This window comes from Glycine soja, chromosome 12 (assembly GCF_004193775.1).
Source record: "Glycine soja cultivar W05 chromosome 12, ASM419377v2, whole genome shotgun sequence".
NCBI lineage: Eukaryota > Viridiplantae > Streptophyta > Magnoliopsida > Fabales > Fabaceae > Glycine > Glycine soja.
Window position 1 is genome coordinate 10,616,120 of NC_041013.1, and position 72,089 is coordinate 10,688,208.

Genomic DNA, 72,089 nt, shown 5'->3' on the forward strand with positions numbered 1-72,089 from the left:
GAGTTTTATAAAATGATAAAGTTTTTTTATAATTAAATAAATAAGGAGAAATAACTTTATTAATTAAAATAATGATTTTAAAGAAAATAAAGAATGTATTTTATTTATTCATTTGATAGAGAATAAAATATAGCTTGTTTTTATAAAGTTATAAAAATAATTAAATAGAGTAAATAATAAGTTATGAGTACCTAACTGTAACTAACAATGTTAGGTCAGTTTTCATACCAACGATATCTTCTCTTCTCATTCTCGTTTTTTCCCTTCTCTTCTCAAAACTCTTTCTTCTTCTCGGAGACCACCAAACCTGTCTAAACAAATATGATGATCTCGGACTCATTTGCCGTTGGATCGTCATGAAATTTAAGCACCAGGCTTACAACTCAATTCCGAGTCTTTTGACCGTTGAGAATTATGAGAAAATGTCGGATCTGAGAGAAATATAATTCTCATTGTAGCCTTTTCTTTTCTCACAAAAATCTAAAATTGTCTTGGTAAAATTACGATCCCGGATTCTTTAACCGTTGGATTATTGTAACATTTTGATATGTTGTTCAAGATTCAATTACCCACACCTTCACCGTTGGAATTTGCAAGATAATATTCAGGGAGGGAGATAACGGAATCGTACGAAGACAGTACAAATGGAGTCTTCAATCCCTTCTCCTTCTCTCTAACGTTTGTGAACCCTATCAGAGTAATAAGAGAAAAAAAATTGAGGAATCTCAGGAAATTGCTAGAGATGCCGCTATCGCTATTGAAAGACATGTGAGCTCGCTTAGAGGTAATGGATGAGTTATTCACAATTGGGGATTAGTGAGAACATGTATAGGGATACTTAGAGGATTAAATTGAGATTTATTTTGGGGTGTTTATTAAATTATAATTTTTCCTTTACAATTATAAATACAATATTATTTTCCTTACGTATCAATTGATATTCTGATAAGAATTAATTGATAAACTTGAGTACTCTTAATGTTTTGTGTTTTGACCCATGATTTTGATATAATTGTGTGAAATTATTTGAGGGGTTTTACTACCCATGTTATGATAAACCTTTTGTATAAATTATTATAGTGAGATTATGAAATGGTGATTTAAATTGTGAGTATATAATGAATTAAACCTGTGATGAATGGTGAAATAAATGTGTATTGAGATGTGTATATTGAGTTGTGAGCTATGAACTGTGCAATCACACAATTGTAAGACCTTTTAAGGGCGACGAGTATTGTGATGGGATCCACTGTGGGAACCCGACGAGATAAAATGATTTTGAAAAATAATTGAGTAGTTGTGTGTATTGCATAGTTCATAGGTAAAGTGTATATGGTTCATGAGGTGTGATAATGTGTTAATTTGAGATTATACCATTGTGATTGAGATCGAATATAAGTGATAAATTGAGTATGTATATGATTGAGATATATATGTGCGTTGAGATGTTGTGTGCATTGAGTTGTGAACTATGAATTTTACAATCACATGACCATAAGACCCTTTAAGGGCGACGAGTTAATGGTAAGACCCTTTAAGGGCGACGAGTTAATGCTAAGTCCCTTTTAGGGCGACGAGTTAATGCTAAGACCCTTTAAAGGCGACGAGTTAATGCTAAGACCCTTAAAGGGCAACGAGTTAAAACTATTTTGAGAACAACTGAGGAGTCGTGTGTTTTGTACAATTCATAGATAGAGCCTGTGTGCTAAAATGTTTTCTGGGTTGGACTTGAATCAGGAGGGAGAAGCCCTGACAGACTCTTCGGAGTGTAGGCCTTGGAGGTCACCCGGTTTGAGTGCTCCTTTAAGCCTATGTTGATCCCATATGGTTAGAGCATTCTCGCAAAACACTGTGACCATGACTAGTCTCCCTATGATTTTACCTAGTGAGAGTAATCTGACGTGCTAGTGTGTGGTTTGTCTTGTCATGTACTCCTAGGTGTCCGACGAGATTTTTCACTGACATGGTACCACATTGCATATAAGATTGAGTCTTAGTGTATATGTTGCATAACGCTTATGTATTGATCGATATTGATTGACTTGGTGATATTGTGTGTTGATCCTTGAGTAAGTGAATGTTGTGAAAATGAATGAAATGAGACGTGTTGTGTTATGATGTGATGTTGGGTGACAAAGTGGTGAAATGATGTGAGCTATGTTTAAGTAAGTTTTATTTTGTTTTTATGATATTTATACCTACATGTTGTCTCGTTATTCTTCATTAGTTAGGAATGTGATAACTTACTCTCGGTGTGCTATTTGTATTTGGATCCTGTGATGATCTCGAACCTTGTATTTGTGGGAGCAGATGAATAGGTGGATGACTATGAAGAACCTGATGCTAGAGGACACAAGAACACAATGCTCTGATAGGATGTGACATTAGGGTATAGGTTCTATATTAATTGTATGAAGTTTTATACGACATTGTTTTGAGCCAAAGTGAATTTATTATTTATTTAGACAAGTTTTATTATGATGCTAGAAAGATGAATGCGAGCCTTCTACCCTCTTGAAAGGCTTGTATTTAAATGTGTTTTAAAAACTTTTAATTAAGTTTAATTTCTTATTTTTTTTTATTATTAGTACATATATGTATGGTATAGAGGATGTCACAGTATTTGCTTGATTTTTTTTTCTAATGTGTTGCATGCATAAATTCTTGTTAAAGAATTTCAAATAAAAAGTTTGTGTTAAAAAAAATATAACTTATTGTGACATTTCAACATGTAATGATCATATGATAATAGATAGATTAAAATATTTTGTTTTCCAATAATATAAGTAACACAAACTTGGATTAAAAAAAATACAAACTAAAAAATAATTATAATTATAAATTAAAATCTTTCAATCATCTCATACTATCTATGTCAAAATAGTGTTACTAATACTCTTAATCAATTTAATGTTTGAGGTTAATGTACAACATAAGTCAATTTTGTCCCTATTCTCACTACTCTCTCTATTCCACTCAAATGTTAAGGTTGTTAAAGTGAGTGTTTAAATTAATTTTGTGGGTTTTATAATGGTTAAAAAATATTATTTATAATAATGTTGTTAAACAATGGTTGCTTATATAAGCAACTATGCTCATATAAATAACTCCAAATTTGCTCTAATGGAAGAAAAAAATTAAATAACTCATAAGTATTTGACCGAAGATGTTTTAATTGGTTGATTTAAATGCTTCTTTTAACGCCTTAAATAAGGATAATTAGTTTCTATTTTAATTCATATCAAGTACTCCAGGTGCTATTGATTTAAAAAAAAAAAAAAAGACTATGTACTTAGAAACAATTGTCATTGGTTTAGTATTACATATTTATAAAAATTAATAGCAGATGAATTCCATTGTTTTGAAGAAAAATACCTCGCACCTTAATACGGAGTATTACTTATAACTCCTTTATTTTATTTTTTAATAAAAATTCTAAGTTTCTATACATGCTTTATTTCCCAGTTTCAATATTTTTTTATACTAAGGATATTACTTTAATTATGATGTTTTAGCCCTTTTATTCATTTAGTAGTAAATATGATTGTCGACTTAATTAAAACTATTATTGGCAATCAAAAAACATATTTTTATCCATTAGATCGTTTTTCCCGTCTTAATCATTTAATAATTATGTTTATCCATGACATGAACGAAGTTGCTTATCCAACAATCTTTTGTCCAATGCCCATGTCTGAGCTCCGCATATCATTGTGCCCTATGGCTGTGACATCATATAAGTACACGAACCTGAAACTCAACCCAAATTCTAAGAACCCAACTCCGCTTTAATAAGACTCCAAACATTTTCCACTAAATAAACAGTAGTATTCTGTACAACTGTCTGTTAAGAGGAAAGGCATGCAAAACAAGTATATGCAAACGACAAGCAAAATATAGAGGAAATTGACACAATTGCTTAAAAAGCACAAGGTTCTCACATAACTCAAACTTCATAAAAAGTATATATATATCCCTACCAAGACTGACTCATTTTATTTTGACAACATTTACATTGGTCATATGAGATACGGTTATACATAGTCTCCTTTCCAAAACATGTAGATTCTCAGAGTTCATAAGCTGGAAATTTAGACAAGGAAGGATCACTCATATCCAAAAAGAGGTAAGCCATGCCCCCTAGCCCTTCAAACATTGAATATGGTCTATCACCCCCATGCATTTCCCCTCGAGATATCAGCTTATGAGCTCTGTCAAGCAAAAAGCAAGCAAAAGCTTTGGCCCTGTATAAGTACTTCACATCCCCGGTAAGTTGGTACAGTGACAGAAAGACATATGCATTCCCACTAATACCATGGCATATCCCAACTTTCTTAAGCAGACCACGATTCCAAACCACTTCTGCTGCTTCTATAGCTGCATCCAGGAATTCTTTATCTCCAAAAACCTATGCATTTTTTTTCCAAATGAAAAAAGAAACAAGTGGTCCACAATAGCAAAAACATTTATCAAAATTCAATTTGGGAAAAATATATCTAATTCTGTTATATGATACACAAATCATGCATTCGTCCTGAGACAACATTGGCATCCGGTGTATGTACAATTGTATATGACAATGCTCAACATGAAAAACAGATGACATTTGTAATGGCATAGACATCACTCAAAAGTGCTTCTACAATGCTGCCATCTTACAAAAGCAAGACGCAAAATTGATCAAGAAAAGGAATAAATTAATCAATGCCATAAAAGTTATTCTTTCAAGGATCATTGATCCATAAGTAAATATATAAATTTTGCAACTCCCAAAATGATCATAAAGATTTCATATGAGAAAACATATGTTACCAAGTGAGTGAAAGTTATCTATCACCTTAGCTGCTTTGACAAGTGTGAGTGCCATTCCAGGAGCTCCATGACACCAATGCACAAGAGCATCGCTCTTCCTATCATCTTCACTAACAGGATAGTTTCCACTGCGAAAGCGGTTGCTTATCATGTACTTGAGAGTTCCCCTGACGTCCTCAAGCTCATCTGGCTTCAACTCCATATCCATCAGCACATGCATAATCCCAGCCAATCCATGCGCAGCACCCCAGTACTTCTCTCCATACCATTCAAACATCAACGGGCATCTTCCCTTCCTACCCAATGCCCTTCCATTTTTAATGACTTCATCGACAACCACAGCCTGAAAAAAATTCACAAACACAACCCCATTGTATTTGTTGACTCCTCTCCCAATTCAAAACACAACAAAGTCAAAAATCACATGAATAGTTGGAGACCAAACCCACAGTATAATTGGAAGGAACTGTCCCCAGACCAAGATGCTTGTTTAAGAACAAACACGCCCATAGAAAACCAACCCTTCCATATAACAACTCGTCAGGAAGATCTTTTGACAGCTTAATCTGCACCACACAAGGCTTAGTCATCAGTTACAGTTGCTAAAGCTTTGGTTAATCAAGATTCAACTTCCCTAAAGTGAATAACTCACATTATGTTGATATTATGTACACATTCCAAACAAATCATGGATCTGTTTAGAATATCAACCTTCAATTTTTTTTTTCTCCAACTACTAAAATTATTTACTTTATCCTTACTCACTTTAGAAGATCTAAATCTGGTTAACAAAGTTATTTGACATAAAAAAAATCAATACACTACAGTTAAAAACAGTCAAGTAGTGATGATCTTTCACTACTCAGCTGTAAATTACCACTCATACACCTGTAATCACATGTATTATTATATTCTGATTCTGAACTAAGTTAATAAATAAACGATCCCAACTCATTTTAGAGGGTAAAATAAGTAATTCCGATTGTTTGATAAAAAAACCAATACAATGATTACTTACTTTAATCAACCCAAATCACCAAAACGATAACTTCAAAAACAAATAAATGCAATTCTAGATAAATAAAGTAGTACCTTTTTGAACTGAGCCAAGTAATACTTTAGGGACTCGTCATCACCAGCGTGTTTCGCAGCGACAGCTCCGAGAGAGCACACACCAGCACGCCCACAAATGAACGTGACGTCCCTGTCAACAGTTCATTCATTCAAAGTCTGAAACTCTACACTTAACCATTACGCAGAAACACGAAAAAGAGTAAACGGTAATAGCGAAACAAGAGAGAACCTGGAACGAGCCGAAGCGGCATCGCAAGCCTTTACAATCTCGGAGCAGAGAGACAGGTCGTTCCCGTTGCCGGTCACTCGGTAAGACTTGAAGAGCAGAAACGCGGTGCCCAGAACGCCGCAATAGAGAGTGAAGTCGCGCACCTGCTGCCCGGACAGCCCCCACGTTTCTATCACTATCTGACTCGAAACCACACACGTGTGAGAATGTAGATGCGTGCGTTAGAAGGAGAAGAAAAGAAAAACTGTAAGTTCAAATTTTTCATTATTAAAAAATTAATAATTAATATTTATTAACAAAAATTAGACTTAAATATATTTTTTATTTTTAATAAATATTTAATTTTATATTTATTTTATTATTGCCTCTAATAAAATAATAATTTTATTTTTAATCCATAATTCTTATTTTTAGTTCTAATAAATTAATAAATTTTATATTTATTCTGTAATAAATATTTTTCATTTATTTTGTTGTTAATACAAATTAAAATAAAATTTACTAATTTATTAAAAATAAATATAAATTTTTTTAATTTATCAAAAAAAGCTAAAAATAAAATATTAAAAATAAAAATATTATTTTATTAAGAATTCCACAATCATAAAAATCAAATATTTATTAAAAATAAAACATATATTAAAGTCCGAATATAAGTTAAAAATAACGAAATAATGGGTAGAAATCGGTACGGTTTCTTTGAGGTCGAGAGCGGCGCGTTTGAGACGCTCCAAGAGTGGCGCGTGGGGCATGGCGAGGAGCTTCGGGAGCGAGTCGCCCACTGTGAGGGCTTCTTCTTCTTCCTGAGGAGTGGACGGCGTCGTTTCGGGCACGAACTCGGGCATCGGGTTGGGGAAGAACCGATCCGCCATGGCTTCGGTTCTGAAGTGAAGATTCTAGAAAGCTTAGAAGAAGAATGAAGAGAAGAAATGTGGCGAGGTTTGGTTTATTTCAAAGCGACGCTGTTTCGGTTGTTGTTTGGTTGCTAACGCTGTGATTTTGATCTCTGAGTTTCACATGTCAAGCTATCATCCTTACACCTCATCGCCATCTGTGCGTTCGTGGCACTCAAAAGTTTTAGAATGTTTATCGGTTGTTCTTCTGTAAGGAAATAAAAAATAAAATAATTTCAAGTTTACAGGTAGTATTTTTTAAAAATAAAATAAAAATATTAAATATTGTAAACGTTTGTTTATTTAAAAATATATTTTTTTAATTTTCTATGCTGTGTAATTATATATGATTCGGGATTTTGTTAAAATTTAAATTCAACTTTCAAAAGATATTTAAATTATAGGCTAAGATATTGGAAGAGTTCCTTATCTTATTATTTTTTAAGAGACCCTTAATTTTAAAAAAATTTAAAATGATGTTCCTATTTATTTAAATTATGATAAAGTTAGTTTCAAAAAATTGATCATTTTTTATTTATAACTCGATTTTGAATTTTTTTTTCATTAGATTTACCTATATGAAAATTATAGAAATTAACTAATGTTCAAAACCAAAAAAATTATAAATATAGTAAAAATCGTATGAAAAAGAGTTTGATAAATAATAAAAAAAAATGTAATACTAGATTTTTATATTTTTATTAATCATTAAACTTACTTCTCATACATTTTTATTTTCTTTATGTCTCTTTTTAGTTCTAACATTAGTTATTTTGTTATTTTGTTATTTTCATAATCTTTATGTAAATGAATCTAATGAAATAAATTTATTATCTTAAATCAATAAAAAAAATGTTTAAAATTATGTCCAAAAATTGAAAATGAACAATTTTTAAAAAGGACTCATTTATCATAAATTAAATAAGTTAAGTGACTATTTTGAAATTTTTTAAAGTTAGGGACCAATTTAGAAGAAAAAAATAAGTCAAGGGACCATTAGTATATATTAGTCTAAATTACATTAATTTTTATTTTTAAAAGATGTTTTGTTTTATTAAACTAATATATATTAGATTTTAATTTATTTAATATAATTACTACGGGATTACTCCCATATAGTTTCCTCTTATGTACTTTGGTTATCTAGATTTTAGACTTGTCTTCTGACTCTTCTCCAAAGATGTAGCTCAGTTCTTATAATTATGATATCTGTGACTCTGACTGTATGATAGAACTCAAACTTTTTAGTGATGAAAAGTATAATTCTCATGTGTGGGTGTGTGTTTTTTTATCGGATTCAATCTTTGTTCGACCGATGAAAATGTACAATTCTCGTATGTTTTGTGGGTGTGTATAGAAATGAGTCCTTTATGCCTATTACATTGGCATTTAATTTTAGGCATTTTGATATTTTATAAATACTTGATTTTTTATTTTATTTTTTTCTTAATAAATTTATATTTTCTATTAAATTTCTAATAAAAAATATTTTTATTTTTTAGTATTTGATATTTTATTTTAATTCCTGATAAATTAATGAATTTTGTGCTTGTTCTGTAATAGATCAGTAAATTTTATTTTAATATCAAATAATAAAAAATGAAAAAATATTCAAGGATTAAACACAAAATTCACTGATTCATTAGACTAAAAATAAATGTCAATGACCAAAAATTTTATTAGAAATTCAATAATACAAAATAAAAATTTATTAAAAAATAAACATAAAAATTAAATATTTATTAGAAATAAAAACATATTTAATTATTAATTCTATTATTGCAATCTTCTTGATTTCCACTGATGCAGTGAATATAAATATACCATACCATTCATCTTGAGGAAAAGGAGAATAGACACCCCTATAGTGCTATAGTGAATATAATGCATAACGAATGCGGATCCTCTGCTGCCTCTGCAGCTATTGATCACAATTCACACACCTCTCACTCTGTTAACAACATAGTATTTTTATTCTTTTGAATGCACTTAAGTCTGTGCTTCCATTCAAGGAGAATAAGCTACGGGTAAAGGACAATTCTTCAGGCTTAGCAGCTTGTCTTGAATAGCATTGAACTACATTGTTAGAGTAATCACTCTGTATCAGTTTAATGTTAGGAACCATTGACAAGTTAGCTTCATTCTGTTGTGAATTGTTGATGTTAATCGGAAATGGCATTCTGTAACGGTGGTAGTTTAGAATTAGGCTGCTAAAAAGACTGAACTGATGCCGAACTATGCTAAAAAGAATGAAATGTTTTAAATAAAAAAAAAATAGAACTTAATTGTTCCATAAAACTGAACTGTTTGAACGAATCGAACTGTAACTTCAATAAAAAAAAATGTGAAAAAACTGCGTCAAAATAAGATGTTTATTGAGAACAATTTACACAATTCAATACAGTTCAGAATAGTTCGGAAGCATTTCAATTCAGTTCAATTCGCCCAAACTGTTTTTACAGTTCATTTCAGTTATTTAGTAGTTCAGTTCATCTATTTTGCTCACCCCTAGTTAGGATAAGTGTGGACTGTATCTTCCCTCCTACTTAGCCTCTATTCTCTTTTCCGGTAAATAGTTGTATCAGTTCTCCCATCAGTAATATGGAATTGCATTTTATGCATATAGGCACTTTGCCTATCCTTCTAGTTCATCTTTCTCTTTCTCTAATGAGGAGCTTCTTATTCCTAAGATTATTGTCCACAGATTTGGAGGCTTTAGATGCAAATCTTTTCGCTGTCATCTTATGATATTCTCTAGTAGAATTTCATGAATATGGAAGTGGAACTTTATAAGATGCACTTAGAAGAAATGGAATTAGTTGAAACTGCAGGAATTTCTTGTCCTCAGAGCAGTGACTTCAAATCAAACTAAGCCTTACCATGGAGAAGTTTGGTGGAAGAAAAAACTCAAGCAACTAAAATAAATCACAAGATGTTCTTCATATGACTACTCATACAGGACATTTCTTTTCAAATAATTACATGTTCCGTCAATGACTGCCTTTTGATCAACGGAATCTTAAGGGTAGGGATCATAAGTTACCCTTTGCTCAACTTTTTTCCCATCATTTTCAGCTTAGGCTAGAACCAATGTTTGATCATGAATCATGAGCAAATATACAATTAAGCTTGTGCTCTTTCACAACTGATTTCACTGATCATAGTTTACAATTACAGCTTCAAGTTACAAATCCAACCCTCCCCAAAAGTTGTCCTATTTAGACTCTTGAATCTACTCATGCTCAAATTGTTTTCCTTCAAATGTCTGTCCAAACATCCAGTTTGCGGGTGCTACATTGTAAGATGTGAGTGTCTTTCCACTACTGCTGGTTACCTCAAAGGACAAAGGCTGATTTTGGAAGTTGAAATTGCAATGCCAGTTTTGTCCCCAGTTCCTTGCCATTGGTATCCATCCTGTTCTAGATCCTTTCACTTTCACAGCAAACACTTCACCATCCAGACCAACATTGGAAATCAGAACTTGATAGAAGTGAGAACTCCCACACATTGTGAATCTCATGCCACCACTCCTTGCACACTTCACTCTGCAAGAAAATGTGTTTTAGGTTTCTCTGTTTTTTTTCTCAAAATTAGTGTTAGGATGCATATTTTAAAAATGATGATTTTGGTCCCTATAACAGTGAATTATGCTTAGTAAATTTCGTCCCTATAACAGCTAACAAAAGAGTTAGGGTGATGGATGAAAATTTCAAAATACCAAAAATATAAAAGATCCAAAGTCATCATTTTTAAAGTATAAGTATTGACCCATTTTGACTGAGAATAGAGGACCTAAAAGGCTAAAACACATTTTGCCCTCAATTTAATCAATCTTTAGCATTGGAGCTTTTATTTTGGTTACCTTCTATACTGAACCGGCACTATATCAGCTTTATTCTTGGCAATTTCAGCAAATGCAGCCCGTGACATCTCAAAATGTTCTCTTGGAAAATTGCACCAGCCACCATAATCAACAGAAAGCCCATAATTTGGAGCACAGAAATCTGTAACAGTAACAACAACAGAAGGGCTTCCCATCACACACCACAAGATGTGATCAACACACCTGATTTCATAGCAAGCCCCACATGTGCTCCCTCTGTTGAACAAAATGGTGCTTAACCCAGCACTGTGTTTCCCATAACTTGCCCTGTGGAGGTCTCCATAACCACAAGCTCCTTCTGCAACACATAGCACAACCACATTGTCAAAAAACATGATGCTGTTTTCATCCTGAGATTACGTAAGAAGAACCAAGGAGAAAGTGAAGTAGTACCGGTAATAAGAGACCCCTCTGTGTCATTGGCATAAGTTGCAGTGGCTTTTTTCCACTCTTGGTCTTTGTAAGCAACAATCTTGCATGAATGTACTAAGATCAAGTAGAGAAGTGTAGATTGAAGAACACCCATCTGAGATAATAGCGTTTAGAAACTGATTATTACTTCAAATTGAAATACTTTATGTTTTTGTGATATGTGGGGCTAAGAGACTTAACAAATAGGGAAAAGGGGTTCTTTTTTGTAACTGCAAATGATGATGATCTTGCTAAAGATGGAGATATAGCCTATCTTTGAATAAAAGTTGAAAATATGTTTTTGGAAAATTTAATACACATTTTTGAATTCTTAATTTAAGACATGGAATAAAGAATAAAAAAATTGTTATCTTAATGTTTATTTTAAGGATTTAATCGGTATATATGGATAATATAATTTTTTATACATTATTAACCAATTACAAAATGTCATATTTTTACAAATTTAAGTCTATAATTTTTTAAAAGTTATACATTATGAATTGTGATTGATTGATAGTATATAAAATTTTATGTTGATAATATATAACAATTAAATTCATTTTTAATTATCCCAATTTCATCCCAGCAAACAAAATTAGATGTTTGAATGACAAGAAGTTTTTAAAGTATTTTACCTTTCAAAAACAACAATTTATTTTATTTTATTTTGTGTGTTGAAAACTTGAAATGTATGTTGAAAATTTTAAAGCTATATTTTCTACTTTTATCTAAACATAGTCATATATGTTTAGATTAAAATTGGTAAACTTAAATTTAAATATATTTTATTTTGTAGGAGATTTTGTAAAAAGAAAAATCTAAATTGATTGAAGACAAAGTAAAGCAAAACTTAGTTTACAGTTGAACCCAACTGAAACCAATAAAAAAACTTGAGGCCTCCCAACCGAAAATTAAACCTGGAGATACCATTAAAAAAACTCGAGGCTTCCCAGCTGAAAATGAAACCTAGGTATAAGCATTGACAAATTTTAGCAATGGATGATTAATTTCAAAATTGTGGGGACATGAAATAAGCCGAGAAATAAGGTAATTTGTTGCTCATTCCAAGGAGCCTGCCTGCTCTTTCTTTTGTTTGCTTTGATGCTTTTCTATTGTCTCTTCTTTTTAGGAGGAGAATGGAATGGAGACTCCAAAAGGTGGGTTTGGAGCCTGCAATTTGGATGTAGTTCATACTAAAACCCTTTTTTGTGATGGTGGCGGACACACTAATTGGAAAGCTCTACTACTCTTCAGTGTGGAACCTTGACTGCCAAAGGGATGCTTTATTAATCATTTTGTTTCTGGGACATGCAGTGTTTCTAGGATTTGGTTAGTAGTTGATTTATGCTTTATATCCTTTTAATTTATGATCACTATAATGTTATATTTTAAGTAATTTAATGAAGTATCTATTGATGAGTAATTTTGATTGATTATTTCTAGTAAATTTTTCCTTATAATAACATTTTTGACAAATGACTTGTTTATTTAAAATCATTTTTTATTATGAAAATTAAAAAGTGAATTCCTATAAAAAAATTAAATCATTAGTGGCTTCGCAGCTTCCAAGAAAAGAAATGTTAATAAGTATTAGAGTAAATATTTCATACACGATGATTAATATTTCAATATATTCATAATTTATATTTTATTATACCTGTGCATGTAACATTGATCATTAGTTTTCCATTAATTGATATTATTATTTAGACTATGGTATAACTAACTTATAAAATTAGTTGAAAGCTTATAAGTTACGAAATGAAATAAATTATTAAAATTATATTGTTTAAAATTATTTTTTTACATTTAAATATTTTATTAATGATATTATTTTAAAATAAAAAGTGTTTTTCTTTATAATTTTTTAAAGCATTTTTTTATTTATATAAAAATAACTTAGATGTATATGTCTTTCACTTGTAAGATTATGAAACATGATACAAATAAGATTTTTTGTTTAAAACTAATCATATATGTTTGAAATTTCATTTAAATTATGTCATATAATTGAAAAAACATAAATAATTCAACTAATAATTGTAAAATTAATATGATTTAAATAATTTTTAATCTTAAGGAATGATGTGATGATGACAATTAGCAAGTTGATTATCACATGCATGAAAGAATGGTAAATTAGATAAAAAAAAAGTTTTTCAAATAAGTAAAAACACAAAATAATTCTTAAATTAAATAAAAGGATAAAATATAATTTCAAATTAAATAATAAGAATAAATTAAGAATAAAATACGTTAATTCAAGTAGCTTATCAAAATAAGCTAATTGTGATAGCTTAAGGAAAATAATTAAGCTATTAAAATAAGCTTGTGTATTATGTAAACTTTTAATTAAAATAGCTTATAAGTTAATCAAAGAAGTTTATATGCTCTCAAAATCTTGCCAAACATAAAATCAAGTTGCATACTTAAGAAAAATCATATGCAATTAAATAATATAGACTTAACTTTATTGAAAATTCTAGTATAAAATTGTTAGTTCAACATAAAAATTATAATTTTATAATTTTAAATCTCCTTGCAAGTTAGTTTAATCTTATCTGTTTTGTCTGACATTTTTGTTATTATAAGTCTTTCACTTGAGCTATATTAATTCTTTTGCTAAAGTTTCCTTCCAAAGCATAGGTGAAAGCTATAATTAATAGAGATTTTCACCCATTAATTAAATGACTCACAAAATATGACGAGTTAGTGGATTGCCATGCTTAAACTAAACAACACAAGAAGTTGGTTGGCACGCAAGTGATCCATATTTAAAATAATTAAAAAAAGAAGAAGAATTCAAACATACATTTATGCAAACATTATCTGTGTTCTAAAATATTTCTAATAAAAATACATTATAAGAAAAAAATTATAAAATACTACTAATATAATATAACTATTAAATAATAAACCTAAAAAAAAGATTGGCTGGTTAATAAACCTAAATAATAAACTTAAAAAACATACACTTGGTGTTAGTGTCCTCTAAAGTACTTGGTACCTATCTCTAGATTTACACCATCTTCACCTTTTGCCATTCCTTGGGTTTTTACCATAATACTCTTATCATATAAAGTTTAGCTAGTTCTTTGTTATTTTTGTTATTGTAATGAGCTCATTTATATACAATTTTTTTATCGCGACTACCTTTATTGAAGAAAATGTGTGAAACGAGCTAAAAAAGGGATGATCCTAAATGTAAGGTAGCCATTTTCCCCCCAATGTTCCAAGTTTGTTATTTTCCTAAGTTAATGTAGCTAGTTTTGGTATTTATATTTTATGGATTTTAATAATAAAACCAAATTTTGTTACATGTGTTTATCATCTTTCTTTTTTATGTTGTTACAATTATATATATCAAATGGATTGATCCAACCTAGTCTTATCCTTAACCTATAAAATTAGGGTCAAATAACGCAATGTTTATCCTAAGGCATGTTTAGAGGTGCGATGATAATGAGTTCATGATTGAAGGCCCTAAAAAATATTTCAATGCAAGGAGGAAAAAGTTTTCAATTCTTTTTGGTAATAACTTAATTTTATTGGTTTTTGTCAAAAACTTTTTAATTATTAGTTTCAACTTATCAAAACATTAAAGTTAACAAAATTTTAATTTGTTCCAAAAAAAAAAAAGTCTATTCACATGTAATATTTTGCATTTGTATGTTTTTCTTAGTTGAGAAAATATTTTGTAAATAATAAAAGGATAAATAATCAAATTTGTCCCTCAAAGTGTGATGCAGTGACAAATTGGTTCCTAAAGAATAAAAAATATATATTTAGTCTCTAAATGTGTAAAAAGTGTAACAAATTTATCTTGACATTAAGTTGTAATGTTCAATAACCAATTTGGCAATAAATATTTTTGAGGACTATTTGACAATAAGTTACAAAGTTTAAGAACCAAATTGTCATTAAATTGTCCGCAGGACTAATTTGACGCATTTTTTTTTACATATTTAGATATTAAATTTGAATTTTTACCTTTTCGAGACCAATTTGTTAGCACCTTACACTTTCAGAGACGATTTTTTCTATTTATCCATGATAAAATATATTATTTATTAAAATTACATGTATATTTTTTTTTGTGGAAGGCATGTTTAAATTTTACAATAGACTTAAATATATTTTGGTCTATCAAATTTGAGCCACTATTAGTTTTGGTCTCCTAATTATGAAAAATGTTCCTTTAGTTTTCCTTATTGATTTTTGGGAGTTTGAATGCACAATTTGTGATAGCTTTTAACTAAAGGAGGGACTAAAAAAGTATTTTTTTTAAAAAAAAATAGGGGCCTAAAAAATAAATTTAGACCTCATTTAAGGTCGTTGTAAATTTTTGTTTTAAAATTCAGTTTTCAAAATATATTTAAGATTTTACAATACTTGTATATAAATGGTTCATGTTTATTGGTATGCTGGTATTTGGGTAACAAAATAATATCTCACAGTTAAAATAAGAAATGAGAAAAATAGAAATTGACATAATATTTTAACATGGAAAACCTTCAACAGATAAGGAAAAAATCATGGATAAGATCAGAGAAATATTTTGACTAAGTGGAAGAGAAATTACAACCTCTCTAAATATAGGGAGAACAATTACACACTCTATCTTATAATAGGAGAATACAACACTCACTCAAAGATCTCTCCAAGAATGAGATACTACAAATTATAGTGGGATGCAAATATGATGGAATGAAGGTGTTATTTATAATCAACGGATGGAGCTTGGTCATTAAATGCATTATAGAAATTTTTCTACCCTCCAACCAATTCTTGTGCCTAGCTACATATAGGTAATTTTTTGTCATCCACCCTTTGTTGACTTACATGCCAACAAAGTGGCTTTACATGTTTGGTGGTTTCACAATCTCCCACTTAAAGCTACTTTTGTGTGTTTTCAAATATCTCTCTACCTTATAATTTCCTTGATGCTTACATTTTTTATAGTCCAAATGAGGATCGATACCATGCAAACTTGTTTGAATTGATTCGCTTGGTCATGACATTTGCTAGGTTATGTTTGGTGTGAATCTTCTGCATATCTATACTTCCTTCCTCAACTACTTGTTTGACAAAGTGATATTGAACACCTATGTGCTTTGTCATGGAATGAAAAGTTGGATTCCTTGCAATGTGCAAGGCACTTTGGCTGTCATAATACACAATAATCTTATGTTGTTCCCCAGGCCTTCTATTAACCTTTGAATCCAAATAGCTTCCTTGCAAGCTTCAGTAGTTGCCATGTATTCAGCTTCTCTAATAGACAAAGCCATAACAATTTGTAATGTGGACAACTAGCTCACTGCCCCTCCTACAACTGTAAACACATAGTTGTTAATATATTTTCTCTTATCAAGATCACTTGCAAAATCTGAATCGATATAGCCCTTGACAAAATTTTTTGATCCTTCAAAACATAATGCAACACCTAAGGTTCCTTTGATGTATCTAAGGATCCTCTTCACATCATCCTAGTGCTTTCTACCAAGATTTTCCATGAACCTACTAGTTGCTCCCACTGCTTTTGCAGTATCTGGTCTAGTACAAATCATGGAATACATCAGGCTTTCCACCGCTAATGCATATAGTACTCGAGACATTTCCATCCTCTTTACTTCATTGCTAGGACTCATACTTGAGGATAACTTATAATTGACAAGACTTTTAATAAGTAATTCTTTTAAGAAAGTCAAACCTTCCTTTTTTTTCTATCTTGGTGAATTTGCATTCCTAAAATTTGTTTGTAGGTCCCATGTCCTTTTAATATTCTTTGCACAAAAACTTAAATGATGTTAATTTAACAATTATTTGCTAAAAAAGAAAGAATTAAGAAATAAAATTTACAAATTCCTATATAATTTAACCCCAAAATATACTCATAATTAGCAGTTATCAAACTTCCCCCAATTTAAAACTTTGCTTGTCCTCAAGCAAAAAGAAAAAGTTCAGAGTTTACCAATCACAATTCATGAGATACCTGCATGCATTCAAAAAAGCTTCATTGGCCAATTCTCAAGTTCATAGTTGTCATAAGTTCATGAAAGGAGCAGAACAAGATGCACTTCAAATGAAATGGTTAGCAAAAATGATAGATCACAAGGAATAATCACCAAACTTCAGTCCTCACAAGGCTAGTGTTTCTATTAATCCTGTAAGTGCCTCGGTAAAAATGTTTCAATTATAACATCTGAATAGTAAAATTCCCAACTTTTCACATCATCTCAGTCAATGCAATTATACATGCACAATGTGGATCACTAAGGACTTTAATAGGCTTGTAACATGGCTAGGCTAACAAAGAAATCATGATTTTTCTAGGATTCAAAGCTTAGAATCTAGGAGAGCATTCATTCACCCTAATTAACAACAAACCACAACTTATAAATTTTTACAACTCCAACCTTATTACTTTGCTACTCTTTTCAGCACAACTATTCTCTTTGATGATGGTTTACCCCAACTTTTATTCTTTAATTTTTTTTTTTTTTTGCAAATGTAACTAAACATTCATGTTGAGCTAGAGTAATACTATATTTTATAACTCAATTTAACTTGTGTTGTTTATTCATTTTCCTGCAATAAAAAATCACCCAAAAATATTCCCCCAAATTTGGGACAAATTTGTCTGGATCCATGAGTACTCTCCTACAACTTAAGAAAAGGTAGTTAGTAAATATCACATTTTGGGCTTGGGTTCCAATAACAAAAATTTTACATTAGGCTCAAAAAGGGTGCAAGGGATGCATTCATTCACATGATGACTTTTTGGCTAAGTAGTTGAATAATAACAAACAAGGCCTTGATCATCTCCACATCATACATACATTTCAAGCAATTCAAGAATCATGCAAAATCAGAAAATTAAAACCAGTTGTTCTTTCACAATTTAAAGTTCACACAACTTACCGATTTTCATTGAAGTATAAAGGTTCTCATTTTATGTTTTTCTATCAGAAATACTAACCTTTTCACTCTTGTACTATTAGTTCACACTCCATCACTTACATTTGTTGGAACAAGTGACCTCAGAATAATTAAGAAGGGGGATGGGGGTTGAATTAATTATGAATGTGTCTTGACTAATTAAAATTTATCCTTCTTAATGTTACTAGATTCAATTAGGCTTTACTACTAAGTTATGAGAAAGTAAAGAACAAAAACAATAACTTAGACAAAAGTAAAGCAGAAATAAAAAGTGCACAGTGGAAAAGTAAAGAGCGTAGGGAAGAAGAAAGCAAACACAAGTTTTATACTGGTTCAGCAACGATCCGTGCCTACATCTAGTCCCCAATCAACCCACGGTTCTTGAGATTTCCAATAACCTTGTAAAAATCCTTTACAAGCAAAGAGCCACAAAGGATGTACCTTCCCTTGTTCTCTTTGAACAACCAAGTAAATGTACCCTATACTTGAAGCGAACCACAAAGGATGTACCCTCCCTTGTATTCACTATTACTACCAAGAAGTTACCCGCTTCTTACACAGAATTCTCAGACGATTAGTTCTTTGAATTCAGTGTTTGGGCAAAGAATTCTTAGATGGTTAGTTCTTTGAATTCTTTTGGCAAGAGGGAGAAGAAAAGAAAAAGAAGAGAAAAACAGAAGGATAGCACAATTTTTGTTTTTGCAAAATTTTCCTTTCTTCAAGGAAAGATTGAACAAAAACTTAGAATGGATTTGGCAAAGGTTTTGCAAGAGAAAGTAATGGAAAGTTCTATGTAATCAGATGTGTTTTTCTTTGTGTTATTATATATAAAATGCGTGCCAAGGTCTTATATTTATAGAACCTTGATACCTTTTGAGAAAACCATGTTAAGAGTTATAACTCTTAACATTTTCTTCAAAAACATTCACTAGTAATTGATTACCATAATGGTGTAATCGATTACACAATGTATTTTATGAAAAGTTGTGACTCTTGATAATTGGATTTGAATTCCAACGTTCAGATTCACTTGTAATCGATTACTAATATAGAGTAATCGATTACACTATTTGAAAATAATTTTGGAGCGTTGCAAAGCACTGAAACTAGTTTGAAAACCATCCTGGTCACTGGTAATCAATTACTACCAAATGGTAATCGATTACCAGAGAGTAAAAACTCTGGTAACTTAGAATATTTCAGAAAATCCTTTTTCAAACAAAAAGTGTGCTATTTGATGTTTTTTGAAAAAATACTTTTTACTACCTACTTTGACTTGGCTTGATGCTTCTTGATTTCTTCATTTGATTCTTAAATCTTTGAGTGGAATCTTGAATGCTTGATTCTTTAATCTTGAAACAACTCTTTGAGCTTTGGCATCACCAAAACATCTTGGTGAATAATCATGGTAGCTTTGCTTCCACAACATTGATGCCTGCTTGCACGAGAATCAACAATTCACAAAAATATCCATTAGTACGCAGTACATCTTACTTATGCAATTGATTCACTCTAAATGTGTTGCAACCAATCAATAAGTACCTACTTAAAAAATTATTAAATGAAAATAAAATAAATTGAAACTATTAAATGACTGAATTTAACTACTGAAATTAAAATTAAAATAAAATAAACTAACAGAAAATAAGTTAAAACTAAAAATAAAGAAAAATCCTGATCAAAATGGACCTCAATTTTGTGGTGGCCCTGGATCCCAAGCTTCCTATGCAGCAGTAATGTCCACAATGTAATCATCATCAACTCTATTGTTACCCACGCCAGACATGTCACCCCCTACAGAAGAGGGGTTGGACTCTTGGCCAGGTAGCCTACTGTAGAAAAGCCTCTGGCGTCATCAGTGGAGGCTCCATAGAAAGGTGAATGGATAGTTAGTGCATGTTTTGGATAATGAGGTGATGGAGGCTCTGCATCATCTAGACTAGATTCTCTTGTTGGGAGGAGGAGGAAAATGGTTTGTCGACTATAGAAGAGGTGGTTGGAGAAGAGATTACTGAAGGTGGAGCTGGTGGAGCGTTTGGAGTGGTTCAAGCTTTAACTCGCCTTGGCCCCGGGAGGACAATGGAAGGGGCTACTGGATTCACAGCTGGCTTGACTTCATCTTCTTCTAGAAACACAGACTTTAGGTGCCGCCCAGCAAGGTCAGCTTCTTGCTCAATTGCCTCCACCTTAAAGTAGTTCTTGTTATAACTGGGATGCTTTATTGCCTCAAACAAGTTGAAGGTGGCTTTCTGGTCCTCCACACTCATCTCCAAGTTACCATTCCCCATGTCCATAACACATTTTGTAGTAAGCATGAATGGATGGCCCAATATTAGAGGAATATCATAATTCTCTTCTATATTCATTATCACAAAGTCCATCAGAAAAGTGAATTGGCGAACCTTGACAATGATGTCTTCAATTACACCATATGGTCTGGTGATTGAACGGTCTGCTAGCTGAAGCATCATTCTGTTGGGAGCAATCTTCAAATTCTCAATCCTCTGGCACATAGATAGGGGCATTAGATTGATGTTTTCCCTCAAATCAAGGCAAGCTTTACCCACCGACATCTCCCCAATAGAATTGATGGAACAAGTGGCCTCAGAATAATTAAGAAGGGGGTGTGGAATTAATTATGAACGTGTTTTGACTAATTAAAAATTTATCCTTCTTAATGTTACTAGATTCAATTAGGATTTACTACTAAGTTATGAGAAAGTAAAGAACAGAAATAATAACTTAGACAAAAGTAAAGTGGAAATAAAAGGTGCACAACGGAAAAGCAAAGAGCGTAGGGAAGAAGAAAGTAAACACAAGTTTTATACTGGTTCGGCAACGACTCGTGCCTACATCTAGTCTTCAAGCAACCCGCGGTTCTTGAGATTTCCAATAACCTTATAAAAATCCTTTACAAGCAAAGAGCCACAAAGGATGTACCCTCTCTTGTTTTCTTTGAACAACTAAGTAGATGTACCCTCTACTTGAAGCGAACCACAAAGGATGTACCCTTCCTTGTGTTCACTATTACAACCAAGAAGTTACCCGCTTCTTACACAAAATTCTCAGATGGTTAGTTCTTTGAATTCAGTGTTTGGACAAAGAATTCTCAGACGGTTAGTTCTTTGAATTCTTTTGGCAAGAGTGAGAAGGAAAGAAGAATAAGAAAATATAATAAGCACAAGTTTTTGCCCAATGAACTTTTCTTGACAAAGCAAGTATTGAACAAAAACTCTTAGAAAGATGTTGAGGATAATTGAATGAAATCCTTTTAAATTCATGCCATGGTCACATATTTATAGCCATTTGATGGCTCAAGTTAAAAGTGTGTGACTCTTGGCAATTTCTTCAAAACTGGTCACTTTAAAAGTTGTGACTTCTTTTGAAAATCTAGTCACTTTAAAAATTGTAACTTTTGGCAATTTATTTTTCAAAATCAGTCACTGGTAATCGATTACCATTGTAGTGTAATCGATTACACATCAACAAATGTGACTTTTCATGTTTAAATTTGAAAACCAACGTTTAGAAACACTGGTAATCGATTATGCAAGTTTGAAAATGTTTTATCACAAGTTATGACTTGAAATTTCAAATCCAACGTTTAAAAACATTGACAATCGATTACATGCCCATAGTAATCGATTACTACTTTGTAAAATAGTTATAAAACTGTTTGGGCTTCTGGTAATCGATTACTGCCTTTTGGTAATCGATTACCAGAGAGTAAAAACTCTAGTAAAAGATTTTTCTTTGAAAAATTCTTTTGGACAATTTGTGCTATTCAATCTTTTCTTTTGAAAAAGTCTTTTTATACTTATCTTGATGTTTTTCTTAAATTTCTTGCATATCTTGAGTCTTCTCTTGAATCTTAATTGAACGACTCTTTGATTCTTGAAACTTGTTTGACACTTGATTCTTGACTTGAGTTTTTGGCATCATCAAAATAAACTTGGAAAGCTTTGCTTCCACAAGAACATGGGATGGTTACACTCCCTGGGTCTTTGAACTTTTGTGGTAGAATTCTTTGGATCACAACATCGCAGTTACCTTCCACCACGGCGCTCTCATTGTTGATGTATTTACCTTTCTTTGTGAGCAGGTCCATCAGAAATTTTTTATACATAGGCATTTGCTGCAAGGCCTCTCCGAAGAGTATGGTGATTTCCAACTTCTTGAATATGTCGAGGAAGCGGGCAAAGTAGCACTCCCTCTCCTTCTTTGATGGCACCAAAGGATAAGGGATGTTCTTCACTAGGGCTATAGGTATCTCCCTCTTAGTCTCCCTTGCCAACTGACTCTTGGTCTTAGCGGGTAAGACCTTTTCACCCCTCTTATTGTTCTTTTCTTTCTCTTTATCACCTTTTTCTATCTTTTTATTCTCTCCTTCCTCAGTGCTCACATCCTTCATTGCTCCCTTGTCTCTCTTTTCTTTCTCAACATTCTTCCTCATTTGGCTTTTAGTAAAAATTACCTTGCACTCCTCCTTAGGATTCTTCTCCGTGTTGGCCATAAAACTGCCCATAGACGTTTCAGCCAACTGCTTAGTTAATTAGCCCACTTGTACCTCTAGATTCCTGATGGCAGACTTAGTGCTCTTGTGATTCGATAGAGAAACCTATATAAACTGAGTCAAACTATCCTCCAGCTTGGTGGTCCTCTCATATAGATTAAGCCCTTGATTGGGAGGCCGAATAGATGGACCACCTTGATCTTTGTTGAAGTTATTCCTAGGATGAGATCTCTAACCTTGACCTTGATTTTGAGAGAAATTTCCCCCTTGATGGTATCCTGGAGGCCCTTCTTGATGGAACCCTTGACGGTGTGGATTGGTCATATAGTTGACCTCTTTAGATGAATTATCTTGAGCCATGCACATGCATGACTCATGGGCCCCACCACAAATGTTGCATCCCCCAATTTGCATGGTTGAAGAATGATCAGGTTGCATTGCATGCAACTGTTGAAGAAGCTTGCTCCATGTCTCTGTGAGGGTCTCTAGTTGCTTGGCTATGAGCTTGTTTTGGTCTAGTAGTATGTCTTTTGTTAAACAAGTGGCCTCAATAACTTAAGAAGGGGGTGAATTAAGTTTAAAAAAACTTTCCCTAATCAAATTTTAACTCTCTTGAATTAGAATATGCACATTAATATAAATTAAGTAAAGAATGATTCAAATAAAACTTCTTCAAAGCAAAAATAACATGCAATAAATTAAAGAAGTTTGAGGGAAGAGAGAATGCAAACTCAATTTTTATACTAGTTCGGCCATGCCCAGTGCTTACGTCCAGTCCCCAAGCAACCCGCTTGAGATTTCCACTATCTTGTACAATCCTTTTACAAAGTCTGAACCACATAGGGACACCCTTTCCTTGTGTTCAGAAATCTTTACAACTTGAGAGACTCACAGTCTCTTGAACAACAATCGTTTACTTTTGAGTAAGAAGATTATTTCTCACTTGAAGAGAAGAATATTACAAGATGAAGATCTTATAAGAATCCTTATAGATTTTGCAAGTGTTTGCTCAAGGCTTTCTTTTGAGAGGATAGGACAATTATTGTTCTGTAAAACTCTGAGGAAATTTGAACCCAAGTCACCTATTTATAGGCCTTTGGTGACCTTTCAAAATCTTGTGAACAGTTTCAACTCTTAGCAGTTATTTTTAAAATTTCATCACTGATAATCGATTACAAATATGTGGTAATCAATTACATAGTTAGTTTTGAAGAGTTATGACTCTTCAGATTTGAAATTCAAAATTTTCGTGTCTGGTAATTGATTACATAACTATTGTAATCGATTACAGGCTTTTAAAATTCAAATTCAAAATTTCTAAAAGCTGCTAAAAACAATTTTATCTTCTAGTAATCGATTACACCTTCTATGTAATCAAAAACAAAGTTTTCACTTTAAACCTTTGTAAAATGTTTGAGGAGTTAACCCAAGGCCAAACCTGTGCAACCTCATTTAAGGAATTATTTTAACACAATATGGACTAATTGTTCATCATTTCTCTTGAATTCTTGTGATCTTGACTTTGATCAAACTTGAATAGCTTTTATCTTTGGCATCATTAAAACTTCATATAACTTATGCTTATATAATCTTTCCCTTTTTGATGATGACAATAATCTGAAAACAAGATAAACGATACAATTTGTAATGTGTTCTCTCAACCTTACTCCCCCTTAGGATTGGATTTTATGGCCTAGTTTTTAGATAAATTCTACCCTTAGGTTCTCTCCCCCTTTGGCAACATCAAAAAGCCAAAAACGATCGGAGAAAAGAACAAGGACATTCAATAACCTAATCAAACACAACATAGGGCAAGCAAATTTAAGTCAATCAAATTCTAAATAACCAAGCCAAGTCAAAAGCCAATCAAGGGCTAAATATCCAAACAAAAGAAACCCATAAACTAAATATCCAAGGCACATAGCAAACAAAAATAGAATATCCAAAAATAACCAAAGTACTAAGTAGCTAAAGCCAAAATACAAGGGTACAAATAACCATAAAACAAATGACATAAAACATGAGAAACATAACTAAGAATCTACAGGTGGATCAAAGCAACGCCTAATGAAACTCATATCATCTTCAAGTCGAGTGATACGAGTATCCATCGCATCAATGCGCTCACCAACAAACGCTCGAAGATCACGGAGCTCGGCGAGGACTTCAGTCAGCAAAGAAGAGGAAGCATCCCGTTGTGGTGGTGGAGATGGCGTACGCTCGTTGGGAATAGGAAGTGGCAGATCTTGCTTGCAGACCCACTGGCCATCCATGTCTTTCCGGTAACCAAAAGATGTAACAGCACCGACACCAATATAAAAGGAACGTTTGACTTTAACAAAAGGTTCATCATCCAAGGGAACATGGAAATGCTGAAGAAAGAGGGTAACAAGATGGGGATATGGTAGAGGTGCATTGGTCCATAATGCCTTATGCATCTGGTACCTAACAAGATGGGCCTAGTCGATCTGACGACCAGTTTGAAGGGCTCATAATAGGATCAAATTCTCCTCAGAGGCTTGGGCAAGGTTAGTGGACCTAGGAAGAAAAATGCGACAAATAATATAGTACATGATGCGACAGTCAAAAGTAAATGACCCAGCAAGCAATTTGCCGGACATGTCAGCATGGTCATTGCAGACCATTTTTTGAGCATCATGACTTGAATAATCATGTTTCCAATCATCAACAAGAGTGCCCTCAAAAGGAACACCTTGACTGGGCAGTTTAGTCAATGAATAAAATAAGGACTGATCAACAATGATAGGAATTTTGTGCACCTCAAAATAAAGAACACCATCCTGAATTTTCAAATTGTTATAGAAGACTCTAACTAATTCAGGAAAATAAGGCAATTTGAGAGACATGAATTCAACCAATTTAGAGTTTTGAAACACTTGGAAATAATCAAATGTTTCACCATCAAAGAATTCAAGGTCTAGGTACTTAGGATCAAGAATAATGCGATTACAAAATTGAGAGTGGTACCTCTGACGTTGATCAACAGAGGAAAATAAGGTGGATGACCGGGGAGATGAAAGAGAATGAGGAATTGGTGTTGGTGGGTCTCCGGAGGTTCCGTGGCAATGGTGGCCTGCAGCAGTGGTGGTGGAAGAGGATTCCTTTCATTTCTTAGACGATTCTACCATTTGAGATTGTTTCAACTGATTTTAATCGGTGGGCTTTGTAGAGGATTGAAAAAGATGAAGATTAGGCTTTGTTTGAAGTAATTTGGTTAAGAAACGAAGAAGATATGATGATTTGAAGTTTGAGAAAGCTTGGGCACCATCACAAAGATGGGAGGAATGGGGGTTCTGCCAAAAAGAGGTATATATAGTCAGGCATGATCTGTAATCAATTACAACCTCTTGTAATCGATTACAGGCATATCTTGTAACTACCAAGGCTTGCTGGTAAAATATTACAGGCTTGTGTAATCGATTACAGCCTGTTGTTCCATGGTAATCGATTACCTCCCTAAAGCAAGGCTTTTTCTATAGAATCAAACTATGACTAAGTTAGAAAACCTACACATTCATTGTAACTAATGTCAATCACAATCAAAGATCAAAAGTAAGCATTATAAATTTCTTAGCTACAAACATCAATCACAAACAAAGACAATCAATAAAAAATCATTAAGCTACTAACAACAATTAACATGACTATCAAACACAAACAAAAACCAATCAAAGACAATCATGCATACTACAAACAACAACACAAACAAAGACAATTAGTAAACTACAAACAACAATTAATTATTAGAAACAAACTTAATCATAAAGAAAAAAGATTATATTCAATCTAGTTTCCTATTTATCTAAATCATTGATATCTAAAAGTCCTAATTCTCTCCTAATAGCAAAAAAGGTTTCTTTAGGGAGAGATTTTGTAAATATATCAGCTAACTGATTCTTTGTATCAACAAATTCTAGTACACAATCTTTCTTTTGAACATTATCTCTCAAGAAATGGTGTTTTATCTCTATATGTTTGGTTCTTGAGTGCTGAATAGGATTCTTAAATAGATATATAGCACTCGTGTTATCACATCTTATGGGAATATGATCAAGAAATATTCCATAATCAAAAAGTTGTTGTTTCATCCAAAGAATCTGGGCAGAACAATTGCCAGCAGAGATGTATTCCACCTTAGTAGTGAATAAAGCAACATTATTCTGTTTCTTACTATGCCAAGAAACTAGAGCAGATCCAATGAAATGACAAGTTCCACTAGTGCTCTTTCTATCAGTTTTAGAACCGACAAAATCAAAATCAGAGTATCCTATTAAATTGCAAGTGGAATTTTTAGGATACCATAATCTTATATTAATAATGCCTAATAGATATCTCATAATTCTCTTAACTGCACTAAGATGTGATTCTTTGGGATTTGCTTGAAATCTAGCACACATACAAACACTAAACATGATATCAGGTCTGTAGAAGATAAATAAAGAAGAGATCCGATCATACCGCGATATTTCTTAATGTCTATTGATTGACCGGTTTCATCTTTATCCAAATAGCAAGTAGTACTCATTGGAGTAGCCATATGTTTAGCTTTTTCCATCCCAAATCCGTGAATCAAATCTTTGCAATATTTTGATTGATTGACAAATATTCCATTCTTGGTTTGCTTGATTTGCAACCCAAGAAACAAATGTAACTCACCCATCATTGACATTTCAAATTCACTTTGCATGTCTTGAGAGAATTCTTTGCATAGAGAATCATTAGTGGATCCAAAGATAATATCATCAACATAGATTTGTACTAATAATATATCATTCAACTTTCTTTTAATAAAAAAATTAGTATTAACTTTACCTCTAGAAAATTCCTTTTCTAAAAGGAACTTACTCAGACGTTCATACCAAGCCCTAGGGGCTTGTTTTAAACCATATAAAGTCTTTTTCAATTAAAAAACATGATTAGGCTTATCTGAGTTTTCAAAACCAGGGGGTTAATCTACATATACTTCCTCTTGGATAAAGACATTCAAAAAGGCACTCTTCACATCCATTTGATAAAGTTTAAAATCCATTATGGACGCAAAGGCTAATAACATTCTAATGGCTTCTAATATGGCAACTGGAGCATATGTTTCCTCATAATCTATCCTTTCTTCCTGGTTGTATCCTTTGGCTACTAACCTAGCCTTATTTCTAATGATTGTCATTTTCATCTAATTTGTTTCTAAATATCCATTTTGTTCCAATAACTAGGTAATTATCAGGCTTCTCAACTAATTCCCAAACATTATTTCTTTCAAATTGATTCAACTCTTCTTGCATAGCTATTATCCAATGTTCATTAATTATGGCTTCTTTCAAATCTTTAGGTTCAATCATAGAAACAAAAGTCATATTATTGCAAATATCTTTGAGAGAGTGTCTAGTGGTTATCCCTTTTGATATATCACCAATAATTTTGTCAAGGGGATGGTATCTAGAAGTTCTCCACTCTCTTGGAAGATCAGCATTTGTTTTTATTTCATCAATGTGAAGATCTTCATCATTTCCTTCTTTTTTGCCTTTGTGATCTTCACCATGAATATGCTTTTCTTCTAAAGATTCTGAAATATCATCTAGTATATCCTTTCTTGGCAAAATTGTATTAGTTTCATCAAAAGCAACATGAATGGATTCTTCAATAATCATGGTTCTTTTGTTATAAATTCTAAATGCTTTACTGTGCAATGAATAGCCAACAAAAATACCTTCATCAGATTTAGCATCAAACTTTCCTAAATTGTCTTTGTTGTTGTTTAGCACAAAACATTTACATCCGAACACATGAAGATGTGAAAGGTTAGGTTTTCTTCCATTATATAATTCATATGGAGTTTTCTTCAAGATGGGTCTAATTAAAGCTCTATTCATCATGCAACATGCAGTATTTACAACTTCAACCCAAAAATATTTTGGAAGAAATATATCATTTAGCAAAGTTCTGGCAATCTCTTCTAAGGATCTATTTTTCCTCTCAACAACTCCATTTTGTTAAGGGGTTCTAGGTGTAGAAAAATTATGTTCAATGCCATATTCATCACAAAATGATTCAAAATCTTTATTTTCAAATTCTCCTCCATGATCACTCCTAATAGATGCAATTTTGAGATTTTTCTTATTTTGAATAATTCTAGCAAGTTTCTTGAAAGTGTGAAAAACATCTCTTTTATGAGTGAGAAATAATGTTCATGTATATCTAGAGTAATCATCAACAATAACAAGAGCATAATAGTTTTCTCCAGAACTAATAGTTCTAGAGGGACCAAAGAGATCCATATGCAAAAGTTGTAAGGGTTGAGTTGTAAATACAATATTCTTTGATTTGAAATAAACCCTTACTTGTTTTCCTTTTTGACAGACTTCACACAATCTATCTTTTTCAAACTTAAGTTTCGGTAAACCAATAACTAAATCTTTAGAAATTAGTTTACTTAAATGTTTCATGTTTATATGAGCAATTCTTCTATGCTACAACCAAGGGTCATCATCTTTACTAAGAAAACATTGATCATGATTTTGTTGTTTTATCTAAATTTATCATGTAAACATTATTTGTTCTGTAGCCTATATGCTTTATATTTCTATCATGTTTGTTTTCAATAAAACAGTGATGAGAATCAAATGATATTAGATAGCCTTTATCACATAATTGACTAACACTAAGCAAACTATGCTTAAGACCATCAACAAGTAGAACATTTTCAATGGAGGTAGATGAATTTGTACCTATTTTTCTGACTCCAAGAATTCTACCTTTATTTTTGTCGCCATAAGTCACATGTCCGCTTTTCTTGGGAGAGATATGAGTGAACTTTGATGCATCTCCCTTCATGTGTTTAGAGCATCCGTTATCTATGTATCAACTCTTCTTCAAGGAAACCTATATGATCATATTTGTGACTTAGGTACCCAAACTTTCTTGGGTTCTTGTGTGTTAGTTTTAATAAAAGATCCTTTTGGGACCCATATCATTTTAATATTATTGCTATTTTTCTTAAAATAACATGTAGATGAACCATGTACTTTCTTTCCACAATAAAAAAAAGTTAAGAAAGGAGAACTATATTTTTGTGTGGATGCAAAGAAATTTTTATAAAATTTTTGTTGTTTATCAGGTTTATATCTGAATTCTGCCTTATCAAAGACACATCTTTGCTTTCCTAATATAAAATCTAAGTTACTTTTGCCAATAGAAAATTTTGCAAGAGAATTTTTCAAATCCTTGATTTCTTCTATATACTTGTTACAACAATTACAAGAGATAGATGCTTCTATATTATCATGCATTTTTTTATGGTAGAAGAATGATTTGTGTCATTTGATCTTAAAGTTATAACTTCAGTCTTAAGATTTTCTAATTCTTCATTTAACTTTAAAACTTCTTTTTTTAAATTTGAAATAGTTTTCTTAAAAGATAAATCTAGTTTTGCAAGTTTGATTGATTCTTTATGTAAATCAGTAAATGCATCTTGTAATTCATCAAGTGAAATAGATAAGTTGTTGTCAAAAGATGTTACCTCTTCATCGCTTTCATAATTCTTGGCCATTAGACTCAGGTTTACAACTTCATTTTTTGAATCTTCAGATGAGTCCATATCATTGTCATCCCAAGTAATGTAGGCCTTCTTGGCTTTCTTGTCATTAAAAGTTTTCTTTTCCGATCTCTCTATTTTTTTCTTGAAAATTGGGCAATCAACCCTCATATGTCCTGGTTGATTGCATTCATAACATTTTGGAATAGAGGATGGATCTTCTGCCCTTTTCTTTGATTTGAAATATGATCTTCTTTGATTTCCTCAGTTTTTTAGAAATTTGTTGAATCTTTTTACAAAAAGACTAAGATCATCATCATCGTCTATTTCATTTGAATCCTCTTTATCACTTCCTTCTTGGATTGATGATGAAACTTTAAGAGCAATTCCTTTCTTTTTCTTATCATTCTCTTCATGCTGATTCAATCTCATTAATTCCATTTCATGTTCTTGTAACTTTCCAAACCAAGTAGCAAGAAACATATTAGAAAGATCCTTTGATTCAGTAATGGTCGTTACCTTTGGTTGTCATTCCCTGCTTAAACATCTCAAAAAATTTATTAATAAGATCTTCATTTGGAAATATCTTTCCTAAGGATGCAAGATGATTTACTATGTGTGTGAATCTCTTTTGCATGTCCTGTATAGTTTCATTAGGATTCATTCTAAATAATTCATATTCATGAGTTATGGTATTTATTCTAGACCTTTTCACATCTGTTGTTCCTTCATTGGTTACTTGTAAGGTATCCCACATATCTTTTGCACTTTTGCAATCTGGCACCCTAAAGTATTCATCCATTCCTAATGCAGATGTAATTATATTTTTGGCTTTTAGATTATATTGTACTAACTTCTTTTCCTCCCCATCCCATTGATCCCTAGGTTTTTCTATGATTGTATTTCCTACCACCATAGTAGGGATGTAAGGTCCAATTTCTATGGCATCCCAGATATTTAAATCTATAGCCTAGCCTCTATGAAAATTTGCATGCGGGTTTTCCAATAATGATCACCCATACCATTGAAAATAGGAGGCCTATTTATAGAGTTCCCTTCGGGAAATAAATAGTTTGATGAGGCCATATTCTTGAAGTTTTTAAACCTTGTACATGAATTAAGCTCTGATACCACTTGTTAAAAAAATGGCCTCAATAACTTAAGAGGAGGGTGAATTAAGTTTAAAAAAACTTCCCCTAATCAAATTTTAATTCTCTCTTGAATTAGAATATGCACACTTAATATAAATTAAGTAAAGAATGATTCAAATAAAACTTTTTCAAAGCAAAAATAACATGCAATAAATTAAAGAAGTTTGAGAGAAGAGAGAATGCAAACTCATTTTTTATACTGGTTCAGCCACGCCCTGTGCCTACGTCTAGTCCCCAAGCAACCCGCTTGGGATTTCCACTATCTTGTATAATCTTTTTACAAAGTTTGAACCACGCAGGGACACCCTTCCCTTGTGTTCAGAAATCTTTACAACTTAAGAAACTCACAATCTCTTGAACAATAATTGTTTGCTTTTGAGTAAGAAGATTATTTCTCTCTTGATGAGAAGAATATTACAAGATGAAGATCTTATAAGAATCCTTATAGATTTTGCAAGTGTTTGGCCAAGGCTTTCTTTTGAGAGGATAGGACAATTATTCTGTAAAACTCTGAGGAAATTTGAACAAAAGCCACCTATTTATAGGCCTTTGGTGGCCTTTCAAAATCTTGTGAATAGTTGTGACTCTTGGGAGTTATTTTTAAAATTTTCTCACTGGTAATCAATTACAAATATGTGGTAATCGATTACACAATTAGTTTTGAAGAGTTATGATTCTTCATATTTAAAATTCAAAATTTTTGTGTCTGGTAATCGATTACACAAATGTTGTAATCGATTATAGGCTTTTAAAATTCAAAATTTCTAAAAACGGTTAAAAACAGTTTTATCTTTTGGTAATTGATTACATCTTCTATGTAATGGATTACACAGTTTAAAATTCAAATTCAAATATTTATAAACTATTTTAAAACTCATTTAGCTTCTGGTAATCGATTACCAAAGAGAAAAACATTTATTTCAAAAACAAAGTTTTCACTTTAAACCTTTGTAAAATGTTTTGAGGAGTTAACCTAAGGCCAAACCTGTGCAACCTCATTTAAAGAATTCTTTTAACAAACTATAGACTAATTGTTCATCCTTTCTCTTGAATTCTTGTGATCTTGACTTTGATCAAACTTGAATAGCTTTCATCTTTGATATCATCAAAACTTCATATAGCATATGCTTCTACATCTTGTGATGTGAGCTCAAGAAGAATCTTCTTTATAGGTGTGTAGGCTCTATCACAAAGGATGGCATGGTCACTGACTGTCATATTTTCAATCAACTTCATAACTTCATCAGGAGTCTTCAGTTTGATCTTCCCACCAGCTGAGACATCAAGTAACTACTTCGAATGGGGTCGCAAGCCATCAATGAAGATATTAAGTTGAACCAGCTCAATGAACCCGTGGTGGGAGTCTTCCGGAGTAAACTATGGAAGCAGTCAAGAGCTTCACTAAGTGATTCATCAGGGAATTAGTGGAATGAAGAGATCTCCACCTTTCCCTCAGCGGTCTTGGACTCTTGAAAATATTTCCTCAAAAATTTCTCCACCACCTCTTCCCATGTCCGCAAGTTATTTCCTTTGAATGAATACAACCATCTTTTTGCTTCACCAGCCAAGGAGAAGGATAATAGGTTGAGGCGGACGACATCTTTAGGAACTCCAGCTATTTTCACTGTGTTGCAAGTCTCTATGTATGTAGAAAGGTAAGCATATGGATCTTCATTGGGTAGTCCATCAAAGAGATTTCCTTGAATCAATTGGATGAGAGAATATGGATAAGTGATGTTGGCAGCTTGAACTTCGGGCGGAGCCATGCTTGTGAAATACTGAGGTGTAAAGGTACTAGAGTAGTCCTCCAAGGTGATCCTATGTGGCTGATCTTCTGCCATGATGTGCTCATCAAAGTTGGGATGTGGAAAAGAAGAATATGATATAAAGGATGATGGTTCTTGATTCCCTTGTGGTTCTCTTTTTCTTACTGTATCAATGTTTCTTCTACACGTTGCTTCAATCTCTAGATCCAATGGAACAAGATTGTTTCCTCATATATAAGAAAGAAAAACACTATCGTGCACGTTATCACAGAAAAGTAAAAATTAAAAACTTAAGATCAAAATTAAGAGTGAAAAAGAAAATTTGAATATTAAATATTTTACTTATTTATTTTTTTGAAAAATTAATTAAAAATACAATTAGAGAAAAATCAATTGCTAAAAAAATAGAATATCCAAAATACCATGTACAAAGAACAAAGTCTCCGGCAACGACGCAAAAAACTTGTTGATGGATTGACAAGTGCATTAATTCATCCCAAGTAGTAAAGTTAAAATGGAAGTCCGAGTGTCGAATCCACATGGACTTTGTTTGTACTTAGGTAGATGAATATTGTATTATAAAAGAAGTTAAAGAAAATTGACTTGAAAAACTTGTGAGAAAAACATTAATTTAAATTGGCAGAAAATTAAATCAAACAAGAGAAGAAATTAAACAAGAATTTAAATTGATTAATTAAAGACAGAAAAATTAGAGAATCCAATAATATTGTAGAAGTAAATTAAGAAGATGAGAATGTTGGGAACTTAACCTACTAGAGCTACTCTTTGATGTATTGTTAATGATTTTTTTATATTTATAGTTATTCTAATTTACACCTGCATCTACTAGTATACTCTAACTTTGATCCCTCACATGAAAGAACCTAATTTATCTATTTTTTTCCTCTCAAATCCCTTTACAAGGCTAAAATAATAAATTGCATTAAGAATAAATATCTATAACAGATTAAACAAACAAATATCGTCAATGAAGAGGACTCGCTCATTCGAAGAGTGTAGACTTTAGAATTTAAAATAATCATTTAAAAATATTTTTAATAAAAAATGAAGAAAATATTAAAAATAGAGGATTTAAAAAAAGGTAAATGTTTTACTTTCATTTCTTCTTTTTCTTTCTTTTTTCAAATCCTAAAATTCAAGAATAACACTAGCCAAAAAAAATTAATTTAAAAATAAATTTTAGGTTAGCAACTCAAATTTGAACCTCTTATTTTTATCTTTTAAATTTAAATAGCTTATAAGCTAAAAAATGTCTAACTATTTTAGACTAAGCTTGATTTAGTCTAAAATCACTAAAATTTCTTATTTCATTTTAACACCAAATTCTCTAAAAATTACTTAGAACTGGACATGTTGGGTTGACTAATTTCAATTGGCCATTGTAGATTCATTCCTAGGGGTTTAGTGCATGAAAAACTAATTTGTTTTGAGCTGGCATGACAAAATATAGCATTGAAAGTTGTGTATATATTAATTAAAAGCCACATTATTTATAGTTCTGATTTATAACTGTAAAAAGTTTCATAAAGTACGATCTTCCGAAGGGAATCACCTTTTCTTTTGGTCAAAATGGAAAATAATTGATGCAATAAGAGCTTACAAGGATACTAGCCATGAGGACCCACAATGTAGGTTTTATCACGAGATCATCACAATGAAAGTTAAGACATTCGTGGGTCCAGAGAAAATATCCATTAAAAAAAACAATGGAATCACTACACACATTCAACCCCATGAGGAATTAAAGGATGCTAAACTACACGCTCTCTCTCCGATTTGGAGAGGGCTACATTACATTTACTACCAGCAGTTACAACACACCAGAAAAGTAGGTATACCAAAGCAATATAAAAAAAAATATTAAGAAAGAAGAAGGACCATTGGATGCCCTTGTGCACTCCAAATGGCTACTTTTCATAAAAAAAAGGGGGGAAGGGGTAATAAAAAGAAGAGAAACTAATGTATACATAGCAAAGAGAGGGAAAAAAAGAGAAAGTTGGAAGCCCATGAAGCCTATTTTTGCGTTATGGGACGTGACCAACTTTAACTAGTTAAAATGTACTTATTAGTTACCCTCTTTGGGAAGAAGCCTTGGGTGTACTAGAGCTTGTACCAATTGCACCAAAGGTTGTGACTGACTAGGGGTAGAAATTTAGGCGAGAGGTGTAAGTGGCCTTTGGAACCCAATTGGTTGGAATAACATCTCTTGCAGAGAGGCTTCTCCCAGTGGAAGAGCTCAATTTCACTGAGAATGGTCCCCTTAAAGGTCCTCCAATAATGCACCAATTTGCACCCCAAAGGTGATTCATTTGTAGCCACTCAGTAGACCCTGCCTGGCAATAGCAAAATACAATAACAATGTTAAGACTTAAGAATAAAATAAAGTAACAAGCTTCTTTTTTAAATAAGTAAAATTTGCAAATAATACAAATTGGGGTTAACCCCAGCTATTTACTAGAGACTATATGTAGGGATTACAAGCATAGGCACTATTTAATAATTTGTTTGTAAACAGAAATCAAATCCATCACTTGTCCACTTGGTTGTTTAGTTTGTTTTGGTAATTTAGTTGCCAAATGTTCCTAAACTTTAAGTCCTTTCATACAGTGAGGGAGAAATGAGGAATGTTACTGTTTAACATTGGTCCCATATCACATGCTTTGAGATCTGAAAATACAGAAAAGCACTACCATAGCAAGTTGCCAATGGGCACCATAATGTATATCAGGAATAACTCGCTGATAATATATTTAATAGGAGAGAAGATAGTCTACCTTTGGAAGATAATCTATCTATCCTAAAGTGCCAATGATGATAGTGTTGAGGCACGTGTTCTAAGGAGACACGTCCCCAGAATTTGGAATTGTCATACTTGGGACAAAGGACTATAATAACTGATCATGCTAGTTCCTTCATTATCAGTAAAAAATGTGAATGACCATAATGCTTTATTTTACCGTTGGGCAGTTACTTTCGGTCAAATCTGCAACACTTTTCAAGAAGCAGGGTCCCAGAGATGCAATTTATTATCATCCGTTGCACTTTATTAGTAAAATAAATCAAGTGTACATTCTAGATATTAAAATATACTATTAAGAATCTATCCACTTTCATATATTTCACATTACCACATTAGAGAATAGAGACCATTAGCTGTAACGGCATCTGATTCTCTGCGAGATCAGAAGTTAAAGATTCTTCTCTCGTGCAATTTTTTTTTCTATTCTCCTATTTCTTTACTCTTTGTTATTGTAACTTATTCATATAAATATAAATATGGGATCCTTGAGGAATATCAAGTGAAAACTATTAGTTATTGTAAAAAATAAAAATTGTACATCTAGATCATATACAAATAATCAAAATTAAAAGTTGTATGTATTTTTTTAAAAACTTTTATCATTCAAATATGATTTAATAGTTTAAATTTATAATTTTATTTTTAATAACAAGAAATCTAATGGGAATAAATATCAGAAGAAAGAAGCATACTTCTCGTATATGCATGGAGCCAATATCTCCCTCTGCGTCCTCAAATTCAACCAGAAGTGATAGCCAAAATGGGGTGGAGCCTTCGTTAACATGAAAGGCAATTTTTCTTCCTGGATATTTACAAGGTGTTCTGCAAAAGATACAATCACAGAGGACAAATTTCATTCAATAGAAAATTATAATATTTAAAATGTTCCTATCCTTTAATCCACAAAACAAATGGCCGGTACATCACTCGGGACTCAACAACAAGGGTACACACAGATGCAGATCATGTAGTACTCTGATATATAGAAACAAACAGGGAAACACAAACAGAAAGTAACCTTTTTCCTTTAAAGGGTGGCTGGGTTAATAATAATATTTTAAGCTGGAAAAAGAGTCAAAAAGCTAAATCTTCACACCAAATAAAAGAAGGGAAAAAAATGATACTAATATTAGTCAAAAAGTCAATGCTACATAACAAAGTCCCCCTCCAAAAAAAAGTAATATAATCAGCAGACCAATGTTCACAATTACAGTATAGTACTATATGTAATAGCAGTAAATCACTTCAGCTATCTTAGACCTTTATTTATAATTTATGATTTTTCACGTACTAAACTTCACTCTCATCTTCACTTTTTTTTTAATAAATATTAATTTTAATCTATTATATTTTAATATTTTTTATTTTTATACATTAAATTTTAAAAATTTTATTTTACTTATTTATATTTTTGAAAATTACATTTTCATCTTTAATATTTTTTAAATTTTTATTTTAGTCTTTTCTTTTGATTTTCTCTTAACAAACGTAAGTGTTCTATTAATTTATAAAGTTTTAAATAATTAATTTAAAATAATGACGATTAAAAATTAAAACAAGACCTAAAATTATCACCATAACGTCAAATTTGAAACCTTCTCATCATTGCTGGAATCCAACATTTTTAATTTATGTTAGTGATGGGTCGGAATGTGGCAATAAGGGGAGGTGATGGTATTGTTTGGTGGAAGGTTGCAAATCTAATTTGTTTGGTGATGATGGTTGTAGTGCTCGGAGGTTGCAGAAGATGAAGTACACCAAAAAAATAGGTGGTTACATTTTAAAAAGATGATAGAGATTTTTAGTCATTATTATTTTAAATTAATTATTTAAAAATTTAAAATTGATGACATATCAACATTTGCTAACCGTAATAAGAAGAAATAATCAAAATAAAATTTTCAAAAGCATAAAGGATTAAAAGTAAAACTTTTAAAAACATAAAATATCAAAATAAAATTTTTAAACACATAAAAGATTAAAATAAATCTTGAAAAACGTAAAGAACCAAAATAAATTTTTTAAAATTTAATGTATCAAAATAAAATAACATTAAAACATAAACCAAAAGTGATATTTATTGTTTTTTTTCTTAATCATCCTGAAAAAAATATTTTCCTCTCTCCTATAACATATAGACACTCAGACGTGAGGAAAAAAGCATTTTATAAAATAGATAATGCAACATAACAATTACTCCATAATGAAAAAAAAAAAAATAACCACCCACTTGGGTATTCTTATTTTCCTAAAAAGGAAAGTAAAGACAACTTATCAACTATCAATCATTCTGTTACAGATTAAAAAAAATGAAAAACTCACTGTAAAAATAGCAATGCTTTTTTTTTTATATTTTATTTTAAATGAAATCTTTTAACTCAGGATAACAACACTTAATAATAACTGTTTTTTTTAACACAGGAGTCAGGATGTCCCCTATGGTAAACAAGTGACTAATCTTTTGAGAGATTAATCTCTCCTTATCACTATTTTTTATAGGTTTAAATATGTTTATATGTTTTATTCATTTAAATTTGACTAATTATTTTTTTAAGTTCCTAAAAAGATCATTTTTATTAATTTCTTAATTTTTTGAAAAGTTACCTTTTAGTCTCTTTATTTCCTTATACTAATAATATCATAATTTGTGGTGATTCTTAGTCTCATAATTTTTTAATTTAATTTTTTTAAAATTTATTTACATTTATTAAAAATAACCAAAATATATAAAAAAATTGCTGCAATTAAACATCCATCATTTTATTTTTTTTCTTTAAAACCGTAAAATTATGTTAAAAAAAGACGATAAATTCATACAAGTCAAATATTTTAACAACTTAAAATCGTCATTTATTATTTTTTAAAAATTAAATTAAAAATATTTATTATAACATTTAAAATTATCACAAATTGTAAAACCATAAACATGAATAAAAAAAAACTAGTAGTTTTTAAAAAATTTGATAGACTAATAAAAAGAAATATTATTTTTGAAGAATTAAAAATAATAACTATCCAAATTTAAAGCTCTAAAAATATATTTAATTCATTTTACACACAAACCTAAAAATAAACTTTTAAGCACAGTTCAAACAGTAAAAAATTATCTACCAAACCATATTGGCAACACTGTAATCATGAAAGACATGGAGCAGTGGACTACATACCTGCGGTAAATGACGGGGATTTGACCACGGTCTCTGAGTGGACCGTTCTCGCCAGCAATAGCCATGCGGCCAAACGCGGCACCACTGAGATCGAAGTGTGTTTGGTCAGAGGGGCAACCGGGGCACTCGTCCGTAATTATCACTGTCACTGCTCTTCTCGAACATATGCTCTTGTCCAAACACTTCACCTTGTAGCACGCACCACACCCTTCCCCCTTCATGAACAGCAATGGCCCCAAAGCTCCCACCCGCGCCCTGAACGGCTTCACATCCACCATCGTACCATACCCACATGCCCCACCTTCACACACACACACAACATAATCGAAATCTACATTTTTTAACTCATCTCAAACAAACTTTCTAATTCAATTCTTTTTACAATGAATCTATTTTCAACTTATGATTTCACAAGTATTATTCCAAATTCCAACTATTAGACCCAGTTTTATTGGAATTTTATCTACGTGAACCTTTCATGTGTATATTTATTACTTGAGTTTTTAAAGTGAAACTTCAACTTTTTATATAGAAGAATATCAAATAGGGAAAAAGAATTATCCGCTCACAATGAAAAATAATTTACATAATTATTTAATTTCAACTTATTATATATGATACAATTATCTAATTTTTATAATAATTATTTTAAAAATCATATTAACAATAATTTATAATCAAATAAAAATACAAAACTATTTTAAATTACCTTACGCACGGAAACTATATGACAATTACACTCAATTCAAATTTAGAGTACAAAAGAACACCACAAAAACTAGTCAAGTGTGTGTTAATGAGTGAAATGTCAAAAGAAGGAGAAATTGGTCTTAACCCATCTTTATGTGATTATTAAAATCTTAATTATATGTCGAAGACTAATTGAACAATTTCTCGAAAAACAATAAGAGATTTTGTGAAGGGAGATAGTAAGTTACCGGTACTGCCGTCTCCTTCGGGGTCGCCGTACCAGGTGGCGGTTCCGGGGTACCAATGTAGGTCGGGGCCACGGTGCTGAAGCTGTGCCTCCGCGGCGTACAACAGCACGAGTTTCAAGGCGAGGCTGAGGCACGTGAGGCTCAGCTTGGACGCGGTGGAGACACGGTGGAGCTGCATTGTGCGCGGAAGAGAAATGAGTGGCACGCCGCCGCGGTTTGAGCAAAACGGTTGCGTTTTGGGCGTTGCCGACAATGTTGTGGCGGCAGAATGAGTGAGTGAGTGTGGGTCTAGTTTAGTTAGACCGTTAAAGGGGGGTTTTGGGTTTCTTATAGTGCAACAGGGCGTAAACGGTTTTACCTTGTGCTCCGTTGGTTTTGAGGTTATTTACGCAAGGGTGCCATTTGAGGGTCTTAGGGTGGCTCCCACCGGTAGTTAAGGCGTTAATTTCGCATGTGCGCGGGAAAGAAGGGAGAAGGGTGTATTCGTCATTTCATTTGGAAAGGAGGAAAAGTGCAAGCGCTGTTAAATACTTAAATATGTCTTTAAAAAAGAGATTTCCTTGTTGATAGCAGTTGTAGTAAAGAGTAAAATTGTTTTCAGTAAAAGATATAAAAAGAGTTTTTGCTGTTGATAACGTTCTCGCAGTTCTACTCAAGAGTAAAATTGTTTTTAGGAAAAGATACTTATAGACTTTATGAAAAATCCGTGTATGCTTTAGATATAAAATTACAAAATTATATTTTTTACGTAATTTAATAAATTTATTGTTCATAATATATTTAAACATATTTTATCATGATTTTAACTACAAAATTTTACATTTTCATAAAAAAAATTCACATTAAAAAAATTCACAATTTTTCTAACACAAGTTAAATCCCAAAATGATTATAAAAAAGTACCGCCGTAATTTATTTGTGTATTTCGTTAGTTGAATTAAATTTTGTCCATCAAAATTGTTCTTTTAAATTAAAATCTAAAAACTAATTTTATCGAAAAGAAATATGCATACGTGCTTTTATAAACTATGTTTCAAAGTTTTCTGCCCTAGTATGCTCTCTTTTGTCTCTTCTCCTTCATGAGTGCTCCAAGTGCTAGGTTTAGATGATCCTAATGATCTATCATATCTTGAATTTTAATGACTATAAAAATATAAATTATTGATAAACTAATGAATTGTTATTAAGTGAACAAAACCTATTTGTAAAAAAACTTACTTATTATTAAATCAACATTTATAAGTTATAGTAAGTATGCGTCCATTCTTAAGTGGAAAACAATTTTCTTAAGTTCTATTTAGCATCCAATGTGCTATTAAATCAATTGCGTTCACTTATTTGTGAAAACCAGTGTTTACACATTGAATTATTTTTACATGTGTCCACTAGACTTAAATCACTTATACACTTATTTTATATCCCCTTATGTCCAACAAGGAACTAAAGGACAATGTTAACTACAAACGGAAGTACACGTTCTTGTTTTTCAAATTTTAGCTTTGCTTCTCCTTATTTAAATTGTTAATATTTGAATTTAAGGAAATGACAAAATAAAAGGAATTTGTAAAATATTCCTCTCAAGGGTCACGTTCATCATGGAAGTGGAGCACAAGCAATTGTTTGTATCTTTATTCCTATCTTCGCCATTCAGAACATGCCACGTGGTATCATCTCCAGCTATGAGACAACAATCATATTAAGGCTCAACATTGATATTGTAAGGAATTCTTCACTGAAGTCTATAAAAGACATTTCTTGCTCAAGAAATGAAGTAAAAAAATTATCAAGTAAAAAGTGAGCATGAGTTCTTTGGAGCGAAACTCTACTAAAATAGTCAACAACACACTCAACATTTAATCTTTTCATTTAATTGTTTATCCACTCTTTGAGTGTTATTGAATCATTGTATTATTTCAAACTTTTATTTGTGAAAACAAAAAATGACTTAGTGTTAAACAATACTTTGGTGTTCTTAGATTTAGAAGGAGTCTAAGGGTGTACCAAAATAAAATATTTGTTTGTAATCAAAGTTCTGATTAGTGGAGCCCTTTATAGTTATGAAAAGGAGAATTGGACACAACTTTGTTTGAGTGAATCCATATAAACCAAGTGTTTCTGCTTCTTTCTTAAGCTATTTAATTAAGTATTCTTTTAAGCTTATCTTGACACACTTCCTTACCAAGTGTTTACCTGAAAAACATTGTGAAAATCATATTTTCTTTTTACTAGACGATCAAACTTTGTTTTCCATTAAAAGTCATTTTTCAACTCAATAGACAACACTATTTGCATCTATCCTTTTAAATTGGTGATAAAAGTCATTATTTTCAAAAAACTTATTATCTTTGATTAACACACTATTCAATCCCCCTTCTAGTGTGATTGTTGATATTTCACCAAGCAATCCAAAGAAATCAGCAAAACCCTCATTGAAGGATAAGGATCCCAAACAAAAGTGTACGAAAAAAGTCAAGATGATAAATAGTTTTGATTAACCTAACCTTAATATCACCATTCCTTCTCCAATAAGGAAGACTCTTCCTCCTACAAGGACTTGGTTGCTGATTTGGACACTACTCAAGTGGTCCCGAAGGTAGACTATGTCATGATCCCAGTTGATATCATCAATGTTGTGACAGAGGAAGTTTGTCCCTACTCTTATTTGGAAGATCAGGGAACAAAGTCAAACAAGCCCTTCAACCCTTGCCCAACATTGATGTGTCTACTGAGCAATACGAACATTAGTGCAGTCAATGAAAACTTTCTCTAATCGACAAATTGATGGGTAAGAAAGTTAACTTAAAGTTCCTATCTATGATACTACAAAAGCTCAAGGGATGTATGGGCATCAGATATGGAAGTATATGCATTGGATTTCTCAATGCCCTAATACTCCTCCCCAAACTGATGGCGACACCACTTAACCAGGAGGACGATTAAGTGATGGCACCGCAAGGGGAAGACCCTTTAAACCTTAAACCTAATTTTGATGCAACAACTATGATGCTCATGACTGACGGGGTGGATCAACCATACCTGGCTAGTACTGAGAATAGTTCGTTTGGGATTTCAATGCTTGCCAAGAAGACTGCAAGATGTAAGCCCAATAGCGCCAAACAAAACAAATCGAGCCAAAGTGAGTCCAATACTAATAAACCTCATCAAGAAGGTAGGAAAAAGACCCACCAGAAAGATAAATGTGGGCCAAACAAGGGGAAAGGCTCTAAATTTTCCACTTTTCAAAAAGATATTCATGAATCTTCCTCCCCCATGGAAAAGGAATCCAACATGGTCACTAAAACCCTGACTACTCCAAATCATCCTTTTTCCAAGCTCGATACATGGCTTTTTCTTCCAGCCACCAACCTGCTTTTGGGATTGAGAGTTACCTTCATCCTAATGAATCTACATAATTTGATTTGATGATAAAAGAGACTATGGGTGAGCCCATGAGTTATGAGAACCAATTTACTATGTTTCTTCAGGTCAACCATGATAGAGGATCCTCTTTAATTGCAAGTGAGACGAACTTTGAAAGTAATGAAACAAAGGATTCCTACCATATGGGTAATGGATCCTGGCTCTATATCTTGAGACCCAGTTGGTCTCTTTTCCTTCTTCTATCCAGTTTATTCATGAAGTGCCTTATTTGGAATGTTTATGGTGTAGGGAAGAGAGCTTTTCCAATCTGATTAAAGACTTGCTCAAAATGTATCAGCTTGATTTCATTGCTATTTTGGAACCTTGTATTAGTGGGCCTAATGCTGATAAGGTCATCAACAAGATTGGTTTGGATGGGTGTTTTCGTGTTGATGCTAATGGCTTCTTAGGGGGCAATTGGTGTCTTTGGAGAACTTCTGGCACCAATATCTCTGTCATGGGATCCTTCCCTTATCATGTGCACCTCCATATTAACCCTAAATTGCATAAACCGTGGTTCCTAACTATTTTTTGTGTTATCCCCTAGTCAGGAAATCACATTGTTTTATGGGATGAACTTAGAAATATTAATTCTAATATGAATTCTCCTTGGTTGGTTGCAGGTGATTTTAATATCGTTCTATTCCAGCATGAGAAGCAAAGAAGTGGTCATATGAATATGAGGGATAAGCAAGCTTTTGATGGAGTGTCTTAGTGAATGTAACTTAAAAGATTTGGGGTTTAGTGGTCCTCCTTTCACTTGCCAATGGGTACTCTTTACGAATGTCTTGATAGAGTTATTGCCAACCTTTTTTAGTATCATCAATTTATGAACTCTAGAGTCATGAATCTTGTTTTCCCCTCTTTTGACCATTATGGGATTTGGCTGAGTGTTAATGATGATCTTAATAGAAGGTCTAAAAACTATTTCAAATTTATGGGTCCTTGGTTATATCACCTTGATTTTCCCTATCGAGTTCGTAATGTGTGGCACTTTTCCATGCCTTAGGATCAAAACATTGAAGCTCTAACTGTTACCCTGAAAATGTGGAACAATGATACTTTTGGAAACATTTTTCAGAAAAAGGAAAAGATTCTTGTGAGATTAGAAGAAGTCAACAAGGAGATATTCATTAATCCCAATAACAACGTGTTACAACTTCGCCAAAAACTGTGGATTAATTATACTAAGATTCTCAAGCATTAGGAAGCTTATCGGTTCTAACTGGTTAGAGTTAAGTGGTCGAACCATGGGGATAGAAACACAAGATCCTTCCATCAATCCTTTCTCAACAGACGCAAATGGAACATAGTTGGTGGCCTTCTGAATTCTGATAATCAATAGGTCTATAATGATGATCAAGTTAAAAATATGGTGATAGGGCACTTTAAATCCCTCTTCTCTTCTAACCACTAAGACACTAGGTTGTTGCACTTTATTGCTTCATTCCCCTTCTTCCTCAAGATGACATTCAATTGCTTCAAATGGACTTGGCAAAAGATGAAGCTAGGACAACTTTGTTCTTTGTAGGAAATGATAAAAGCCCCCAACCTTGACAAATGCCATCTAACTTTCTTTAAATCCAATGGAATATTGTTGGAGACTCCATTTATGAGCTTATGAAGTTTGTTCAACAGAATCCCATTGTTATTAAGGATGTGAGCCAAACGTGCCTTACTCTTCTTCCTAAGTGTGAGGACCCATCGACCATCTCCCAATTTCGGCCTATATCTTTATGTCATGCTATTGATAAAATCATTACAAAAGCTATAGCCAATAGAATCAAGAAGATCTTCCCTACGATGGTTAGTTTGCTCCAAGCTAGTTTTATCCAGGGGCAAAATTCTGTTGATAATTCAATCATTCTCTTAGAGCTTACTAACTCTATAAATCATCCATATACTAAGAAAGGATTCATAGGGATGAAACTAGACCTGCAAAAAGCCTACACCAGGTTGGAGTGAGATTTTATTAGGGAAACCTTAATCATGGTTGGCCTACCTCCTTGGATGATGGATACTATTTCCTAATGTATGAGTTCCTCTTCTTTCTCAATTAATTGGAATGTGAACCATTCAGAGTACTTCTCTCCTACAAGAGGGCTAAGATAGGGGGACCCTTTGTCCCCCTACCTCTTTGTTTTATGCCTTGATAGACTCGCTTACCTTATCCAAGATTTTACAAATGAGGGCAAGTGGAAACCTTTTTTCTTTGGTAAGGCTAATGGCATTCCTATCTCCCACCTTTTTTTTGCCAACAACATCATCCTAGCAGTGGAGGAAACTTTTAAAGAGAATTCTAGATATCTTATGTTTGGCTTATGGGAAAAAAATTAATGATAAAAAATCCATAGTCATGTTCTCTCAAAATGTTTCCCGAGCATTGAGTACCCAACTTAGCTCTGATCTGAATATCCCTTTGACAAATTCTCTCGATTCCTACTTGGGGTTTCCTATTCTGAATCAAAGGAAATATGTTTGCCAGATTCAGAAATGTTGTTGACAAGCTTAAGAAGAAGCTTTCGAGCTAGAAGTCCAAGAATTTATCTATGGTAGGTAGGATTATCTCACCCAATCCTCCTTGATGAGCATTCCCTCCCGTATCACGCAGACAACTTCCTTCCTTATTCTATTAGTGGTGAGATCAAAAAGTTGTGTAGAGATTTCATTTCGGGAAGCTCCCATGATAGGCACAAAGTCCATCTTATTTCGTGGATACCATTTGTAAACCCAAGGAAAAAATTGTCTTGGTTTTAGGAATATCTACCTCCTCAATAAGTATTATGTTATGAAGTTGGCTTGGAACCTTATTGTTGATAAATATACCCTTTGGGTTCATATTCTTTGCACCAAGTACTCTTGTGGAGATATGACACTCCCTAAGGTTTGTAAGAAAAACATTTCCTCCTACATCTGGAAAGTTGTATCCCATGTTTGACCCGTTGTTGACAAAAATCTCAGATGGGTCATTAATGATGGGTCATTAATGATGGGCAAACCGTGAAATTTTGGATTGATAAATAGATTTCGGGCTTGCCCTATTTGGAAGAAATGAGTCCATACATTATTCCTCCTTTTTAGTGTAATCTCTTAGTGGTAGCCTATGCAAATAAGGAGGGTTGGAATTGGGAAGTCCTCAACCTACTACTTCCTTCTCACATTTGTGATAAGATAAAAGGCATCTCTCTCCCTAATTGTCAGTACGAGGACTTTTTTTTTTTGGTGCAATTCAAATGATGACACCTTTTTTCGTAAATGGGCTTACTCGTACCTTTCTGATGATGATGCTTATTCAAATCCTATGACTCATGATTTTAACCATATTTGGGAATGGGTCCCAACACATCAAAGCATTCCTTTGGAAGTTGTCTCATCACATACTTCTTACAAATGTGAAGCGCAAGAAGAGGCATATGACCCACTCAGATACCTGTCCTAATTATCAAATGGCTCGAGTCTATTATTCATGTCCTTCGGGATTGAGTTTAATAATCTGTTTTGGCAAAAAGTTATAAAGCTTGATCATTGGGCCAAATTCACAAGTCTTAGGTAGGATGCTTGGTTGCATTTGAACCTCTTAATTGACCTGGTTTCGCCTTTGGGTAATGTTAGACTATTGGCAAGTGCACCAAATTATCACAAGTAGTAAAGTTAAAGTAGAAGTCTGAGTGTCGAGTCCACAGAAACTTTATTTGTACTTAGGTATGTGAATATTTAATTAGTAAATTAATTTAAAGAAATTGATTTGAAAAGGTTGTGAGAAAACAGTAAAATAAATTGGCAGAAAATTAAAATAAACAAGGAAAGAAATTAAACATGAATTTAAATTAATTAATTAAAAACAGAAAAGATGAGAAAAACCAATATTATAGAAGTTAAATTCAGAAGATGAGAAAGTTGGGGACTTAGCCTAAGAGAGCTACTCTTGATATAATATTAATGATTTTTCTCTAATTATGTTTATTCCAATTTTACACCTACACCTACTCATATACTCTAACGAAGATCACTCAAGTGAAGGAGCATAATTTATCTATCTTCTCTCCCAAATCCCTTTACAGAGATAAAATAGTTAAATTGCATTAAGAATAGATATGTATAACAGGCTAAATAAAATCAACTTATCCCTAGTGATGAAGTTATTTAGATACCCTTTTCCAATTCTCTTAAAAAATAACGCTTTCCAACGCTACCCAATTTATCATGCAAATGGGTGATCAAGCCATAAACAATAAAATTAAGCACAGGAAAGAATAATGCAAAAGTAATATTCATAGTAGATAGGAAGAAAAATTACATCAAGAGCAGTTGGCTACCAAGTTCCCAACAAAAGGGGGGTTTAGTCTCTTATTAACAAAGGAGGTCCTATAATTGCAAGAGGGGAATATTTAGAAAAATGGGGAATTCAGAAAGGGAATGAATGACTCGTTATGCTTGTTTCTCCTTCTTCCAGCCTTTACCTTCTATAAGGAATTGTATTCTTTTAAATTTTTTGTGTGTTTTTTTCTTCTTCTCTCCTTCTTTTATAGGTGCAGATCAACTTACTTTTCACGCAAACTTCACGCTAAGCGCCCTTGTCGTGCTTAGCAAGTATGGCAGCATTCCCGCTCAGCGCGTGTCTCGCACTAAGCGCACCTTCACTTTCCTAAATCATCCTTCACTTTCCAGGATTATACTGGCGCTAAGCGAGAGTTGCCCGCTGAGCTTGTGCATCGTGCTTAGCACTTGAGATGCGCTTAGCGAGCAACTTCAAATATTCAATTTACTTCTTGGGTTTTACTTTGTTTTCCTCTGCCAATTATTCACTAAGCATCATAAATTCATCAACTTTTAATATTTTCTGCATAAAAACTTAAATGATGTTAAAATTGTAATTATTTGCACAAAAAGAAAGAAATAAGACAGAAAAAAATACTAATTCTTATATAATTTAATCCCAAAATATACCTATACATAACGTTATTAGGTAACAATTGAAAAACTCTTTTTGACGTGGTTGTCTACCATTTATGGGGAGAGAGGAATAATGTGATGTTTGCCTTGAAAGCTTCAACCTCTGATGATTTTATTCATAAGGTTCTGACTCTTTGTGTTTCTATTGATAATGACACCATTAACCCATCTACCACCCTTGGTAGTTCTAATAAGGAGATTCACATTAGCTGGTTTGCCCCTCAACATCCTTTTTATAAGATTAATGTTGATGGGTCTTTTTAGAAAATCTACCTCTGTTGTTGCCTATTGTGGCTTAATTAGAGATCATATTGGCAGGTTTATCAAGGGATTCTCTTCAAATCTGGGTTTCTGTAATGCCATCTATGTTGAGTTGTGGGGTCTGTACAAAGGTATTATTTTAGCTAGGGATCTCTCCCTTTCTCATGTCCATTTTAAAATGGATTCTCTACTGGTAGTCCATCTTGTTACCATGAACAAGACTCAATCCAACTTACTCTAGCAGCTTGTCAATGATATCTATTCTTGCTCAACAAGATAGATTGGACTACTAAGTGGACTCATGCCTATAGGGAGGCAAATAGACCTGCGAATTTCCTAGCTAGCCAACCATTGTCACAACCACGACTTTTTGTTTTTGGTTATTGATAACCCTCTTCCTGCCCTAGCTAGCCAGATTGCTGAGGATGCTAAGGGGTTGGTTTTCCCGTGCTCTGTAGTGTTGTAGTCTCTATTTTTTTCTTACCCCTTAATTAAAAAAATGCATTCATGCATTCCAAATATAATTTTGACAAGAGTTTAAGTTTGTATATGTTAGAATGTTTTTTTTTAAGATCATCATTATAAAAATTAATAAATTTATTATATATCATATCAATTTATGGTTTGATGACTGATAAATAAAATAAAATTATGTTTTGATGGGTATGTTTTGAATGGGAGATTCTGCTGCCATGCCATATAGTTAGCAATAGAGGACCTTCTTATCCCTGTGCCCCAATTCTCCAAATTAAGTTTCTAAGGAGGTGTTTGGTTTAGTTGTTTTCTGTTTTTATTTTCACTGGAACTAGAAAATGATGATGAAAATATGTTTGGTTGGATTTCTGTTTTCATTTTCAGTGAAAATATTTTCTGAAACGAATCAAAAACTGAAAACAATAAAATCTCGTTTTCAGTTAAAACCAGGAACTTCATTTTTGGTAAAATGAAAACGCGGTAGCAAGGAATGTAATTTTAAACAAATCTAAAAATACATTTCCTTTTGAAAACACATTTTCAGTGTTTTTATTTCTTGAAAGCAGAAAACAAGAAGTCAAACCAAACTTGTTTTCAGAATTCTAATCTTTTGAAATTAAAAACAGTTTTCAGAAAATGAAAAAAGGGAATTAAAACAGGAAATAAAAATGCAAACCAAACACACCCTAAATATCCCCATTTTCAAATTAAATACATAAATATCTTTTGTTTTGTATGGTGTGAACCCGGGTCCTTACCCACCGAATTCACAAATTATTTTCAACAAAATATTGTGCATTCACGTTAAGAATTTGATTTTCTGTAAATCGAATTCTTAACATTTTTTTTTGTTTTTTGCTTTTTCTATTGAAAAAATCATTAAAAATATTTTTATTAGGTAAATTATTTTTTTCTCTTTTTTTTTAACTATTTTTTTGATCTTATACTTTTAAAACATCAATTTTGAAAATTGACTTAGTAAAGTTATTAAAATTTTAGTTTTGATATTGTTGGAGGGGCTTTGCATGATTTTTTTTAATGTTTTGGAAGTTTTTTGTTTCAAAAATCAGTTAAGTATGATGGTTTTTATGTGGATGAATATTACGACAATCAGTATAAAAAGGTTTGACAAATGTGTTTCAAAACGTAAAAATTCATGTTTTGAATTTTAATAATTTTTTATGGTCTTTTTTTAAACATTATTCTCATTATTTTTATGTTGATGAATATAATGGTACAACTATCACAACTTGAATTGGTTTAAAAAAACTTGAAAATTATGTTCGTAAATTGTAAAAATTAGTTTTTTACACTTTAAAATTTTAATAACTTTACTAAGTCAAATTTCCCAATTAAGAAACCAAAATGAATGTTTTGAAATGTATAAGACAAAAAAATTAGTAAAAAAAGAAGGGAAAAAATAATTTATTTAATTAAAAATATTTTTAAAATATTTTTTAAATAAAAAAGAAACAAACAACAAAAAAAAATGTTAAGAAATCGGTTATGGGAAAAGCGAATTCTTAACGTGAGTGCAAAACTTTTTTTTGAAAACAAGTTATGAATTCGGTGGATAAGGACCCAAATTCACAGCGCAAAAAAAATATAAAAAAAAAAAATCTATGTACTTAATTTAATTGTGAGAATTGGGACACAGATAAAAAGATCAGCAGTAGAGCCTGTTCTCACCCATACCTGCTCGGTGTGAACTTTAAAAAGGATTTTGTTGACAAATGTGTTAGGATCGTTGTCTTCTTTTGCAATAAAAAAAATCCATCCGTTTAAAACGTTTTTTTATATTGAAATTATATATAGAAAAATTAGCTGTAAAATTTGAAATATAATTTTTACTAGAATACATTCAAATTGTAAAATTTTTTTAAATTTTCATCAAATTATACCAAAGGATCTAACTGAGTTGTTTGAGTAAAATGCATAAATGTTATAAATTTTTTGATTTCGTCTTCGCTTGGTATGAATAAAAAATATTATTATCTAATTATAAATTATCAACAATAAAATCTATCAGCATGTATGCTTGGATTAAAATTTTTAAGCTTAAGCTTAAATTAAAAGTATGTTATAAACTTGGGTTTAGTATAACAACTAGTGGAGTGTCCGTGTGATGCACGGGTCAGTATTTTACTGTAAGCGAAATAAATACTATTTGTCAGGGTGCTATTTGTATCATCAGACTGTAAGTGAAAAAATAATATTTGTCAGGATGTTGTTTGTATATTTTTACTGTAAGTGATAGAAATACTATCTGTCAGCATGCTGTGTGTATATAACATAAAGATAATTTGCATGAAGACTTGATTGTGTTGAAAATATTTTAAAGTTGATTTAAATTATATAAAAGAAACATGGGAAATAAATTAAAAATATTTTGTTTTTCTGGAAAGAAATTATTTTAGATGTATTTAATTGGGAAGAGGGACTAAATTTTAAAAATAATATTGTAAAAATGTTTAGTGAGCATATGAAAACAATATTTTGATTATAAAAGATAATTTAGACTCATAAAAAAACTATGTTTTAGTCTTTTTTTTTTAAAATGTTAAATAATTTTGTTATCTCTATAAATAATAGTATTTAATTCTGATCCTAAATAAATTTTAATTTAATTCAGCAAAAAAAATTCAAATTTTTAGTTATCTGTTACAGGTGGTGGCAGTATTGAGCTATGTGATTTTTTGTATAAAGCCGAAAACGGACTACACACAGACGTGGGTAAAAAAAAAAACATAATAGAAACAACAGTGTGTATGAGAACGAAATCAGACAAAGCTGACACATGTTTTTAGTGTTTCAGTGCAAAGGAAACCGAAAAAGGTAAAGACACAAGAATGACAGCAGCATACAAATAGAAGGTTTAATCCTGCGGCTACACTTTTGATCAAAATAGTTTTACTAATTGCAACCATTTATTTGAAATAGAAATTCAAACCATTATATTATTATGGAATAATATAATCTAAACTTAAATGTTCATTTGATTTCATCATTTAATCTAATTTAGAAGTCAATATTGACCTATCTTTTTTTTCGTTTAAATACCAACAATATTGACCTATCGGTTCAACGTAGTTCGCAAAATCAATATAAAAATCAAACGACAAACAAAGCGCTGAGAAAAATTAACGGAACGTAAATATTTGTAATATTGAAATGATGAAATTGTCTGGTGGTTGTAGCAAGAAACAAAAAACATAAAATATTAAACTTTAAAAAAAAGATGAATATAAAAAAACTTATTCATCAAAGTCAAGGTCGGTGTTGCTGTTGTTCCATTCGATGGCTTTCCTTATGAGCAGCTCCAATGCATGGTCATGAAAAGGGTAGTAAAAGACTACCTCATCTCCGGGTCTTAAATTTTTTTCATGAATCAGGTTGAACCATGGTTGTGTAATGGCAGGGATGTCATGGTGGATGGTGAGTGGCCATTTGGTGGATTTTGAAAGTCCGTGGTGGATGGTAATACTTTTTTTGGAGCCATACACAAATTTGGAAGCCGCTGCAGGAAGTGTCTGTAACATCAAAAGAAAGGATGGCTAAACAAATTGATGAGGAAACCACAAAGTATGATAGACTGAAAAAAGTGTAGTATAACGCACTAAAGGTAGGTTCTGCTGTAGCATATCATCTGGTGGTGTGCAGGTCCGTCAATATAAACGGTGAAAGTGGTGTTTTTGTCACCGGCGACCAAACGTAGAATCACGCTTTCGTTGAGGTTGTGTGCCCTTCTAAAATCATTCAAGCCATCAGCAAAAAAAGCATTTAGTACCGAGTGTTCTTACCCTAATGAAATGTATCTCGCCATCGTAGTGGAATAAAACGTATTTGGGGTAGTTGCACAGCCATTGCCTGTGATAGGTGAAAGGAACTTGGAGAAGGTTCTGCAGGCAAAGAAAGTAAGGCGAGGCAGTTGAAAAAAAATGGAAATGCAGTTAAGTAGAAAATGTTTTTTTATGTGAAATGTTACCTTCTGAACCCTGAAAGGTGCGGTGAATCTTATGCTGTCCATTGGATCGTGTGGGAACTATACGAATAATGTGAAAATATTAAGTAACAAAAGGAATAGAGGAAACAAATATAAGAAAGATGAAAATGAGAAGAAGAAGAAATAAATTACAATAGTGGAGCGTGATGCGGAAGTGGCCATAAGAATGCAAAGAAGATGAATAGGGAGTCTAGTTTGGTTTGGCAGGATGCGAAGAGGATGAATATGAAGTGCAGTATAGGTATATATATGTGTATAGGAGTGTTGTAAGTGTTGGTGGTGTTATATCGATATAATGACTGATTTAATTAACAAATTAAATGGTGACTCTTGGATGCAAAGAAGATGAATAGGGAGTTTAGTTTGGTTTGGCAGAATGTGAAGAAGATGAATAGGATGTGTACTATACGTAGATATATGTGTATAGAAGTGTTGTAAGTGGCGGTGGTGTTATATCGATATAATGATTGATTTAATTAAGAAATTAAATTAAATGGTGACTCTTTGTTGTTGAACGATGCAAAAAAGAGTTGTGAAGAGTTACAACCCTATACAACGCTGACGTCTCTCGACAATAATTACATTTGATGTAGTATAGGGAGATACAACTGCAGTAATTGTGTTTGTGCATTTATTACGATAGTGCCTTAGTGGTGTAAGTTTTATGTGGGATGGGAAAGCGGTTTTTTTTTTTGTAAACAAAGTGGAAGTTCAGAAGGCAATCTGATAGCAGAGTAAGCGGGGATATGAAGCGTGTAGGAAGCGTGTACGTATCGGGAAAAGTAAGGGCTGAGCAGCAGTTGTGCAGTGTATTTATTAGGAATACGGATTCGTTGGTGTAATTTTAATTTGGCAGTGAATATAAGTTGAATTTATTTGTAGAGTAAGTGGAAGTTCAAAAGGTTATGGTATAGGATTGAAAGCATGAATACAAACTGTGCATGGTTGGTCCAACACCCCAGGGACTTCGAAAACATTTTCATTAAATTAAATCATATGATGTTTTTTCGAAAGTATGAGTTTTCTGTCCATAAACAACTGTCATACCTATTTTGTCCATAAAACATAGTATTGAGCGGATCTAATTTGGTTGAACAATGTGTATAAATTATTATAATTTTTTTTTTATATTTGTATTCAATTTCTGTAGATGAGAAAAATATCATACATATTATGAAATGTTTTATGACAATTAATCCGAAAATGAATTGTATTTTTAATAATATACTTTGGATTTTGAGTTTGAAAATTTGTATGGACATTCCTTGATTTGTTGGAATGCCTTGTTGTATTTACTTTTTTTTTTCCTTTTTATCTATAGGAACATAAGATAAATATTAAAAGATTGATAATACTCATACCATGCTTAATCAACTCAATTAGATTCTTTTTAAGGTTTGAACTTTTTGATGGAGACTAAACATATATATGTTGAATAGTCACTTTAATTTTGAAGGACATTAGTGATATTTCAAGTTTTCTTAGACATCTAGGTATGGATTTGTACGTGTATTTCGTAAATTATTGTATGATTTGTAGTTATATAAATAAATTACCATGAAATAAACAATTTGATATTGACCATGTAATATAAATTTTCAGATAACATTTGCAGCATTAAATAAATTTGTTGAAGTTGGATTGAATTCCCTGAAGTCAGTATAGGAATTTTGGAATGCAACAACATACATGGTATATGTGTTATATGTCAAACTGAACAAAAGGAGTAAAAGCGAATATAATGTAGAATTAAATAAATTAGTTGAAGTTTCATTGAATTCCCCAAAGTCAGTATAACAATTTTGGAATGCAACAACATACATAGTGCATGTGTTATATGTCAGACTGGATAAAACAAACAAACAAAAAGGTGTAATTAATGCGACAACATAATTGTATTGTATGATGGAAGGATACCTATTTATAAATTGGCAAAGACTTCGTTGTAAACAACATTAGTGGTAATATTTTTTGGATTACCATCATTGTCATGTATGAGAATATGAAGTCCATCTTTGCTTTTGACCCTTGAGAGTGCAACATATAGTTGGCCATGACTAAAAACTGGGTGTGGCAAATACAGTCCTATGTGATGTAATGATTGTCCCCGAGATTTGTTTATAGTCATAGCATAAGAAACTATGAATGGAAACTGCCTCCTTATAAGTTTGAATGGCCATGGAGATTTAGAAGGAGACATATTTATTCTGGGTATGTATGTCCTATTTCCTGAATTAGGCCCAGTAATTACTTCATCCTCAATCACATTAGATCCGAGTTTGGTGATAATGAGCCTAGTTCCATTGCACCGGCCATCAGTCTGGTCGAGATTTCGTAATAGCATGATTGGAGTTCCAACCTTAAGTTTTAATTTATGATTAGGTATACCTGATGTTTGCAATGAATATAGGAATTCAGGTGGCAATAATGCAAAAGCAGGATTGAGCAATTCATCTGATTTATCAATACTATCTGCGCTGCAATACTCTTTTTCGTGATTGGGTATAAGTGATAGGACATAATCATTTATTTTTTCAACAATTTCTTTTTTAGAGGCAAGAACAACTCTTTTTTGCAAGTAATCTGTGTCACTGTAGTTATCTATCAAGCTGGGATAGGTGGCTTCAACAATAGCATGGATAGGATCATCATAATTTTTGATGAGAAACTCATCTGGAATAGTGATTTCTGAAAATCCGTCATTATATTGTCCAATTTTTCCATCTCCTATGTCAAGTAGCCAATGTGAAAATTGTTTGAGTTCTTCATTGTTGGGTTGTTGGGGAGCATTTGATAGCAATCTCATGTTTTTTGTAAGTTTAAGAATTTGGCAATGGTCCCAAATGTATGATGCATTTATAGTTGCATGGACGATGTCTGAGCGATTACCTCTTGGAACAATTGGCAAGATCTGTCGGAAATCTCCACCAAAAACCATAATTTTCCCTCCAAAAGGCAGATTGTTTTGCATGATGTCTATAAGACTTTTATCTAGTGCCTCAAATGCAAATTTGTGACACATTGGAGCTTCATCCCAGACTATTAGTTTTGTAACCTTTAATAATTCAGCTAACTCACTCACTACCTTGATGAATATTGCATGTTGAATTTTCTGTTGCAGGGACTGGTATAACAAATTTGGAATGTGCGGTTCGACCACCAGGCAATAGTAATGAAGCAATTCCACTTGAAGCAACTGTACAAACAATTCCACCATTGGAGCGTATACCAGATGATAAGGTTGTCCAAACAAATGTTTTGCCAGTTCCACCATATCCATAGAGAAAGTAAACTGCAGCTGATTGAGTGTTAACCACAGACATAATGGTATCGACAATAGTTTTTTGCTCATCTGTAATTATATATTCACATATTAACAAATAGTAATATATACTATTGTGATTAAGGAATTCCTATATCAAATGTGTCATAATTTGTGAGTACTTGTGAGCAATTGGTATGCCGTGTTGTATTGTTCTGCTAACATTTCTTTGTCATATGCCATTTCATTATGGATCAGATTATTATGATGTTGGTTTCGTGCTTATCCTATTGGGTATGACATGGATGGAAAATCTCGCAAGCTTCTTCTGTTCGCTTGTAGCATATTCTCAATCTCAGTTAAGCATAAATGAATTGTTTCCTTTTCAGTAAGGCGAATACCTGTGATTAGCAAAATAATAAACATAATGATTATGAGTAAACAATATTTATTTAGAATATATAAAATCACCTTGTTTTCTATGATTGAATATGATATCATCTGCCATCCATTGCCATGTCTGTTGCCAAACAAATTCTGGTTTGTCCATGGTGTTCATAAATAAAAGCTTGACAAATAATTTTCTTAGGTAGTGTGCAGTACCCCAATTATTAGCTTCCTGTAAAGCACTAATAAATTCTTGATCACTACCTAGGAAGCCTTTTGCAAAACATGCTTCCCTAAATGTAGGATATACTAGACCGTTGACTGTTCTAATGTCACTGTAAGACTGTGCACCTTTGGCAATGGATAGCATCATTCTAAGGTAAAACAGTTCACCAACTGAAGGTGGGACCCATATGAGTCTGCCTATTGTATTCCCTTGTTTTCTTGGTTGCCAGCATCTTTTGTGGGCGACATAAACAAATCTTGAGATATATTGATGATATGTAAGATCCCGTCCATAAGAATATATTTTGTTAGAATGCATCCAAGCTGTGAACATGGATTCTTTGATTGTGTTTTTTGATAGGACTTCACCTATTTGTTGATCATCTGTCCAGTAAACATGTTGTTGATTTTCAAGGTGGAAATATAGCCGCTCCACTGTCGGGGAATGCGAATGCATTGGGAATGCAAAAATTTTCCAACATGCTTCTGGGGGAGATACATATCTATTGATTCAAGCAGCACACATATATTGTTGAAGATAGAATCAGATGTTGCTAAGTTTGAGTTAAACATATAACATCAAATAAATTAATTTATGTTAAATGATTTTGTTAATCAAATCAGGTGAGAATAGAAGGATACATGCAATCAAGATATTGCTTAATTTCATCTTGATTTCCAAGAGAAGCTGTGATACGGTCAAAACCTTTGTTGATGTATTTGAACAGATATTTAATGGATGTACTTTGATTACACCATTCCACGTTTAAGTATGTTTTATACTTTAATAAGAGTTGTGGATTGTATGGTACAACAAATCTGTTATCTAGTTCAATCCCATTTTTCATCACTGTACGACCATCATTTCTTCTCCTATAAACTGGGAATCCATCCTGGTCAACAATTGTTGCTCCATGGAATTTTTTTGGAAAACATCTAATGCACTTTCCATTGACCATACATGGTGATTTTTTATTTGCAAACCCACATGGTCCATGCATCATATGGTTGGACACGATTTCAAATAATTGTGCCTGGCTCTGTTTGTCAGGTATTTCTGCTGAAATCATTTGATCAATATCGTGTGGGTTTGGTAACTTGTTTGAAGGGTGCAGAAAAATTAAAATGTGGGCATGTGGCAATCCTCTTTTTTGCCACTCAATTGTATAAATATTTGTAATAAACTTGCATCAGTGATATTATAAACATCAACTTAGAAAGTAGGGAAAAAGTCATAGAATTTTTTTTTACTTACATCCAATAATGTTGCCAAAGATATTGCCATGTTTTAATTCATTCATTAATTGATTGAATTTTATTTTGAAAACTCGTGTGATAATATCAGGGCAATTATTGGGGGTCAGATTGGATTGTGTGACCTTGCATTGTATTTCTGGCCATGTTGGATTACATGTCATTGTTAAGAATAAGTCTGGAAATCCAAGATGTCCACAAATTGCCATACCATCAAAATACAGTTGCTCCATATATCTTTGACCACCAATAAAACTACTTGGCAGTATGATTCTCTTTCCTCTGTCCCTACCAAGTGTTTGAGGATGATCATTAGAGCCAGTTAAATTGATGTATTTGTCAACCCTGAGTTGTTGTTGATGCTGTCTGACATAGTTTAGTTTTTGAGACTCAATCATACAATATCCATCAACAATCCATTGCTGAAATAATCTTCTGGAATGAAGTATAGTCTGTGCTTCATCAGTTCTTGACTGTAGGCGGTAAGAAAAATATTCGCGCAATGTGACTTGTTTCCTCTTTGCAGCATGTATATTGGCATGATCTTTGTGAGGTATATTTAGTCTGTAACCATCTTCTCCTTTTGGGTATAAAAGTGGATATTGCAAAGGCAAATATGCAGGATGAAGTTCATGTATTCTCTTCAGAAGTCCGGACTGTTTTTCTATTATAATATCTCTTTTATCAGCTGAGTGTTCATCACCAACAATCAAGACAACAACTTCAGTGGTAGTTGGTAAGTTATACAACCTTCCGTCTGTTTGTCTTTGACTAATGAGTTTCATCTTCAGGTCTGGAACTGCAGCAGAATGCAATTTGTCCCTTGCCATTCGAAACTTTTGAGCATAGTGATTGTGATGATCAAGCATGTCTTTGATTGCAATGATAATCTATTCATCAAGCATATCATGCATCCTGTAAATAAAAAATTAGCCAGAACAACATACACAACTATTTGAATATGTAATTTTTTACATGTGTGACATAAGTATGAATACTAACGGGTTTTGCAAAAGTCTGTTGATGATCTCATTGTCTGTATCATAAATATATAGTTGTGCATACTTAGGTGGGTCATTAGGCATAGGGAGGAGGCTTCCAATAAGATGATGTGTTTGTCCATGTATACAGAAAGTTGGAGGTCCTTTTCCAGTGTTATAGGATTTGTCAAATTTGATACCGAGAGATGTAAAGGAAAACATTAGATTATATATTCGTATGTACGGCTGGAAATTCTTAGCTTTAGGATCCTGGTTATTGAAAAGTAAGTGATTTAATGGATGGGGAGGTTCATGCAACAGAGGTAATTGTATTTTTCCATCAGAACAACATAATGAAAACCTTGGTTTGTTTGTTTGTTTGTCTTTATTTATCCTCTCATCATACCACATCATAGCCTTACAATGTGAGCATTCCCATACAGGATCTCCGATATCAATGTAAGTACTACCTATAAATAAGGTATGAATAATAATTAAATATATCAAACACATTTGAATAAATTTTATAGTTGGAAGATCAAACCTGTATTTTGGTATGCAGATGAGGCAGATAGAAAGGTCTGTTCATCATAATCATCAAGATCATCTATTGTTGGGTCATTTAATGAGTATTCTATGCATATTGATATGGTATAACACACATCAGCCGAAAATATTCAATTTATTTATTTGATCATCAAAGAAACAAAATATAAAAAAATATAAATGATGGATAAATACCTATATCAATGTTTTCCTGTGTCATATTTACATCATCATCACTGGAATCTGAGCTGTCATAGCCGACAAATTGATCATGCTGTGTAGTGTCAATTGGTCTCTGATGTTCATCTGGATAATAAACAGCCAATTTGGCATTCTATATATAAGTTGACTGTAGAACAAAATTTGAAAAGAATGTAATAATAAATAAAATGTGTGCATGTAGATATTTGATAATAGCTTAAGAATAAAAATTACCTCTGTGAATGTCTAACTGTGTTATATTGGAATAAGCATTACTAGCTTGGTATGTGGATGTAGAAGCAATTATTATATTTTTTTATTGTCATAAGATGACATCAAACTTCTCTGAATGGAAGAAACATTGACTGCATGTCTTTTTGAGCATCGTTCAGAATCATCTATAGATAAAGTCCCGTGCGATGGTGGTGTAGATTGGAAGCTTGTAGCAGGGTTATTATTATGGTTAATAGTTGGACTACATTGTGAGATACACTGCAAGTTGTCTATAACAATAGTTTTTGTAAGTATAATATAATATTAATGTGATCATATGAAGAATAATAATAATCTATAAATGAATTGCAAATTACAAATTTCAAATCGGTATTAAGTATCACCATTAGTAGCTGAACGTTGTCTTTTTCGTTCTTGCAAAATAGTTTTCCTACGCTTCCTTCGTTCAGCATATATGTCCATGAGTAGTTGATTTCTGCAACAACTGCCTTATAATTGCCAAACAACAGGAAAATCAAATGTTGAAACTGAGTTAAATAAGTTGTTGTAGTAGGCTGACTTTAAAATGATACCAACATTATAGTTATTTGCATTTGCTTCACCGAGTAAAGGGATATGTATTTGCAATAGAAAAAACAAAATAGAATAAAACAATAGAAAATTTGTATTCAAACGCATTAAATTTCATACTTTGTAAACATGTAATTTTTGATGAGGGAGGAAACAAAATGTTGGAAAATAAATGGGGCATTGCCAGATGAATCGGAAGTAAGAAAAGTTTTTAAACAATTGTTTGCATAGCATTAATATTGATATTGATATTGATATTGATTGATGGACATCAATGGGGAATTGACAAAGGCCGTCGAATGAGGGAAATAAGTTGGTGGAGTTGGTGAATCCAACTAACCCATGAAGCTTAGTCAGTGTTGCCGGTAAACGTGTATCTATATGTGTTCCATTAAATGCATCGAGTCATTGAGTGTGACATTCCAAAAAATAGTCGCCTATAAAACATAGAACAATGATACCATATATTTTCATAGCTGCACACATTAAATGCATTTGCAGATAATGAGGTCAGTAACAAAATAATAATAATTGTAAAGTATTCAAAAAATCAGTGCATTGAATATTATATATATGAATAATAGTATATAAATAATAATAAATTATGGAAGTCTGGCATACGCTAAGCATGGGTTAATTTTTTTAAAAATTATTATTATTATTATTATTATTATTATTATATAATCAGTATAATTTATTATTTATTATAATTATTAAAATAGTAATAATAATAATATTAATAGTAATAATAATACTAATTGAATTAAAATTTAAAACCATATATAAATATATAATAATACTGATTCCAGTGTAATATGCCAACATATTTGAAAGCAAAAAACAAACCCTGCCATATGCTTGAAAAAGGAACGAAACACTGTTATAAGTGTTATCCCTTGCCTGTTATATATAATTTTATATAAAAACATAAATAAATATGAATATAAGAATAAATAAATTAAACCATTAAATGACATAAGTTAATTTTTTTTGTTTCATGTTTAAAATCTTAAAATTAATTGATTGATTGTAAGAATTTAAAGTTGATTGTTCCTCATAGATGTTTAAAAGCTAATTGATAAAATGCAACAGCAGTTTATTGCATGAAACCAAGTATTTTGTTCGTCATACAATCAAACTTGACTTAGTAATATGCAAATAAAGCAAACCCAATCGATTTATATGCTGTGATATCGCAATTTGAATAGTTAATTGATATAGTTGTATGTTATTCATTTAATTAATAATTGTGAAATTGTCATGGTATTCACGATGGTAAAGAGTATAACACGGATGAATACCAATGAAAAGTTAAAGTTTAATAAAAAATTATCATATATCATATATATTTGATATTTGATTGTTTATACATCATTTGCTATGAAATGATGGTGGACTGCACAAAATATATTGTCATATCTACTTAGTGAACAGATTCAATATGATCAAATTGATGTTAAACAAAATATAGAAGCTGAAGCCACAGGATTGTCAAAGTCCCAATTACTCAGCCTTGATATGTTTGTTAGTTGATAACTGATACTGTGCATGCTCATCAGAATCAAAATCAGAACTGGTTTGCTGACAACTAATCCTTTTGGTTGGAGTTAAACAGGTAGAGTTTCCAGGATTGTAATCAGAAGACTGTGACAACGATGGTTGTGAACACATTTACCAATATATATATTAAGAACAGTATCATAAGTAAATATTTGGCATGATGCAATATTGAAACAAAAGACCCACCGTGGGAACAAAAATTGGTGGTGAACTTTCTGGCTCAACAGCTATTCCTTTTCCCTTACTTGATTGTTCCTGCATGAAAAATATTAACACAGGAGAAACACCATTTATTGTTGTTAACCTTATACTGTGATAAACTTATTTAGTTATTACCTTCAACCCAAGGGTGGCTATCAATGATTGAATATGATGGAGTTCTTCACTCACATCCAACACAGATGATTGGCGTAATTGTGAACGGAACTTAAATCTGACAGCCCAAGTTTTCAACAGGATTTCATCAACACACGTTGGAAATACCTTAATATCATCCCCAGCCTAGACAGGTGAAATAAATGGTATCAATGACAAATCACAGAATCATTATTTAATCTATGGTTCAATTGTGTAGAAGATACCGCTATCAACTCATCTCGACATTCTCCAGCAGTTTTACCAAACAGCTTGATACATGTTGCATCCCAGAGAAGGAAGTTTCCTTTGTCCCCATTATGCTTTATCCTAACATTTAATTTATACCTTGTCATCCATAGAAATTTCAGGGAAATTTGCTAAAACAGCAAAGCGTGTAAATAAATAATCAGTACAAAAAATGATCATGGCTAACCGTGGAACTGTATCGACCACACTGGTATGACAAGAACGACAAGCTGAGCCACCTTTTGATGGATCAAATGTCGTTGTACAGTTAGGACAACTGTCATAACTCCATGGAGCATCATTAATGATTTCGTCAACTGTTCCAACAGTTAAGCAGTAACAATTCTGTAACACGGTGAATAATAGATGAGGAAACAAACATGTGGTAGAGGCCATATTAACAAAAGCATTGTTCAACTATTAACCTGTCTGAGATTGTTGATTTCACCTATACTGACCACTTGAGCATTATGCAGAAATTTTTCCACCACATTACTCTGGCTAGATTGGGACTGAGAATCATCTTTATCATTGATCATCCCACCATAATAAAATGGCACAGACAAACTGAATGGACAACAATATAAAAAATTAGAGTTCAACCATTAAAGCGTATAAAAAATGCAAAGGAACTAAAAAGCATAAACGCTGCACATACAATTTAGATCCAAATTTGATATTCTGCACGCTTAGGGGATACTTGTCTGGAATAATATCCATCAATATCATCAACAACATACATATTTATTACCCAGAGTACATCAATCTATATAATAAAGACTAACCAACACCAGACACACCTGTAGCATCCTTGATTTTACCTAAGGTCAACATAACAACCAATGGTTCCTGAAGCAGAAGGTTTTTGTCAATAGCATCATGTAGCTGAATAGCATAGTCCTCCCAAACAGTTATTAGAATGTCACAGTTACTATGACCAAACAATCACAATCAGTATGTTAGTTGTTGCTAACCCATTCATCATATCATATATCATCATATAAAATAATAAGGACAAACTGCAATCGTCTGATTTGTTTAGTGTCTGAACATATATATATATATATATATATATATATATATATATATATATATATATATATATATATATATATATATATGGGATTAACTGTCTTAACATCGATCAGATCAGCAATGACACCAACAATATCTTGTCAAACATGGTCAGGCAAGACAAATGTTAGTCTGACACAAAGATGCATATAAAATTGTTGGTTAAACAAAAAACTAAACAAACAGACCCACTAAAGTATGGTGTGGTGCGAGGCCAGAGATTATATCAGTAAAAGGAGTTATGAGATAAACATTAGAAGGAATTTCTGGACAGTGAATTTTCTTGACAGATGTAGTTTTTAGGAAATAAACCAAATATGGAGCTGGGCAGACTCTGTATTCAGATTGGTTGTCAACAATCCTCAGGTTCTGAATCAAATACGAAGAACCACACTGTAACTTGTCCCGCAATTCAGTGAAGAGTTCTTGCCAGAGAGTAGCTCCAATTTTTGAACCCTGAAACACTTAAATCATAAAATGAAGTGACATGACATACAATACAAATTAGTAATAACAACAATCAGAAAGAACAAAACAATAACCGTTTGGTCCATCAACACCATCTCAATCGTTTGTTTACTATTTTGCTTTCGAGCTTGCCAAAGATCAGTGATATGCACAACTATTTTCCATGTTCCTTTTCTGGTGTGTAACTCAGATATCAGATTTTCTTTGCGAGACATCACTACAACACAGATAATAAAGACCATTGCGAATCACAAAAAGAGAGACTAATACAAAGAAAATAGGAATCACATTCAACAGGAACAAATAGTTGGGACAATACCAACATTAAAAACCTTTTTGTCATTGCAAAAAACCCCGCCAAACAGAAATGCATAACTCAAAACGTGGTACGAACAAAACAACAACAGACATTAGCAAACCTTTTTGGTTTTGCAAACAGGAGAAATCCGGAAAAAAAAGTTGGACGAAAATAGAAACCTGCATATAACAGAAGAAAATAGCAACACACGTCAGTAAAGCCCAACAAAAAAGTAAAGGGTAACAGGAAAAAAAACAGCAATGAAAGCGGACAGAAACACAATAACCATACACAAACCTGGAAAAAGAAGAATCAAATGACAGCTTCACGGCTGGATATAGAAGAAGTCAAACAGTACTAATCAAAATGAAAATGACAATGAGACAAAGGTTACATTTATTTTTAGTCCAAAGCAAAAATCAAAATGACACAACATTTGTTTTTAGTCCAAAACAATATACAACCAAATACAATGAAACTAAATGACAATAAAAATGAGACAAAGCTCAAGTATATATATTTTTTTCCGTACAAAGCAAATATACACAAAAAAACCCAACTACAAAGGCAAAGCTTTAAACATGAAGGAAAATGAAGAGTCCAAAACAATACACATAAAAAATAAACACAAAGGTAAATATGTTTTTGAAGACATGCATGCAAACGAACATAAAGACTTAAACGAACACATGCATGCTAACTTGTTTAAATAAAAACAAAATAGAAACAGTTGTAGGCATCAAAACGACCAGAAAGGCATAAACAGTAGCAATGTAAATCAGAATTAGGCAAAGCTCACGCATGTTCTCAACACTTTAGTCCAAAGGAAACTAAAAAAGCTAAACTGACAATGAACACATAACCGAAAAAAAAAGCAAATGCAACACAAACCAAAAGTTCAGAAAGCAAGCGCAAAGGAGAGAAATAGTGAACGGAGTGAGCACAGAAAATGTGAAAAGAAGAAATGGGAAAAAATGGAAAGCAGAAAAGGGAAGAAGCAAAAAGGGATAGGACGAATGAACATAAACAAAGAGGACGAACATAAACAAAGAGACATCACACGTGCACTGAAGTGAGCAATCAACAGGACAGGTGGCAACACACGAGAATAAGGAAAGAAGAAGCATTAAACACGACAATGAGCAAAAGATGAGCAAAAGAAGGCCTACAACTGGACAGGTGTCAACAAGACAGAGAATGGACAGTGGACAGGTGTCAACAGGACAGAGAAAAAATAGTCAGGACCTTGTTTGTATAATTATATAGATAAGTGTACTAGAGTGGTTTAATTGTAAGTTGAAGGATTCCAAGTGGCAATCTAAACATACATGACAATTGTTGGGGAATATCTTTAGTGTAAACAAGAAGCCTTATAGATTATATATATGACAAATGTTTTTTTTAATAATGATTTTAAATATGAACAATTTTTTTTTACACCAAAATATGAATAAAAGTTAAACTTTAAGTTAGTCATAGGTTTGCAATTTTTGAGTTTAATTAATATAATGATTTTTAAATTCCGTAAAAAATGATTTTTAAATATGTTATTTATTAATATTGATTGAAGAAACCTTAGTATTTATTAAAAACAAAAAATTTATCTTGCTTTTCCTTTCCCGTAAAAAATCGTCATACAAGCATATCTTAAAGAAACTCATAAGTCATAACTCATAACATGTGTGTCAAAAAATTAATGAGAATGAAAAATGATCAAATAGTTTTGAAGCCCAAAAACTTATATTTATAATACGAGAATTGATATTTTATTTATGGGTCCTTCTAACAAGTGTCGGACACTGATTAAAAAAATTAAAAGATGAAAAATTTTATTGAAAATTATCTGAGGACACTGTTAATGTTTTCTCTTTATTTATTTATTTTCTTACTTGGTTAATTTTGTCAAAAGAAACTTTGAATGCTTAATAGAGCTCTTAATACAATGATCACTTGGTCCCTCCTGGATTTTTAACTCCTTTTTTTGTTGACAAAAGTGGATTTTTAACTTTTCTTCGCTTCTTTTAGCGACTACTTCTTTTCGTTAATTTGTTCTCATCATAATATTGTGACAAAACTATAGCTAGGAAAGTTTTCCATGGTATTTTGTAAAGCAATGAAGTATCAGTGGATGCAATGTCTGTATATTATTCACTTGCGGACGGTTTCTGAGATTGATTGGCTTCTTGGCCCTACGGTGCATCTATTACCATTGTCTTTGCATTTGTCATACAAAACAGTGAACCATATTCATGTATAAACAAACAAAATCACGTAGTGCACGTCTTCTGCGAATGTCTAGGTTAACCTTATTACACTGGATTAATTAAGCATTATAAACCAACATTTCCGCTAATTCGAGTGAAATTGAATTCAAAACATTCCTTAAGTAAAATTCTGATACAAATCTTCTAGGTGGAAAAATAAAATAAAGATTAAATTTAAAATAAAGATTTTACTATAAATAATTAATCAGAGTCTCCAACAAAAATTAATCATAAAACAAATCAATAGATACTTTTGCATCAATATTATGGTGATTTGAAAAGAAAAATTAAGGGTCTTAATCATACAAATCAGAGTAATTTGACACGGGAAGGGAGCATTATGAAAGCAAGTTACTTATTTCAAAGTCTTGGTTCGTAAAGGTTAGGCAATGGAAATAAAGAATTTGTACTTAATTAGCACTGTTTTCAAAATTATTATGTTTCTTTTCCTTATCTTGCTTAAAATTTGCTTGCATGATCAATTATTCATCAAAGATCGGTCTCCAACCTGCCAGGAAATCCGCGGATTGTTTGCTTCCACACAATGTGAGAGATCCAAGGTCAGGATTCTGGAAGGTAGTGCTGAATACCAAGGTAGCAAAATAATGATATTGGGGAAAGGTGAAAAATATGAAGTACTAGTACTACTACTACTACAAAATTTCAAAAAGGGTTTTGTGATTTGTGCATAAGAATCTTTTTGCATTTGTCTGTAAGCTTGAAAATTACACATGACACAAGTCACTTGCAGCCAAAGAACCTTTCTGAGACCAGTTCTGTTCCCAGAGTTGAATAGTGGTTCTTATTCTAATCTCATCAATATCTAATTACCGTTAGTGTAATATTGTACTAGACTATTGCAGTGTTATTAATATCTTAATGAGTAAACTATTGAAGTAGACAGAAATTACAGGTGTTATACTATTTTAGTATACAGTTCTGCATTTTCCTCCCTTTTCCTTACCCATGCTGCCATGCCACTGAAGTCTTAAACCACATTGGCAGATTTTTCTGTCTAGAAATTAATTAACAAGTTTATATTTCATATTTTTTTGGTACATAAATTTTATTTTGCACACTCCATAATTTCGTGGTTCCATGATTATCGGAGAATGATGTGATATGCAAACCACGTGTAAGAACCATCAAATCAAACAAAGATATGGAACATTATAGTTCAAAGGGGAAAGAAACTGGTAAATTTCTCTTCAACAAAATACTATGCAGTACACACAAAACAAGATCTTTGATTTACAGAATATATGCAAAATTGTTGGACATCCTACATATTAAATAGTATAAATAAGAGATAATTCTCATTTTAAAACTTGATATTATAAGATGATATTAAAACTTATGTTAACAATTGATGTTGGATCTATGAGATTTAAAGTTAACTAACTGTTATCAAACTACTTGTTAGATATCCGGTCCAACAAATTTTATACTCAAAGATATTTGACATGAGGAAGTATATTAAAGATCTCTCATCAAATAATAATACGATCAAAATAAAATATATTTTTTATCCTTTAAGTCTAAATAAAATATGTAAGTGAAAATTAACTCTCATCTTATAAATTAATTTTGTAAAATTAAATTAAATCCAACTAAATTAATTTTACAGAGTTAAGTTAAACTGATTTTGAATTGTAAGACCATGCATATATAAGTCATTATTCAAGTGAAATTTTGCAACTTTAAACCGTCTTCCACAACGAACGAAGTCACGGTTTCTCACTTGTACTTGTGGTTCCATACAAAGTGGGTGCAAGATAATTTCTTAACAAAATAATATTTTAATACAACAATAAAGAAACAAATAAATGCCCATGAATCACGATATCCACTCAAAAGAGTGTCGTATTACTTAAATGCAACTAAAAAGTAACTCTGGCTACTTTCAATAAAGTATATGATTAAGTTATCGTTAAAGAGGCCATACAGTTCTACTTCCATGTGAATTGACTGGATTTTATTCAGCACTAAGCACACAGCATAAATCTTTCTCAATCACACCATACTATATATTAAAAATAACTGGACACGGTAGGGAGATACACAAAAGATGGAATATAATAAAATTGGAGTAACATGTATGATGGGGCCTCCCTAGAAATGAGTACCTGAACAAAAACCCTGCTTTGAGAAAAGCAATATGGGAGAGGAAAGGAAAGGAGAAAAAAATGTGGTGAATGCAAAGTAGTGTTTGGTTTTCCTTTTTCTTAGTCCTATCTGTTAGCGTGTGGTATCAGACTTTACGGGTTGTCCGGGCGTAGAAGATTGGCCTGATTCTCTCTACTGTGTTTGCCAGGCTTTATGGCCCTTAAAAAAAATTCAGAAATTGTATAATTTCCTTTCCCATTCGGGAAGAAAAATTCACAGGTTCAGGAGTACTTGTCTAATGTAGCTTTCCCTTCTACACATGTTAGTAGTACTCTACGTTCGTAGACTTGTGATTCGTTTGGACTATAGGGGGAAAAATGGATGGTAATGTTTTATTTTATTTGTTAAAGAAAAAAGTTGAAAAATTCAGAAAAAGAAGTTAACTAATGTTGCTTACTTGGTTAATGATCACATTATTCAATGCAATTGCTCTAATACCAAGATTATGTTGGAATGATATTTTAGTTAGTTTTTATTTTTTTTATTAATTGAAAAATTTGTTTGATGGTTTGATAAATAAGTATTTTTAGTAGTTTTATGATAATTTTTAGTGTTTTTTAAAATGTTATTTAAAATAATGTTTTTTAAAATGATATCTTTTAATTTTTTTATATTTTTTTTCTTTATTTTTAATAATTTATCAAATTTTCTACTTTTTTAAAAATAAATTATGATTTTATTATTTTTCTGTCATTTTACTTTTTTTTAAACTATTTTAATAACTAATTTTATCAAATACTTATAATTTAATTATTTAACTTTTCAACTTTTAGTTATTAATTTTTAACTAACTTTTCAGTTAATTTCATCGAACAATAGCCTAAATGTGACTATGACCTTCATTCTTAATTCCCAATTAATTTTAATAAGAAAGGAGGATAAATGTTTGTTTCATTGATTTTCAGGAAAATGGGTATGAAAAAAAGAAGGATAAGAAGAATTTGATGAATGCATTAACTTAGGAAGAGCAAACCCTTTTACTCAAGGGGAGCAACCCTTTGAGCATCTTTGTCGTGTGAATTTTATGAGTATACTAATTATTTTTTAAATCATGAACTCTTCAGAGAGGTCCGAGGGTTGCTACTTCACCATTACATTGATATTTGTCATTGATACTCTTGAGCAACTTATTCTCACAACTTAATGCTTCACTAATACACAATAAGGGGAGGGGTGGAATAGAATACATTACATTCATCCAAAGAAAAAGATAAATGAACAACTTTTATACATAATCAACTCTAACAGACTTGACATATATTCCTCAGTCACAAGAAGAGCGCTCATTAGTTCAGTTTGTGATGATAGTGCAAATTTCAAGGCATATCCATGAGGTGACCAAACTCAATTAACAATAACAATCAAAAGACAGAGAACAAAAAAGTACCTTTTATAGGGTTCCCATTCAAAAAAGTACCTTTCCCACGAATTCCAGTGAAAAGCTACACATGGCAATCTAAAACTTCAGTTTGCATACTAAGATAAGCAAGGGAGGAAAATAAATCAAAATAGTCCACGTCTTCATACCAATATTACTAATAGAAAATTAAATTATAGATTGTCATAGTCCTAAACTAATTACTTCAATGTCTGTATGTAGTCCTCAACAAATCATTACAAATATTTTTTCACATAAGTTGCAAGTCATGCCACAAAACAACAAGCTGCAATGAAAATATTTTATCCGTTCCTACTATTTTTTTCAGTTCCGTTTCCGATTGTATTCTTCAAATCTTCCACTTCCTTGACCATATAGGCCCATCCAGTGGCCAAATATTCGTTTCATTTGAATACACAATTGATAAAGATACAACATTCCAATTAAGAATCAAAGCCCGAAGAGATATTTCAAAGATAATTAAAACTAACCCACATCAATAGAATACAACCCTACAACTAAATTTGAAAGGAGGAAAAAGGAATGAAAAATCACCAGATACAGATACATACTGTGTATAGGACACTAATACAACTAGAAAATCTTCATATCCCTTACCTCCTGTCTGTACTCTCCAAGGTTCACAAAGGAATGAGATACATAAATGCAATATGATAGAGTTCCTTGAACATTGTCACTCCTTGAAATCGCCACCTCTAGTTTATGTAATCTCCTGCATATTCAATAGCAGTTTCCATAGCTTGTTGGTATTTCCCATCCACGATACACTTAAATTAGGGAAAAGCAACAAAAAGTGAGAGAATTTCTAGTTAAGATACATTTGGAAATAGAAATCAGTAGAATGATTACAACTTACTTATCCAACAACCTCTCCACAATTGCTTCCAACCTTGGGTCCATTTTGATAGATTCATCACTTGATTGTGCTGCCTTAGACTTAAGGCTAGCATATTCATCTATGGCTTTTGCTGAAGATAAAAGAAGATAAACATAACGTCCATTGAAACATATCGTGATTAGACTGTAGCTCAAAATTCACTTATATTAATAACAAAATATTTAAGAATACTAAAATGAAAAAAAATTCAAACCGCTAGCAACTGAATCAATATGAGGCAATCTTTCACCCCATTGTGTATACTGTTGGTTCTATGCAACTTTCTACTACTCTTAAACCTGCATAAGATCAAAAAACAAGAAAAAACAGAAAACAAACACAGCAGAGCAAGACCCAAAGATTTACGTAGTTTGGCAATGTGCCTACATCCACGGGAAAATGCAGCTCCTCATCATCACATTGATCATGAAATTACAAGTTCAATACAAGCAGCAACTAGC

At 32.2% G+C, this 72,089-nt stretch overlaps 4 protein-coding genes and 1 pseudogene across 4 annotated transcripts; all 5 read right to left on the reverse strand.

Annotated features, from left to right (window-relative positions):
• Positions 1-3,897: 3,897 nt before the first annotated feature.
• LOC114380393 (lanC-like protein GCL2) lies at positions 3,898-7,197 on the reverse strand. Its single transcript, XM_028339415.1, has 6 exons — positions 6,808-7,197; positions 6,116-6,294; positions 5,905-6,016; positions 5,262-5,378; positions 4,838-5,155; positions 3,898-4,408 (listed from the first exon to the last, which is right to left on the reverse strand). Exons 1-6 carry the CDS (start codon positions 6,985-6,987, stop codon positions 4,070-4,072), a joined length of 1,245 nt encoding a protein of 414 aa, XP_028195216.1. The 5' UTR covers positions 6,988-7,197; the 3' UTR covers positions 3,898-4,069.
• Positions 7,198-9,902: 2,705 nt separating this feature from the next.
• Positions 9,903-11,533, reverse strand: LOC114379323 (expansin-A20-like). The gene is made up of 3 exons (XM_028337964.1): positions 11,285-11,533; positions 10,871-11,189; positions 9,903-10,553 (listed from the first exon to the last, which is right to left on the reverse strand). Exons 1-3 carry the CDS (start codon positions 11,415-11,417, stop codon positions 10,241-10,243), a joined length of 765 nt encoding a protein of 254 aa, XP_028193765.1. The 5' UTR covers positions 11,418-11,533; the 3' UTR covers positions 9,903-10,240.
• Positions 11,534-20,289: 8,756 nt separating this feature from the next.
• On the reverse strand, positions 20,290-22,769 carry LOC114378701. The gene is made up of 2 exons (XM_028337341.1): positions 22,236-22,769; positions 20,290-20,748 (listed from the first exon to the last, which is right to left on the reverse strand). The coding sequence occupies exons 1-2, from the start codon at positions 22,767-22,769 to the stop codon at positions 20,290-20,292; spliced, it is 993 nt and encodes a 330-aa protein (XP_028193142.1).
• Positions 22,770-34,917: 12,148 nt separating this feature from the next.
• LOC114379096 (expansin-B3-like) lies at positions 34,918-40,457 on the reverse strand. Its single transcript, XM_028337658.1, has 4 exons — positions 40,150-40,457; positions 39,212-39,512; positions 36,737-36,866; positions 34,918-35,577 (listed from the first exon to the last, which is right to left on the reverse strand). The coding sequence occupies exons 1-4, from the start codon at positions 40,325-40,327 to the stop codon at positions 35,383-35,385; spliced, it is 804 nt and encodes a 267-aa protein (XP_028193459.1). The 5' UTR covers positions 40,328-40,457; the 3' UTR covers positions 34,918-35,382.
• Positions 40,458-52,511: 12,054 nt separating this feature from the next.
• LOC114378702 lies at positions 52,512-56,609 on the reverse strand (annotated as a pseudogene).
• Positions 56,610-72,089: the final 15,480 nt, after the last annotated feature.

Bases quoted from the DNA above. Each gene is read 5' to 3' on its own strand.
- LOC114379096 (XM_028337658.1), bottom strand. From the start codon at position 40,327: ATGCAGCTCCACCGTGTCTCCACCGCGTCCAAGCTGAGCCTCACGTGC. The intron at 36,867-39,211 runs GTATGTAGTCCA...TATCTTTTGCAG, and splicing joins ATCCCCGTCATTTACCGCAG to AACACCTTGTAAATATCCAG. The intron at 35,578-36,736 runs GTATGCTTCTTT...TGCTATTGCCAG, and splicing joins GCTCCATGCATATACGAGAA to GCAGGGTCTACTGAGTGGCT.
- LOC114379323 (XM_028337964.1), bottom strand. From the start codon at position 11,417: ATGGGTGTTCTTCAATCTACACTTCTCTACTTGATCTTAGTACATTCA. The intron at 11,190-11,284 runs GTACTACTTCAC...TATGTGTTGCAG, and splicing joins AGAGGGGTCTCTTATTACCG to AAGGAGCTTGTGGTTATGGA. The intron at 10,554-10,870 runs GTAACCAAAATA...ATTTTCTTGCAG, and splicing joins GTGCCGGTTCAGTATAGAAG to AGTGAAGTGTGCAAGGAGTG.
- LOC114378701 (XM_028337341.1), bottom strand. From the start codon at position 22,769: ATGGGCAGTTTTATGGCCAACACGGAGAAGAATCCTAAGGAGGAGTGC. The intron at 20,749-22,235 runs GTAACCATCCCA...TCTATGTGCCAG, and splicing joins AGTTCAAAGACCCAGGGAGT to AGGATTGAGAATTTGAAGAT.
- LOC114380393 (XM_028339415.1), bottom strand. From the start codon at position 6,987: ATGGCGGATCGGTTCTTCCCCAACCCGATGCCCGAGTTCGTGCCCGAA. The intron at 5,156-5,261 runs GTGGGTTTGGTC...AATTTTTTTCAG, and splicing joins CAGTTCCTTCCAATTATACT to GCTGTGGTTGTCGATGAAGT. The intron at 4,409-4,837 runs GTGATAGATAAC...AAAAATGCATAG, and splicing joins CACTTGTCAAAGCAGCTAAG to GTTTTTGGAGATAAAGAATT.